Source organism: Primulina eburnea, chromosome 16 (genome assembly GCF_022965805.1).
Source record: "Primulina eburnea isolate SZY01 chromosome 16, ASM2296580v1, whole genome shotgun sequence".
Lineage (NCBI taxonomy): Eukaryota > Viridiplantae > Streptophyta > Magnoliopsida > Lamiales > Gesneriaceae > Primulina > Primulina eburnea.
The window spans coordinates 8560442-8632530 of record NC_133116.1 but is presented as its reverse complement, the minus strand read 5'-3'; the positions used below and the strand labels follow the sequence as shown (position 1 = coordinate 8632530).

General features: G+C 37.2%; 2 protein-coding genes and 1 pseudogene across 2 annotated transcripts; all 3 read right to left on the bottom strand.

Annotated features, from left to right (window-relative positions):
• Positions 1 to 32159: 32159 nt before the first annotated feature.
• Positions 32160 to 34234, bottom strand: LOC140816904 (zinc finger protein CONSTANS-LIKE 16-like). The gene is made up of 2 exons (XM_073176400.1): positions 33027 to 34234; positions 32160 to 32661 (listed from the first exon to the last, which is right to left on the bottom strand). The coding sequence occupies exons 1-2, from the start codon at positions 34080 to 34082 to the stop codon at positions 32401 to 32403; spliced, it is 1317 nt and encodes a 438-aa protein (XP_073032501.1). The 5' UTR covers positions 34083 to 34234; the 3' UTR covers positions 32160 to 32400.
• A 10068-nt stretch (positions 34235 to 44302) lies between these two features.
• On the bottom strand, positions 44303 to 52234 carry LOC140817155 (homocysteine S-methyltransferase 1-like; annotated as a pseudogene).
• An 11979-nt stretch (positions 52235 to 64213) lies between these two features.
• On the bottom strand, positions 64214 to 67265 carry LOC140815987 (uncharacterized). Its single transcript, XM_073175053.1, has 5 exons — positions 66491 to 67265; positions 66305 to 66418; positions 65621 to 66235; positions 64716 to 65002; positions 64214 to 64225 (listed from the first exon to the last, which is right to left on the bottom strand). The coding sequence occupies exons 1-5, from the start codon at positions 67263 to 67265 to the stop codon at positions 64214 to 64216; spliced, it is 1803 nt and encodes a 600-aa protein (XP_073031154.1).
• Between the last annotated feature and the right edge of the window lie 4824 nt (positions 67266 to 72089).

The window sequence follows — 72089 nt, the reverse complement described above, 5'->3', positions numbered from 1 at the left end:
CTTTGTGTGAAGACTCACTCAACTAAACTTTGAAGTTAAACTCTTTTGTATATGTGTGAGTGATTGTATATAAAGAATATATCTTTTACAATGTACATCTCAAATGTATCCTCACACAAGGGCTTGTGCTTTCAAATAACAGATTTCTTCATGCTAGCTACCTATGCTTTGAATCCCCTTCAAAAGTTTTTGTTGGATCTTCAAGATGTTGTATTTATAGGCCACAACAATGATATACACGTTAGATACAAGAATATGACCGTTTGCAAAGTTTCTGTACTGTTTCTGAAATTACAAAGGTCAAATTCACCTTGTTGGACATTTTCCCGAGCTTAAACTGGTCGTTCAGTTCTTGAAACTGATCAGCGGTTGAAAACTGGTCGGCGGTTGAAGCTGGTTGAAAACTGGTCGGCGGTTGAAGCTGGTTGAAAACTGCAGCTCAATCTGTTGTGATGAAATCAGCCTTGCTGATTTCAGTTTGTGCAGAACCAGTAACTTTATCGTCATTTATCAGCATCTTAAGCTTCGATTCAGATTTTGATTTCTGAAGATCATTTGTAGATCATATTATCTTTCCAACGCATATTAAAACGCTTCATTTCAATAATCGAGCTAACCAGTATGGCCAAAATTCCGCAACTGCTCATACTCAACTGATTGTTTTTTTGTCCGATTTTTCCGAACTGACGTTAATTGCGAATTGTTTCAAATTAAGTTTTCTGATCGGTTAAGTTTTCGGATTGTCATTTGAATAATTCATACGAGAGATATCATCAACACACTCAAGCTCGTCAAAAATTCAGTTTGGCTAAACTTAGTTTCAGCTTCCTTCTTGTGTTAATAACATCATACTTGAGTAAATATGTTAGAAATACAATAACAAGTTATGTTAATATCAAAATCAGGATTGCAAATATGAAATATTCCAACTTTTATATATATATAACGTTTGTCCCAAATTAAGAAACAAAAATTTTTGTCCATTTCATCCTCACACAGAGAAGAACGTGAGCTGGGATCACCATTCGAAACCCTTGCACTCTAGCGTGTCGCCACTCTCCGCCGCTAGCTTCTCCACCGGAAACACTCGTGCCGCGACTGCCCACATTACGTCACCGCCAGCTCATCCGCCAAAGGGGAACATGAGGAGGAAAAATCGAATTTCAAGCAAAAATCCATCACATGCCTCCGCCATGCCTTTTTCCAGACGATATATACTGACCTACAACCTTGTTCTTATTGGCATTGAAACACATTCAAAGTTTTTTTTAGTCTTTGGAAAATTAAGGCTTACTTTGAAATTTTTTTGATTTATTAAATTAAAAACATCGGATGATTTTATCTGGACAATAGAGAAGTTTTTGCAATGGTAACAATTAGAGCTTAAAGATTTGATCTTTGCTCGGTGATGGTGAGGATAAATTATTTGTCTCTGTTTTAATCTTTTACCATGTTATAGTTTCTAAGCTATCATTCACAAAATTAGTCATTACTGTTAAGTATAACGGAAAAATTATTTTGTCTAAGGGTTGAAACAATTTTTCAAGGTTTGATATGAATAATAGCTGTATTTTGTAAGAGTTGGTATGGTCATGTGAGTTGTTACATTCTACACTAAGTATGTGATTTACATTTTATATGAACGATATCTATATTTTTCATAAGTATTCACTCAGTTTAAATTTACAATGATACTGGAAAAACAATCATGTATTGATACATTACTTTAATTGAGGTGGGCGTTAAAACAATCAGTTGTTAATACAAGATTAAAAAGTTGTTTGTGTTTATTTTAAAATGTAGGGAAAAACATATGATGTCTTTGTTGGACCTGAACATTGTGGTTATGACATGTGGGGAGAAACAAGTAAGGGTGATTTCCGCATGTCTTTAAAAAATAGAGAGGAGACAGAAAAAGCTTATCATGCATATATGGTGAAACAATCGGTGTCAAATTCTTTCCAAAATACTGGAAACTTCAAGTTCACATGCAACTTCAAGTTCAAGGAGAGAAGTATCGCAAGCTGAAAAATTAACTAAGTTGAAAGAGATAGAACAGAACTTGGACGAGATCTTGAAGAATTTGTATGTGTTACAAGAGAATTTGAAAGAACTACAAATTAGTAAAGATGATTAGACAGATTTTACCTCTATTTTATGTCATCGTATGAGTAAATCGTTCCCATATTTTGATATCTTGACATTGTTATCATATTTTATTCGACATTCACCTGTGCATTTGCTGCTGACATCAGACCATAGTTATCATTCCATGTTCTACTATGTATAAATTAATCAATTCATACGCAATGTGAAGATGACACATGAGCAAAGTTTAACAAAACCAACAAGTTTATTTTTTTCTAAACCAACAATGGGAAGATGACCCATGAGCAAAGTTTAATTATCTATATTTATAATATCTGAGACTTTACAACTATATCAAAATATATGTCTACAATATAAATTTACATGGTTCTTATCTATGACCTGAATTAAATTCAATAAAATTCCATCATTGCATAAAGATATGTCCGTTCAATATATGACTGTCTTCAATTCTCTCAATATATGGTTGTCTTCAATATATGACCTTACGACAGAGTATGACAAAAGATGAACAAGCCACTACAAAAAATTAATGTTGTAACAATATATATGACAGTCTTCAATTAACTCAATATCACGCACTCAAAAATAGAGAATTTCCAAGGACAAGAAACACCTTTAGGTACGAAGTGTTAGTTCCAAGTATACACCATTCATTGCAAAAAATAACTCCAAAATCGAGCTACTAGATTTACCATGTCTCAACAAATTTGAACCCCAAAATTACATTACATATATGATGAATTTCAATCATCAAATCTCATTCAAGTAGATGTTGAAAAAGACAATTATTAATGATATAATATCAATGAGACACTTGTTTAAATAAAATATTAAACCATTTAAAGTACCATCTATCAATCTAAAAGCTTCTTCATCCTAGCTGTCATCTTTTTTATCATTATTTATAGATGACATGATAAACGACACATTGTCATGCATACTTATATTAATGGTATCATATAGTTTAAAAAAACTCAAAATAAACAAAATTAATCAACACATACCCGTCTAGAAAATTTGGAAAGTTGCGCTTGTCATGTAACACACCTCGACGTCCACTTCCACGACACTAACTGACCTTTGAGGTTGACTTCTCCTTCAATGATTTTAGTCTCTTCCCATGTCCCTTGTTCTTATTTCACAAGGATTAATGATACCAATAGCCCAATTCATGTTTTTCCTACTTTGAATTGCACCGCTTAATGTTCTACTAATATTCATCTCCTTCGGTTTGCCAGCAATAAAATCAAATGTTTAGTCAAGAAGCTTGTTCCTTCTTCAGTCAAAGGCGCAACATCAATTAAAATGGAAGATTTATAGGTCTAGATTGTCAATCATATTTTGCTCAGACATATGATGATAGACCTAAATTAATTGTGGCGATGAAAATAAAAAACCAGCAGCATTCGTTAAGAACAGTAGACAATATGAAAAGAGCATTGTGTCAAAAACAGAAGCAGTAGAACAGATAGAATATCAGAAACAGAAGAGGATGTTTTCTAACGGAACTAATCTTAAATGTTACCGTTAAGGGTCACCTAGTACTAGTATTAATTGTACCATTACTTACTGTACAAATTCATTTAATTCGCTTTACCGATTTTAGTATAAAACAAGACTGATTGTTTTATATCTTTTCTGCAGGAACCTATTTCAGTGATAAAGCTGATTCTATCAAAAGTCAGAAGAAATTTTCTGATTATAGACGTTGAACTCAGTCACCTATATATATGGAACAAACCCATGTAGAAGATAGCGCTGAATCTCTCTCAAGAATCAATTGTATTTTACAAAACAAGAAAACCACGAATCTTTGATATCTTCGAGTTCAACATAAAGAAAAGTAACACACGCTTTATAGCAGATATCTGATCTATTGAGATCATTTTGTGCTACTATTTCTTACACTCTTCATAATTATTCACAGTACTCATATTTTATCAAGAAGAGTTTGTAATCTGAAAAGAGTCTTTTCAGAACTTTGTTGTATCGTATTTTCGCTGTGTTGAGTAACTAAGAGTTTCAGTAGGCAAAGGGTAAGCCCTGCTGAAGTGGGTGTGTACAAGAGTTGTACTGTAAAATCCAAAGTCTTTTAGTAATACCTTCTGGAAACTATCGAAGGGGAGACGTATAAGACTTTATCTTCGAACTTCCATAAACAATTGTTGTCTACTGATATTACTATTTTCATTCACTCCATCGGATTGTTTTCCGCAATTAATATTGTAATATGTTGGAAGTATTCACGACAAGATCAGCTACTATCTCTAACAGGATTCTAGCACATTTTTCATCCGAGAAAGAAAAAAAGAAATTGGAGAAGAGTTCATTCACCCCCCCTCTAAACTCTTCCTCGATCCCTAACATATGATATAATTCTCCAAATTTTGCATCTTATGTCCGACGTTTGAGAATATTTTTATCAGTCAAGTAGAATACTGGATTGACATGGAAAAAAAACTAATATATGCCTGAACGGAATACCCTTAAACTGAAATTTCATATAGCTACACAATATATCATGTCTTCTGATGTCATGTGTAATCACCCTTGGTTTCGACGAAGAAGAATCTTGACAATTCATCACATTATAAACCCCAAACTCAATTCCCATAGATGCTTGTTCACATAATAACCATGACTCTGATCAATTTCCTTATAAAACTCCAACAATTTAGTTTTTGTGTAAACCTTCATCAGTTGAGATTCCATTGGCCAGTTTGACATTATCTCGGGGTGCTCATGCATGTCAATATGATTTACGACTAACTCATTGCGTATTTGGTACCGGAGTGCCTTACTGAAATAGATGATGATATACATCAATGAATTCTTTCTAGAGATGTACCTCTTGAAAAAGGCATGTGAAATTTCAGATCTTTGACTACTTAACATTCCTACATAAAAAACATGTCTGAAATAAGTTGTTGCCCACCTATGTCGCAACTCATGCATCAACTTCAACAAATTATTTTGGACCAAGTTAGCACAATTTATAACCACTTCCCATGACTTCTCAAATTCAAAGACTCGTTGTCGAATATACAATGGTAGTTGTCACAGAAAATAAAAGGTTTTATGTATTTGAAAATTTGTTTAATATGTGTCATAGACAATATCAATGCACTCTTTGGGAAAAAAAAACTTGTTCTATGGCTTTTTCATGGTAGGACCTGATCAGTAATGATCAAGTTTGGTGCATTCTTAGGTATGGCTTCTAGGAACTTATTATGCAACCAAACAAAAGAATCAAAAAACAATGGTCAGATGATGATGATTAACTTCTACAAAAGGTGCGAAAATCATCCCATATTTGTTGGTGTTGTACGTTGTATCAAACATCACTACATCACCAAAGGCAATGTATGACCTCCTTCACAAAAGATCCGCCCAAAAACACCTGTTAAATCTGTTGTCTGCGTCAGCCTCATAATCAAAAAAGAAAGTCAAACTTTTGTATTCCTCATATTGAAAGAAATCAATCTATGTTTCGGCATTGATACCCTTATGCTCATTCCTTAGAGTTCTCTCATAGTTTTCAAATCTCTTTCTGTGCAACCTACTTTTTCTGACCTTTTATATTCTATCTCAAATAATCGCATTTGTTGACAAGTTGGCACAATGACTTCTGCAAACTGTTGACTCCATGCTTTCTGTGACGCAAAAGAACTACGATGTCAACGTAACAAATGCACATTTGAAGGAGTAGAAAATAGATGATTATGGCTTTCAATGAAAGTACTGACAATCCAACCAAGACTAGTTTACTCCTTCACAATTAAAAGCTTAGACGTACATCCATTTCTAATGTCTACATGAGTTATTTCCTTTCTTGGTAGATCATTGTTTCTCTTTACTCCATTGGATTTTATCTGTATGTCTTTCTTTAAAACATACAAATTTCTTCCAAATAATTTTATTCTTCTTCTTACTTTTCTTATTATTGCTCATTCTCACGTTAAAACCAGATTCTCATACATATTAGTTATAGAATAAAAATGCATCATCTAATGATTCGAATTTCATCTCAATTTTTGGATTTCAATCGTCTCCAACTTGAGGGATGTGTGACTGATCATGATCGTTTTTCTTCTATTTGTATAAAATATGACAATCACATATATTTATATAATAATTTCTGTATAAAAAACGAAAAATAAACCACTCAGAATAATAATTGACAGATACCTGACATACTTGAATGCAAGTGATTACAATTCTTGGAATCCAAAAATTGACAAATGAGCAACATTTTTTTAAAAAATCTGGTGGAGAAAGGGACTCCCAATATTTATGTGATAATAATAATAATAATAATAATAATAATAATAATAATAATAATAATAATAATAATAATAGTAGTGGTAGTAAAACTTACTATCAATTTCTCTCTACATTAGAATACACTGATCATCACCGAAGACCATTAAAGTTTTCGAAAGATATATTGGTCATCATCACCAATGTCCATTATTCATCACCGAATGAACACTTGTGAACAAAACCGAATAATGATCAAATTTTAGTTCTAATTGTTACCATTGCAAAAACTTTTCTATTTTCCTAAAAAATCATCCGACTTTTTTACTGTAATAAATCAAGAATTTTCAAGTAAGCCCTGATTCTCCAAAGACTAAAAAAAGTTTGAATGTGTTTCAGTACCATGAAGAACAAGGTCATAAGTCAATCTATCGTCTAGAAAAAGAGACGACAGAGACTTGCGGCGGCGGGTGATTGAGGGATTATTTCACCCTGCCCGTGCAGGCAATGAAGAGAACGGCCCGGATCACTCCACATGAGTGATCCGGGCCCACCACCATATATTAAAAAAAAAAAAAAAAATTAGCTCGGATTTTTCCGAGCCGTTAGATCTACCCTGCGGGCAGTGCCCGCACGGGTAGGGTCTACTTTACCGTGATTGAGATTAAATAAAATAGTAAAACATATTGTGCATTAGTTAAAAGTTTACTATGTATCATAGAGTAATGATTGAGAATTTCATCATCATAAAAAAATATTGATTGAGAATTTCATCATCATAAAAAAATATACAATATATATATATATATATATATATATATATATATATATATATATATATATATATATATATATATATATAGGTTTGTTCCCGGCACACTAAGCTGGCGCCCATGTGGTTTTTTTAAAAAAATATATATTTTAAAAACGTTTGGCCCAAATTAAAAAAACAAAAATGGTTCCCATTTAATCCTGACTGAGAAAAACGTGAACTGGGATCTCGATCGGAAACCCTTGCACACTAGTATGTCGTCTTACTCCACCGCTAGTTTCTCCACCGGAAACCCTTGTGTCGGGTCTGTTTTCGTCGAAATTATCTCACCTGATTGACAATCACGCTGCTAGTTAGTAAACAAATTTATTCGAATTTTTTATGAGAAAATTGCCACTTTAATCATATACATTTGCAATTTTGTCCTCTATTTGTCAGAATAAGGTATTATTAGTTCTATATTTGTCATTTATTTTAACATTTTTAGTCCTATTTAATAAGAGAAAAAATAAAAAAAATAACATATTAAAACTGAAAATTGATAATCTAAATAACAAAAACCGCAAAAAAAATGAAAAATCAAAATTACAATTTTCCCCAATCATCAAAGACGGGTCTATTAAACAGATTTTCGGTATGTCGATATTATCGTACCGAAAAAATGTCGAATTTACCGAATTTTCGGTACGGTACGATAACAATATCGAATTTTTCAGTAGGGTAATAGTATGTAATTTGAGAATTTCGGTATATACCGGAATACCGAGAAAATATAAAAAAATTTTAAAAATATAATATTTTAAAACAATAAATTTATAAAAAAATTAAAATTTAAGGTTTTTTTCCGGTATAAAACGGTATATATCGATACCATACCGAAATTTCTATATACCGTACAATTTCAATATAATCAATATGCTAATTATATGTACCGAAAATTTCAAGGCAGAGCATGGCAAGTCAGCGCATCATTTTGGCCTGCCACCACTATGTGAAAAATGACATTTTACTTCGCCAGGCGTTACTTCGGCAAAAATAAATTACGAAGTAATATATTACCAATAACTTCATTAATAACACAAGCGAAGTAAAATAATATATTTTACTTCGGATGTTTAAAAACACGGGCTTCACTGTATTTTTTTTATATATTTTACTTCGGCATATCAATTTTGATGAAGTAAAAAATAATGAAAATACGGTTTAGTGAAGTAAAAAGATTAAAACATGCGACGGATTTTTTAAACCGTCGCCAAATTTTAAATCGGCGACGGTTTAATATAAACCGTCGCTAATTTTAGCGACGGTCAAATAAAAACCGTCGCATATTTAAAACTAGCGACTGTTTTTTAAAAACTGTCGCTATATTTAGCGACGGTTGTTATTTGACCGTCGCTAAAAGTAGCGACAGGTTAAAGTCAACCGTCGCCGATTATAAATTTGGCGACGGTTAAAAGAACACCGTCGTCATTTTCAAAAAAATTCCACCCCGGATATATTTCCCTCCTTTTTAACCGTCGCCGATTTAAAATGTTGCGACGGTTTTTACTAAAACCGTCGCCATTTTCAAAAAAATTCAATCCCGCCTATTTTTCCCTCTATTTTCTTCCACCACTCTCTATAAATACATACAAATTCTCTCCAATTTATTCCACTTCATTTCACAACAATTAAAATTTTTTCTCACTTACACAATTTTACAACTTCACAACACTTAAAATTTTTATCACTTACACGATTTTACAATTTCACAACACTTAAAATTTTTATTTCTTACATAATTTTACCATTTTAACATACTTAAAATTTTTATCACGATTGCACCAATTCATAACACAGATTTATTAAATTTTTTATATTTTACCGCACCAATTCATAACACAGATTTATTAAATTTTTTTTTAATTTACCTAACATATTAGCGACGGAACTCATATGAACCCCGTCGCTAAGTAGCGACGGTTTTTTTATAAATTCTGTCGCACACGAGCGACGGTATTTAACTTTACTTCTGTCGCAAAATAGCTACGGTTTGAACATGAATTCCGTCGCAAAATAGCGACGGTTTTGAACATGAATTCCGTCGCTAAATAATAATTAAGAGGAAGTTATATGATATACTACTTCATTATTCACTATAATCGATGAAGTAAAACACATTTATTACTTCGACACGGGTCCAATTCTGGACCGGTTTTTCTCCCAAAACCGACCAAAAGACTTCGGTATTTTCAATACTACAACTTCGGGTATTATGCGAAGTAAAAGGTACATCTATTACTTCACGTCCATATACTTCGGCACTTAAGTACCCTATTACTTCAGATATTATCTGAAGTAAAAAGTGATTTTTGGCATAGTGCACTAAAATGCAAACCTAACCCAACCCGCCTTGAGCTGCGGAATAAGCGGGCCGCTCTGTTTATTTTTTAAAAAATTTGAGAAAATACTAAAAAACTTTTTTTTAAATGAAAAAATGCTAATTTTTTTGAAATTTTAAGAAAGTAAAAATTATTCTTAATCAAATAATTCCTCGATTACACTGTTTTTTTTTTTTGGCAATCGAAATTTTGTTACCGGTGCTCAGCCGAGTCGTTTTCGACTGTAAAAATGGTCGCTGATATGTTGTAGAAACGAGAATGTAGGGTCGGGTTCGATGGTGACATGTGTTTCAATCAAGAAATGGGGTTAGAAATTTAACAGAAGGGACCATTACATATTCTGCGTCAACTCGTCAACCATGCTCACTGATAGCAAAATGCCAAGTTTCGAATTTAATTGCAGCCCTACTCTCAGTTTAGTCTCTTCCACCTACTTGTAACTGTACAAATTATTAGAAATTTCAAGCCATTTTCCTCTCATTGGATTTTCTTTGTTAAATTATCTAAACAAATATCAATCCACGTATCAATTATAAATTAGTACATAAATAAAATATTTAAACATAGATCTTGTAAGAATATATTGTTCGATAATTATGGGTAAATATATAAACAACAATAAAAATAGTGAATTTGTGTTTTATCAGAATAAATTGTTGTGCCAGATGTTACAACATCTCGGACAACATACAGCGGAATATTATATTTTGTAACACAAATTGACTTTAATTAAATAGATGGACATGATTAGATTAAATTTGCACAAGTTTAAATACTTGTGCGGTGCCTCAGGACAAAAATTAATCACTAGAAAACCAAATCGTTTACAAAAAAACCTATCACTAGTGATTAAGACTAAAATCAATTTCCTCAAGAAGTTGAGAAAATAAACGCTTTCTAAAAACAAATAACCAGAATAAAAACTAAAACAAGAAAGCAAAACGTGATGCCAAAAGGGAATCCACGAAAACAGTCTTCAGCCAACTTCTTCACAGATTTTGTCTGCTGATGTTCCCAACATTCATGGCAACACGCGATCACCACTCTTCAAACACAACACGTCTTTTGAATAGGATTTTCTCTAAAATTCTGAACGTGCACACGTGAGTAAATATTGACCGAGGAAGAGAGAGCTTCAATAATGTCATTGGTCTTTTATTTATAGATGTTGAGTTCTACCTCCACAAGGAAACCTAATATACAAGGAAAGTAAGAGTTTTATTATGAGTAAACTCTTTTTAAACATTGATATCATATTAAATCATTCTAGTAAATATCATATCTAGCATATTCCATAATTATCTCATTGTCATGGAAAGGGAAATCACATTAAATATTATACTCAATTAAATCAACAAGGAAAAATAATATTAAGGAAATAATTTAAATCAATAAATATATCAATTAATATCGGAAGTATTATTTCCCTTCAATCTCCCTTTTTTTGCCTTTCTTGGACAAAATGAGATCAAACCCATTTATCCTTTATTAGCTCAAATCAACTCCCCTTGAGTTAGAGAACCTTTCTCCTCCTGAATAAAATAAGATTAGTACGGGTGTTGTTAGAATTGTTGGCAACACTTGAGACAACACTTGCACCATTTCATTATCAGTTCATTTAGTAAAGATATCAGGTGCAGGAGAAACACAAGGAATATGATTACACACCAAGAAGCATGTATAAGAAACTAACACAAAAACAAGATAACTAAAACCAAAGAAAACAAGAATCAATAATCCTCATCTTCTTCTTCATCATCACTGTCATCCTCATCAATGTCATCATCCTTGGTCCCAGATGGACCAGCAGCATCCGTTTGATTATCCTCTCCCTTTTTTGTCCGGGAAAGACACCCTTCTTCAAGAAGAGATTGAGGTCAGCATCCAAATCCTTATAATATGCCAAGTCCGCCTTAGCTTGGGAGATCTTTTTGAGAACATGGTCAAGATGAGCCTGAACACCAGCAACGTGAATCTTCAGATAACCATCCGTTGGTCGCTGAGAGATGGAACTTGTAGAAGGCCCAGAGGTAGGAGGTGCTGTGGTAGAGTCGATCCAAGGAAGGTCAATCTTTTGTTTTCCCTTAAAGAGAGCAGGGACAATCTTCACTAATTCATTGGCATTTGTGGAGTGTTCTGTGATTTCTTTAATGAACCCTTGTGACTCCAAGATCCCATAAATGAGAGAGGGAAATGGAGTGTAGAAGACCAGACGCCCAAAGGTCAAAGAGGAGTTGCCAATGACAAAAAGAGTCAGTGCTTGAGACTTAGTGACCACCGTGGTGTTGGTGGTTGGGGTCCAGTTGCGAATGACAATCTTGTGAAGGACTGAATATAGAGATGTAAGATTTGCAGCCGAGATTCGACAATAGGGCAGTGCAGAAGAGACGGTAGATAACAATCCTCAGGATTTGAGAAACTCGATTAGATTGTTGCGGGAGAAGGCTGCCATATCAGCATTTCGTTGCTCAATAAGAGCCCGGTTGGCATAAATGGACCAGTTTGAAAATGCCACCTCTGTATAAAACATGTTGTTGAAACTGCTGGACGGGTCGTAATCATTGAGGTCGATGTTGTCCGAGGAGGTCTCGTCATCTGAAGCAACATCCATAGGATCAGGTGCATCAACAGGTACGGTATTAGCAGAGGCACTGGAGTCTTAAGAAACAATGAGGCCAGATGGTCGAGCAACTTGTTGGCTTTTGAGGTTGGCCATAAATTGGGCCAACGTGATTTCTTCATCACGAGGTGGTGAGGACATTGGTGGAGGAGGAGGCGGTGCGTCCGTAGCAAAATTAGTGGAGTCACCAGAGGAATCACTGCTGTCTGAGGGCGAAGGAACTGTCTTCGTGCTGGCCACAAATTCATAATCTCCATCAGCAGATTCATCACCCGAGGTGTGCTCAGGGTCAGCAAGTGAAAATCGGCTCGTCCCCTCACCCTTTCGACGAAATTGCTTTGAGGTGGTCAAATCAGGGTTATACCCTGCCTGTATTTTGGAGTAACGAACTTTCTGGCGTGGAGGATCGAACACCTGAATTATTGGTGGATTATCAACATCAAAAGCATTCTCAGGCTCACCGGGAGCAATAACTTCCAGAGGCTCTGGCATTAGAGCAACTGGAATTATCTGCAAGTTCTAGACAGGAGGTGTTGCAGCAGATGTTGCGGGAGGTGAGGAAACATCCTCTGTATGGCCCATTTCGCTTCGGATATCGTGTGGATCAAATCCCTTTCATGTCATTTACTCGAGATGAGTTGCTAGTAAAGAGGATAATCGAAAATTTTTGGAAAGAGTTTTACAGAAAAAGGTTTCGGTAAGATGATACGGAAGTTCGAGAAACAATTAGACAGATAATGATGAATTAGGCGGTGTAAATAAATTAGATAAGCATGAATGAACAGTGCAACGGTAAAAAAATTAAACAGTCAAGAAGCCCAAACGGTAAAAGGAAAAATTCACTCCAAAGAATTTTTCTCAACGGTAACAAAGTAACGGCATTGTTTAAGAGCTAAACACCTTTTCAGATATTACAGAGGCAAATGAAGACTAACAAATTTTCAAAAGTTCCATATATAACTCCACATCGAATTTTAGCCCCACTAGACATCAATGGTCACATAAATTAGAGATTTTCGCAAAGTCTGGATCTTCACCGAACTTTACTTTGTTGAAGTATTTATGTCCTTCTGGCACAGCAGTATTCACTATGATATGTTTATGCATGACTTATTTATGCCTAATAACAGAATGTAACGGAAATAAAAACATGAAACAAGTATGAGATATGTTTACATATGAGGTGTTGTCACAAATGTTGGTTACATCTTCGGCAACATGTCCAATTCAAAAAAAATGTTTTTGAATTTTCCTCACACTTTAGGGACTTAACCATTTTCAGATCATAGAAGAGGTAGCTCCCACATTAGAAGAACGGTCTTCTTTTGGACTCCTCTAGGCAGCTTTTTCCGATTTTTTCTATTTTACCTTCTGTATGAAATTCAGAAAAGGTAGCTCTCACACTAAAAGCACAGTCTTCATTGGACTCTTTTAGGTAATTTTTCCCATATTTTCTTCTGATAAAGAGCATGTTTAGAAATATTGTCATTCTACTCAAATCCCCTTTCACATGGGACAAACTCATGATGTACATGATTATGCTTGATTACAATATTTTGCATGTCCAAGTGTGTTAAAAAAACTAGAATAAGGAATTGTAAGTGTAACAGAAGAATGAGCAGCATTATTCCAACACATCATATCACAAAATGCATGAAAATGTAGAATGTCTAAGTCGTAAAAATGCACATGCATATTAGATGTTGTCCGAGATGTTGTAATATCTGAGACAACATCTATGAATGACCAGACAGAACACATGATGATAGATTTCCTAAGGTTGGAAAACCCCTCAAAGTCTAATGTTTTGGTGAATATGTCGACAATTTGGTTATTGGAATCAACAAATTCCATTCGAATCAATCATTTTTCTACTAGATCTTTAATAAAGTGGTGACGGATGTCAATGTGTTTAGTACGAGAGTGTTGTATCAGATTTTTTGAAATGTTTATTGCACTAGAATTGTCATAGTACACCACAAAGGGTTCACTCTTAAGACCATAGTCTTCTATCATCTGATTCATACACAAGAGTTGTGTGCAACCACTTCTTGCTGCCACATATTCGGATTCAGCAGTTAAAAGTGAAACACAGTTCTGTTTTCTACTATGCCATGATATCAAGTTATTTCCAAGGTAAAAGCAACCTCCAGAGGTACTTTTTCTGTCATCCAAATCCCCTGCCCAATCAGCATCAGAAAATCCTACTAGATTATAGTTGGTTTCGTGTGTGTACCACAATCCTAAGTCAATGGTTCCAGCTACGTATCGTAGGATATGTTTTACGGCTTTTAAGTGAGAAATCTTAGGGTTAGATTGGTATTTAGTACATAAACAAAAACTAAACATTAAGTCAGGACGACTAGCAGTCAAGTACAAGCGATTCCTATGATGCTGCGATATAGGGTGTTGTCAACATTTTCGGCAGCATCGTCTTTGGATAATTTTTCATTTGAGCCCATAGGTGTCTTCATGTGCTTGGTATTCTCATTAGCAAATTTCTTTATAAGATTTTTGGCATACTTACTTTGGCATAAAAATATGTCATCATGCATTTGTTTGATTTGTAAGCCAAGAAGAAAATGTAAGTCACCAACCATGCTCATTTCAAACGTAGTAGACATGCATTCGACAAAATCATTAGCATGCTTTTGGGATGAAGAACCGAAAATGATATCATCAACATAGATTTGACAAATAAGGATCTCTCCTTTGGACTTTTGAATAAAAAGAGTTTTGTCTACCTCACCTCGTTTGAAGCCAATTTCAAGTAGATATTCTGTTAATCTCCTATACCATGCACATGATGCTTGCTTCAAACCATAAAGTTCCTTCCTCAATTTGTAAACATGATCCAAATGGTGTGGATCCTCAAAACCCTTAGGTTGTCTAACATACACTTCCTCAATCAAAATTCCATTTAAAAATGCACTTTTGACATCCATTTGAAAAAGTTTGATTTTTATGTAGCATGCAATGGCTAGCAATAGTCTGACAGACTCAATACGAGCTACAGGAGCAAAGGTCTCATCAAAATCAACCACATCAACATGTGTATACCCTTGAGAAACCAATCTTGTTTTGTTTCTAATGATGTTTCCTGACTCATCGGTTTTATTTTTGAAAATCCATTTTGTACCAATTATGTTACCATGGTCAGGAGGTGGAACCAAGTTCCATACATCATTTTGAAACAAATTGCTCAAGCTCATCATGCATTGTATTTGTCACACCCTTACTCTATACTTAGCATAATTACCATAGTCAAAATAGGATTTGAATGATATAACTATATTATGAATCAAATCAACAAGGGGCATCACTTTGACGGTTTGTAAAAATTTTGGCATGATGTCCCTATATTTTGTATACACCAAAACTCAAGCAATACTATTCATACACATTTATAAACATATTCTCATATACCAACATACTTTGTATCATCATACATAACATAGAACTTGTTTCAAACCCTCATATAAAATTTACTACAATACATATGCGGAAGCTATACAATAAGAAGTCCCGGTTCTTGTCGAGGTAGGGCACGTCACTAGCATCCATTGGCGAACCGGCATCCTAGGCATCTTCACTACCTGATCCTGTAACACATGAGCTACGTGAGTTTATAAAACTCAATAAGTTGGCACTTGTACGTATCAATATGCTTCGAAGGAACATACATATCAAGTCGTGATCAATAATGAATCTTAAAAACATGTCATACCGTAGCATATATTCAATGTTCATTTTGTACTTGAGCCTCATTAGTTGACCTGTACTACTGTGCTTGCTTTATTATATAGTTACTACTGTGTTGGACGTCAGGGAGCAACCTTTGGCAACCCCACGCCCCATGAACATATATTGGCCAATAGCTTTGGTGGACTTAAAACCACCCATGATGTCAACAAGCTCTATATCATGTAAAATCAGTCCTTTTTCTTTCAATGTTCATGTTCATGTTCATAACATAGCACCCGTCATCAATATTCATGAGTTCCTTACATATTTAATACATAACAATGGAATATGGTGCTATGTTTTCATCAATAAACATACTAACAATGTACATATATCAATAGACAATGGGAAGCATTTGAAATTCATAATATTACTCATGTATTACTTCAAGAACATGCCAACTTACAGTCCAAGCTTAAGAACACTGGTTTGAGACGGTGTTTCACGCTCCTATACTGTCAAATATACCAATAATTCAGTCACTATTGTATAAACTAGCTGAAAATCATTCCTATACATGTAGGATAACTAAAAAGGAAGAAAACTTACACCTATATGATGTTCTTGAGGTGGAGTACTAAGATCTATCTTCAAAATGATGAAGGAAATGAAGAAAGAAGCTCTTTGGAGAAGATTCTAAGTTTTTCTTTCGTGCCTTGCTGTGAAGGAAAGGGGAAAGAACTGATACAATGGCTCAGAAATTCGAAACTTATCTTCATATATATTAGGCGGCGCTCGGGCGGTAGTTTTCTACCGCTCGAGCGCGGAATGTTCTGTCCAAGAGGTAAAATTTTCGTGCACTGGCGCTCGGGCGGTCATATTCTACCGCTCGGACGCCATATGTTCTGTAAAATTGGTGAGCTTGTAAAGTACCGGCGCTCGGGCGGTAAAATCTTACCGCTCGGGCGCCACCTGTTCTGCCTCTGCGCACTACTTCGTCAAAGATCGCTCCAGAAACGTCTCTTCCGTTCATAATCTGGAAACGTGGTAAACTAGGAAGTTGTAGATCTATGTCTTGGCTTGAATCTCCCACTAATTTCAGGTCATTTGGAGGTCTGAGTAAAAAGTTATGCCCATTCTCCTAACATGTGTCATTGTAGGAGTGACGATACACACAACTCACTTCGGGGCGCTTTTGGCTTGTCTTCCACAATGATTTGGACAAAACCCAAAACGTGAAAGTTGTAGCATTATATCTTAGCTTTCTAATGGTTAAGGCCTCACACAATTTGGATCAATATTCAAATCATTATGCTAAAATCCGTAAAAACTACCATATCTACATCTCATTTCCTACCAACTTCATAACACTATTTCTATGTACACATCTTACCATCACTATTTTGACATTTATTCATTCTCAATGCACCATAAACAATATAAAAGTCATGTTCAATCTCAATATTGATACTTCAATCATCACGTGAAATCTAATAAGGTAATTAACTACAAAATAAGCGACATAAACGTGTTATAATCATTTGTACGAGTAACCGGGCATTACAATTCTCCCCTCCTTCAAAGAATTTCGCCCTCGAAATTTGACGTACCATATAGTTCAGGATATCTCTGTTGGATCTCGTCTTCTCGCTCCCAAGTTGCTTCTTCAATTGCATGATTACGCCATAACAATTTCACCAAGGGTATTTCCTTGCCTCGTAACACTTTTGATTCCCTGTCAAGGATTTGGACCGGTCGTTCTTCATATGAGAGATTCTGTGGGGACCCGGACGCTAATCATCTTCTTAATCATCTTTTTGGGGTTTAATTATCAATTAAGATAAAACAGGGTCTAAAAATTTTTCTTTTTAAATTATAACTGCGGAAGGTAATGGAATCTAAACAATATACATCTCTGTATAAAAACTACAGTTCAGTAGAAAAGTATAATACTGTACAACCTAAGTCTACGGTTCAATTACTAAATTCAAGTAATAAACCAAGTCTGTTACAAGTCCGGAATCACCACGCTAACTCGTCTTCTCTCATCGTCATCTCGACCCTGATCCAGCCCCACCTGTTGTCATGCACACATACAAAACAAGACAACAGCCGGATAACTCCGGTGAGAATAAATCCCAGTATAAAACATGGTAAGCATGTATATAAACAAACTAACTCATAAAACATGCGATCATGTATAAACACAATATATTTCATACTCTATGAAATAAATCAAATAAGAATGCAACTCAAATCAGATAAACATGCATATAAACAATCTAAATTATACAACATTCTAGCACAACTGAAAGCAATAACGATGGGTCCCATGATCTAGGAGCCACATCCATATAAGCATGAAGTTCTAATCAAATCATGTCTAGACTTGACTCGATCTATAACTCTAGGGATCCCGGGGTGAATAAGACGTCACTGTCTGTCACCTACCCTACCAATCGAGGTGTTGTACGTCTTATTCCTAGACTTCGGCCTGATCTGTATCCGCATCTACAATAAGGGAGGTGATCTTCCCCTAAGCTGTGATATCGCCGAACGTCTAGAAGTCTGGATGATCTCGCAGACTTTCCTATCTTAATGCATGAATACACAATCTGTAAACAATCATAATCCTCTTAATGCAATGCAACATGATCTGTAAACAAAGCATAGCAAGATTTGCATACAAGTTACTATAAACAATTCTATAAACAAGAATATAGTATGTGATTTATTGGGCAACTCAAATGGTGATCTCAATTGAGTTGTTTCTTCCCGAATATCACATGAATTATACCTTTGTCGTCCCCGTCTGAGGAAGACGAAGTCTCGAAGTTCAGTCTGTCCATATCCGATCTGAAATGACAAAATCAAATACACTGTATCAATGTGTAGCTCAATTCACAATCTGTTCTGATCAATACCCAACTCAGTATACAATCTGATCAATATCTGAACAAGATATAATCTGATTCATATCATCGATATCACAATACAATCTGAATCATATCGAAATCTGATTAATCTAAATCAACTGATGTTTCGACGACATAACAATACAATCTGAATAACCCCGTCCATCTGAAAATCACAAATATAATACTGAACTCATAATCTGTGCCCACATAATTCATACTCTGAATATTAACACAATTCTGATATAGAATCTCAGTCAATAACTTTCAAAAATCATAACAATTACAGAAACAGTCTGTTCTTTAATCTGACTTCAATTCTATAATGTCTACGGTAGCAGAAACACCATATCTGATTCATATTCAATTCTGACAATATCATAAATTCAAAACATGTCTAAACGTAATAAAACTTACGTCCAATTGTAGCTGTCGTCACTAGGAACACGGTACTGAAGCCGGATTTAAAATCGTATACTCAAATCTTGCTAAATCCCAATTTGAAGCTTCGATAGAATTTGGAAAATAACTTTCGTTTCTTTCTTCTGAAGTTGCTGAGTAAGAATCAATTGTACACTTATATATATATATATATTGCATGCATAATGGATACGTGTCTTTCTCAAGATGTGCCACAAAACCTCTCGCGCATATGCGCGATATAACCCGCGCATATGCGCGAGACCTACTGGTCTCGGCGAACAGTACCCGCGCATATGCGCCACTCTTCTCGCGCATATGCGCCAAGGCTTCTGGAGGTGTCGCGCATATGCGCGCATGTCTTCGCGCATGTGCGCCAACCTTACTGTGATTCTCGCGCATGTGCGCCACTCTTGATTGCGCATGTGCGTCAACACATAAATTTGCACACATAATTTACACCTTTCTTATGTGTTCTGGTTCGATACGTTCCGTCTATAATTATCTCAATTACTTCAATAATCATTCCAGATTAATTATCAATTACGGTAATCATACTCAATTCATTTCAGATTACGGTAATTAAATTCTCGGGCATTACAGATTCGATGCAAGCTCTAATGGTTCGTAATGAAGAACATGAGAAGGATTAGCCAAATACTTTCGTAACAAGGAAACGTGAAAAACATTATGAACATTTGACAAGTTCGGAGGTAAAGCAACTCGGTAGGCTCTGTCTCATATTCTTTCCAAGATTTCAAATGGACCGATATATCTTGGACTCAATTTTCCCTTCTTACCAAAACGCAAAATGCCCTTCAATGGTGATATCTTTACAAATACATGGTCACCACCCTGAAATTCCAATCGACGACGTCGCACATCAGCATAGCTTTTCTGTCGACTCTGGGCAGTGTGCATTCTTTCTCTGATCTTGGTTACCAATTCAGCTGTCTGTTATACCAATTCAGGGCCTAACAATTTCCTTTCTCCTATTTCATCTCAATGTACTGGAGATCGAAATTTTCTACCATATAATGCAGTATATGGTGCCATTCCAATGCTTGACTGATAGCTATTGTTATATGTAAACTCAGCCAACGGTAGTTTACTGTCCCAACTACCTGGGAAGTCAATAGTACATGCCCTCAACATATCTTCTAAGATCTGATTCACTCGTTCTGATTGTCCATCAGTTTGAGGGTGGAATGCTGTGCTGAATGACAATCGAGTTCCCATAGCATGATGCAAGCTTTTCCAAAATGCAGATGTAAATTTTGGATCTCTATCTGATACAATGGACACTGGGATACCATGAAGCCTCACTATCTCCTTGATGTATTCTTCAGCATATTGATTCATCGTGTATGTGGTCTTCACCGGAAGAAAGTGAGCTGATTTTGTAAGTCGATCCACAATAACCCATATAGCATTGAATCCTCTTTGTGTTCTTGGCAAACCAAGGATGAAATCCATTGTAATATGCTCCCATTTCCATTCAGGAATGGGTAGTGGTTTCAGAAGTCCTGCTGGTCTTTGATGTTCAATCTTGACCTGTTGACAAGTTAGACATTGTGCAACAAATTGAGCAATGTCCTTTTTCATACCTGACCACCAAAATAATGGTTTCAAATCCTTGTACATTTTTGTGCCTCCTGGATGGATCGAATAGGGAGTAGCATGAGCATCAATAAGAATTTCGGTTCTGGTCGTTCCATGTTTTGGTACACACAGTCTCCCTCGATATGTCCATATTCCTTCCCCATTCAATTCAAAATTCAAATTTCCTTTTTCTTCATCTCGCTGCCTCAATTGTTGTAATTCATTATCTGTGTTTTGTTCGACCTTAATCCTGTCTGCAAGCGTTGGTCGAACCATAAGAGATGATAGATGAATTGCAGCTCCCTTTGGAATAACATCAAGTTTCAAGTTCTGCAAATCCCATAGGATTTGTTCTTGTACTTGCATTGCAGCAATAGAACTGGACTTTCAACTTAACGCATCTGCAACAACATTAGCTTTACCTGGATGATAGTTAATAACACAATCGTAATCCTTCACCAATTCCAACCAACGTCGTTGTCTCATATTCAGTTCCTTTTGCGTGAATAAATATTTCAGACTCTTGTGGTCCGTGTAAATTTCACACCGTTCGCCATACAGATAATGGCGCCAAATTTTTAACGCAAATACCACTGCTGCCAGTTCTAAATCATGTGGGGGATAGTTCTTTTCATATTCTTTCAATTGCCTAGAGGCATAAGCAATCACCTTCCCGTGTTGCATCAAGACTGCTCCTAAACCTTGTTTTGAAGCATCACTGTACACTACAAAATCTCCTGATCCTTCTGGAATAGTAAGGACCGGTGCTGAAGTCAATTTTGCCTTTAACTCTTGAAAACTGCGATCACATGCTTCGTCCCATACAAATCTCACATTCTTTCGAGTTAAAGCAGTCAAAGGCAATGCTATCTTAGAAAATCCCGCTATAAACCGACGGTAATAACCAGCTAGCCCAAGGAAACTGCGTACCTCGGTAACAGTGGTAGGTCGTAGCCAGTTATTAACAGCTTCAATCTTGCTTGGATCCACTGATATGCCTTCTTTTGAGATAATATGGCCTAAGAATGATACTTGTTCAAGCCAAAATTCACATTTCTTCCATTTGGCATACAAATGTTTATCTTTCAAAGTTTGCAAAACTAATTGCAAATGTTCTCGATGCTCCTCTACAGTTCGTGAGTAGATGAGAATATCATCTATAAACACAATCACGAACTTGTCTAGAAATGGCTTGAAAATTCTGTTCATTAAATCCATGAAAGCAGCTGGTGCATTTGTTAGTCCAAATGGCATTACAAGAAATTCATAATGCCCGTACCTGGTTCGGAAGGCAGTCTTAGAAATATCATCTGACTTCACTTTTAATTGATGATAGCCTGATCGTAAATCAATCTTCGAAAAGATGGCAACTCCTTTTAATTGATCAAACAAATCATCAATTCTGGGGAGTGGATACTTATTCTTGATTGTCACTTTGTTCAACTCCTTATAATCGATACACAGACGGAGGGTACCGTCTTTCTTTTTAACAAACAAAACAGGTGCACCCCACGGTGAAAAGCTCGGTCTAATAAACCCTTTATCAAGCAACTCCTGTAACTGTTCTTTTAATTCTTTCATTTCTGTAGGAGCTAATCGATAAGGAGCTTTTGAGATCGGATGAGTTCCTGCCACAACATCGATTACAAATTCGATCTCTCTATCTGGGGGTAAGCCTGTTACATCATCAGGAAACACTTCTGGAAACTCACAAACAACATCTGTATCTTTTAATTCACGAACTGGTGGATCAATAACTAAAACAGATGCTAAATATCCTTCACACCCCTTCTGTAATAATTTACAAACCTTCATACAAGAGATTATCCGAAGAGGTAAGGATATACCTGCACTTGCTACTGTGAATGGTTCAGCTCTTACTGGTGCAAACTTGATCATCTTCAGGCCACAGTCAATATTAACTCTGTACTTCGAGAGCCAATCCATTCCCAATATCACATCAAAATCGTTCATTTTCAAAACAATCAATTCAGCATAAATCTGATGGCCTTGGACATATATTGGACATCCTCGCACAATCTGATCTGTCTGTAATTCTTGCCCGGAAGGTAAGGCTATGGCGAGTTGTGTCTCTAGTGTACTTGCTGTAATGCCCAGTCTCTTTACAAATGATTCCGAAATAAAGGAATGTGTGGCTCCTGAATCTAGTAAAACAATAGCAGTAATACCAGAAATCAAGAACATACCGGTGATCATCGATGTATCCGCATCCACTTCTTCTTTGGTCATGGAGAAAAGGCGTCCCTGTACTTTCTCAGAACTTCCTGGACAATTCTTAGCGAGATGTCCTGGCTTCTTGCAACGATAACAGACATTAGAACCCTGCATACACTCCCCGCCATGGAGTTTGCCACATTTAGGACAAGGTGGCCTGTCCTGTTCTTTACGTGGAGGGGGACCCTTGCCACGGGGTTCCTCTGGTCTAGTACCCCTGCTATCAGTCTTTTTGCCTTGTCCCGGTCCTTGGCTCTTCTGAAAGTACTGCTGCCTTCGTTGTTGCCTGTCCCTGTCAATGTCATGTTCATCTTGTTCTGCCATAAGTGCTCTTTCTACTATCTCCCCATACGTAGCAACTTTCGACATTCGTACATCTCTTTTAATTTCCGAGCGAAGTCCTCGCATGAAATGTTCGCCCTTACTGGTGTCATCTTGTGCAATATATGGTACATATTGGACTCCGGCCTCAAATTGTTGTATGTATTCTGTCATTGCCATAGTTCCTTGCTTCAGGTTAAGGAAGTCGCTGGCTTTCTTAGCTCGTACGTCTTTACTGAAATACTTGTTGTAAAACACGGTTTTGAAAGTTCCCCATGTCAGTGGTCCAACCGGTAATGCCACTTTTGCACTTTCCCACCATATTCTTGCATGTTTTGTTAAGAGAAAGATGGCACAAGTCACTTGGTCAGCATCATCCATATGAAGGTAGGGGAAGATGGACTCCAATGACTTAATCCACTCTTCTGCTACTGCAGGATCGGTGCTTCCCATGAATTCCGGAGGATTCAAATGTCGAAACCGATCATATACGTCTGTCTGAACAGGCACATGTCTGTGTACTATGGCTTGAGCTTGTGCCTGTTCATGAGTAGTCCGTTGCATCTCCAGTAGCTGCTGGATTTGTTCACCATGGACCTTTGCTTGTTGTTGGAGTAATTGGGCGAAGTCATCTACAGGTCGTGGCGCACTACCTTCACCTTCGACTGCTGGGGCCTTGCCCTTAGATGACTCTCCCTCATGTACTTTACGTTTCGGTGGCATCGTTGCTTATCTTAACCTACATGTAGGGCACGTAGAAACACATAACTTAGCATAAACTATGGAATACAATGATACTTACTTGCCGAGTTCTCCATGTGGATGAAGTGCAGTGTCTTCCCTGTCAAAGAACCGTGGGCTCTGATACCATAAAAATGTCACACCCTTACTCTATACTTAGCATAATTACCATAATCAAAATAGGATTTGAATGATATAACTATATTATGAATCAAATCAACAAGGGGCATCACTTTGACGGTTTGTAAAAATTTTGGCATGATGTCCCTATATTTTGTATACACCAAAACTCAAGCAATACTATTCATACACATTTATAAACATATTCTCATATACCAACATACTTTGTATCATCATACATAACATAGAACTTGTTTCAAACCCTCATATAAAATTTACTACAATACATATGCGGAAGCTATACAATAAGAAGTCCCGGTTCTTGTCGAGGTAGGGCACGTCACTAGCATCCATTGGCGAACCGGCATCCTAGGCATCTTCACTACCTGATCCTGTAACAGAGCTACGTGAGTTTATAAAACTCAATAAGTTGGCACTTGTACGTATCAATATACTTCGAAGGAACATACATATCAAGTCGTGATCAATAATGAATCTTAAAAACATGTCATACCGTAGCATATATTCAATGTTCATTTTGTACTTGAGCCTCATTAGTTGACCTGTACTACTGTGCTTGCTTTATTATATAGCTACTACTGTGTTGGACGTCAGGGAGCAACCTTTGGCAACCCCACGCCCCATGAACATATATTGGCCAATAGCTTTGGTGGACTTAAAACCACCCATGATGTCAACAAGCTCTATATCATGTAAAATCAGTCATTTTTCTTTCAATGTTCATGTTCATGTTCATAACATAGCACCCGTCATCAATATTCATGAGTTCCTTACATATTTAATACATAACAATGGAATATGGTGCTATGTTTTCATCAATAAACATACTAACAATGTACATATATCAATAGACAATGGGAAGCATTTGAAATTCATAATATTACTCATGTATTACTTCAAGAACATGCCAACTTACAGTCCAAGCTTAAGAACACTGGTTTGAGACGGTATTTCACGCTCCTATACTGTCAAATATACCAATAATTCAGTCACTATTGTATAAACTAGCTGAAAATCACTCCTATACATGTAGGATAACTAAAAAGGAAGAAAACTTACACCTATATGATGTTCTTGAGGTGGAGTACTAAGATCTATCTTCAAAATGATGAAGGAAATGAAGAAAGAAGCTCTTTGGAGAAGATTCTAAGTTTTTCTTTGTTGCCTTGCTGTGAAGGAAAGGGGAAAGAACTGATACAATGGCTCAGAAATTCGAGTTTTCTGTGAAAAAGGGGAAGAGGAGCTGATGGAATGGTTTAGAAACCCGTAACTTATCTTCTTATATGTTAGGCGGCACTCGGGCGGTAGTTTTCTACCGCTCGAGCGCGGAATGTTCTGTCCAAGAGGTAAAATTTTCGTGCACTGGCGCTCGGGCGGTCATATTCTACCGCTCGGGCGCCATATGTTCTGTAAAATTGGTGAGCTTGTAAAGTACCGGCGCTCGGGCGGTAAAATCTTACCGCTCGGGCGCCACCTGTTCTGCCTCTGCGCACTACTTCGTCAAAGATCGCTCCAGAAACGTTTCTTCCGTTCATAATCTGGAAAAGTGGTAAACTAGGAAGTTGTAGCTCTATGTCTTGGCTTGAATCTCCCACTGGTTTCAGGTCATTTGGAGGTCTGAGTAAAAGGTTATGCCCATTCTCCTAACATGTGTCATTGTAGGAGTGACGATACACACAACTCACTTCGGGGCGCTTTTGGCTTGTCTTCCACAATGATTTGGACAAAACCCAAAACGTGAAAGTTGTAGCATTATATCTTAGCTTTCTAATGGTTAATGCCTCACACAATTTGGATCAATATTCAAATCATTATGCTAAAACCCGTTAAAACTACCATATCTACATCTCATTTCCTACCAACTTCATAACACTATTTCTATGTACACATCTTACCATCACTATTTTGACATTTATTCATTCTCAATGCACCATAAACAATATAAAAGTCATGTTCAATCTCAATATTGATACTTCAATCATCACGTGAAATCTAATAAGGTAATTAACTACAAAATAAACGACATAAACGTGTTATAATCATTTGTACGAGTAACCGAGCATTACAGTATTAATCCAAAATTCATCTTTTAAAGCTTCATCAACATTCTTAGGCTCAATATTGGATATAAAACATGAAAATCTAACATGTGAGTATGTAGAGCTCATGCTTATAAGTCCAGCCATTTTTCGGTAATTCACTTTCTCTTTCTTTCGAGTTTGTACATCTTCACGCGCATTTCCAATTATTTGAGATGATGGATGGTTCTTCTGGATTTTGCTTGGAATACACGGTCCATTATCTACTGCATCATCACTATGCATTTCTTCAAATTCAGTGACTTCAGTGTCACATGTTGTGTCAGATGTTGCAACACCTGGGACAACATCTGCATTTTCCTGTGAAATTGGATTATCCAGAAGGTCTTCAACGTCATCTTCAACAGTTTTATTCTTGAGATCTGCACAATCATAAAAAACAACATTAATGGATTCAATAATAGTCCTATTTCTTAAATTAAACATGCGATAAGCTCGATTATTAGTGGCGTATCCCAAAAACAAACACTTATCACTCTTTGAATCAAACTTTGCAAGTTGATCCCTGTCATTCAAAGTGTAACAAACACAACCAAAAACATGAAAGTATTTAAGATTAGGTTTCTTTCCCATGATGATTTCAAAAGAAGTCATGGTTGAACCACTTCTTAAATAGACCCTATTCAAAATATGACATGTTGTATTAAGGGCTTCTGCCCAAAAACGCTTGGAAATATTCTTTGAAGCTAGCATCACCCTTTCCATTTCTTGCAAAGTCCTGTTCTTACGTTCGGCAATGTCATTTTGTCGTGGGGTTTTTGGTGCTGAAAATTCATGTGAGATCCCTTCTTGTCACAAAAGGATGAGAATAAAGAGTTTTCAAATTCCTTACCATGATCAGTTCTGATCCTCCTCACCTTTAAATTATGGAAGTTTGTGATTCTTGTGACCAATTGTTTAATCACATCAAAAGTGTCCAATTTCTTCCTAATGAAACTTATCCATGAATATCGTGAGAAATCATCAACGCACATAAAAGAATACTTCTTACCTCCAAAGCTTTCTCCTTTTTGACAATCTCCGCACACATATGGTATACCAGATAAAAAATTAGGCATACCTCTTACTGCATTGTACTTACTCAAGTTCTTCAAGGTTTTGAAATTTGAATGTCCGAGTTTTTGATGCCAAAGGTCAAGTTCGGTGATTTGCACATACTTGCATGAAATTTCTTCACCTATTTGATAGCAATTATCCGAAAACCTTGTACCTGTCATAATGCACATGTTAGTTTCATCAAATACTTCACAAGTATGTTTATCGAACTTAACAAGAAAATTATCATCACACAATTGGCTTATGCTTATAAAATTTGAATTTAATCCTTCAACATGATGCACATTGCAGAGTTTTGGTGGTCCTTCAACGTTCAATGTACCCTTTCCAACAATTTGTTCTTTAGCCCCCCTCCATAGGTTACTCTACATCAATTTTGTTCAACATAATCGATGAGATGTTCTCTTGAACCTGTCATGTGGCGTGAGCTTCCACTATCAAAGTACCAATGACTTGAAGTGTAAGTTCTCAATAAAGTATAAACAACATTACAATGAGTTTTTACCTTTGATACCCAAATTTGTCTTACTGTAGGTCGATGATAAGAGGTGTCGCGGGAAATGTTGTATAACATTCGGGGCAACATCCGACTTGTCTTTTGATTCATGCGGTCATCTCTGAGTTTAAAGCAGTAAGGCCTGATATGTCCAGGTTTAAACAATAATGGCATACATACCTGCGTTTTCATCTTAGAGATTGGTGCAGCAGGTTGTCTTTTTGGAGTAAAGCTGTTCGTTGAAGGCGTAGGTTGTGATGGTGTGAGTGTTTCAGTCTTTCCCTTCACAAAAACAGTGGATTTTGAAGATTCACCAGTTTCATATACACTGTCTTTGAACCTTAAACCCTTCTTGTCATCTCTTCCCATTGAAAGAATGATTTCAAGCTTGGAGGTGCTTGAATTAAACTTGGATACGGTTTCAGTAGCCTTTTTGTGAGGCTCGGGGCCGAAGAGGGCGGGAGGTGATCGCCGGTGCCATGAGGTGGCACGGACAATGAGCGGCTCCTGGAAGACTTCTAGGTAGAGAGAACATGAATGAACCGTTCTTACACCGGAAGGAGAGGGATTCCGAGACTGTTCAATGTAATGGACTGTACAGTTGAAGAGAGCTTAAAAGATTTGATTGGTACTACTCATATCACGAAGGTGCATCTTCTTTTCGGTAGCTCATCACATAAGAACTCCAAAGTTAAGCGTGCTTGACTTGGGCAATTTTGGGATGTGTGACCTCCTGGGAAGTTTCCTAGGGTGCGTGTGAGTGAGGACATAAGCACGCTGGAAAGACTCGTTTTGATACAGTGAGGACAGTCATCGAATCTGGGGTGTTACAAGTGGTATAAGAGCCGACCTCTCCGAGTACGGTGTGGTTCGGGACGAACCAAGCGGAAGCTGGTGGGCATGTAAGGCTCGGGGCCGAAGAGGGCGGGGGGTGATCGCCGGTGCCATGAGGTGGCACGGACAATGAGCGGCTCCTGGCAGGCTTCTAGGTGGAGGAAACATGAATGAACCGTCCTTACACCGGAAGGAGAGGGATTCCGAGACTGTTCAATGTAATGGACTGTACAGTTGAAGATAGCTTGAAAGATTTGATTGGTACTACTCATACCACGAAGGTGCATCTTCTTTTCGGTAGTTCATCACATAAGAACTCCAAAGTTAAGCATGATTGACTTGGGGCAATTTTGGGATGGGTGACCTCCTGAGAAGTTTCCTAGGATGCGTGTGAGTGAGGACATAAGCACGTTGGAAAGACTCGTCTTCATACAGTGAGGACAGTCATCGAATTTGGGGCGTTACACTTTTGAAGTTCATCCTTCGTCTTGCCTAGTTCCATATTCTTTTTGCAAAGAATGACTTCAAGTTTCGTAACCACGGCTTTTAGATCAGTGTTTTCCTTTACAAGAGTTGAGTTAAGCTTGTTTCTTTTGGTTCAATCCTCAAACAACTCTTCATAAAGCTTTTGAACACTTTCAAGAGTCATCTCTTCATCATCAACTTCCAATTCCTCATCTGCAGTCGAATTTCCAGAAGTTGTGGATTTTAAGCACACTGAATTTTTGCAGATCTTGCGGCCAGGTGTGGCAACACCTAGGCAAACACCTAAAGGATTCACATGCAGTCTGATATTTTCTGTCAGTAATGCAGTCAGGGAGGTTTGATTATCTTCATCAGTAGATTTCTCTTCAAGATCAGATTCTGCATCACTTAAAGACACATTATAGCCTTTATTCTTTCGCAATCTTATAGAACATTCATTGGCATAATGACCGAAGCCTTGTCACTCTCTACACTGTACCGAATCATACTTCCTTGTATTAGATTGTCCTTTGCCTTCATTCCTTGGTTGAAATTGTTGCTTGGTAGAAATCTCTGTGGCCTTTCAAGAGGTGGAAGACATGGAAATTTCGATGGTTGTGCATCCTTCTTCTTATCTCTGATTATTTTCAAGTAAACACCGAATTTCTTTGTGATAAAGGAGATAGAATTCTCGCAGAGATCAGAATCATTGACTTCTTGGGATATTTGAAGGAGTTCATTGTAGGAGTCATTTGAAGCTTGGAATGCAACCCTTCTTCTGCATTTCCACGTTCATCTCAAAAGTGCGCAGTGAACTGATAAGGTCTTCCAAAGCCATCTGAGAAGTGTCCTTAGCCTCATCTATTGTGCAAATATTTATGTTGAATATTTCGGGCAGAGAACAGAGGACCTTGCTAACTAAACGATCATTGGAGATAGGGTCTCCAATACTGAATGCCTCATTAGCAATTTCCCGTAGGCGACGATCGAAATCGAGTATGTTCTCAGATTCTTCCATCCTCATCATCTCGAATTTGAAAGTGAGCATCCTCAATCTGGTTCGTCGCACAATTTCAGAACCTTCATAGTGTCTTTGGAGAGTATCCCATGAACTTTTAGCAGAAGTATAGTTTGTTATTAAACTGAACATGTTCATGTCAACCGATGTAAATTTATCATTCAAGGCCTTTGAGTTGTAGTTCGAATTTTGCACTTCATCAGCAGTCCAGTCAGTTTCAGGTTTTGGCAAGCTGTCATCCTCTTGATCTATCATGACTGGTGAAGTCCATCCATTGATGACACGATTCCATGCCCGTTCATCTATGAATTTTATGTAGTATCTGATTTTGACCTTCCATAAGCTGTAATTGGTACCATCTAGGACTGACGGTCGAAGTGCTGCGCTTGCAAGTGATGTGTCCATTTGATTAATTCTGTCAAACAAAACAAAAAACCAGAATCAACACTTAGTATATCAAGAGTAGGCTCTGATACCACTTGTAAGAATATATTGTTCGACAGTTATGGGTAAATATATAAACAACAATAAAAATAGTGAATTTGTGTTTTATCAGAATTAAGTGTTGTGCCAGATGTTACAACATCTCGGACAACATACAGCGGAATATTATATTTTGTAACACAAATTGACTTTAATTAAATAGATGGACATGATTAGATTAAATTTGCACAAGTTTAAATACTTGTGCGGTGCCTCAGGACAAAAATTAATCACTAGAAAACCAAATCGTTTACAAAAAAACCTATCACTAGTGATTAAGACTAAAATCAATTTCCTCAAGAAGTTGAGAAAATAAACGCTTTCTAAAAACAAATAACCAGAATAAAAACTAAAACAAGAAAGCAAAACGTGATGCCAAAAGGGAATCCACGAAAACAGTCTTCAGCCAACTTCTTCACAGATTTTGTCTGCTGATGTTCCCAACATTCATGGCAACACGCGATCACCACTCTTCAAACACAACACGTCTTTTGAATAGGATTTTCTCTAAAATTCTGAACGTGCACACGTGAGTAAATATTGACCGAGGAAGAGAGAGCTTCAATAATGTCATTGGTCTTTTATTTATAGATGTTGAGTTCTACCTCCACAAGGAAACCTAATATACAAGGAAAGTAAGAGTTTTATTATGAGTAAACTCTTTTTAAACATTGATATCATATTAAATCATTCTAGTAAATATCATATCTAGCATATTTCCATAATTATCTCATTGTCATGGAAAGACAAAATCACATTAAATATTATACTCAATTAAATCAACAAGGAAAAATAATATTAAAGAAATAATTTAAATCAATAAAATATATCAATTAATATTGGAACTATTATTTCTCTTCAGATATTATTATCTATAAATATTAAACGTAGTGATTATCTAGTCAAAATTTCAAGATAAGTGATTTACGGATTACTATAGTAATACTAAGCAACCAAGAAATCAAACTTAAATTTAATTATACTAATTATTAAATAAATAAACAAAAATATTTTCATAGAACTTGATATATTTATTTATAGATCTTAAATTTCAAAGTTTATATTATACATTTGTGAAATGTCAATAAATCAAATTTAAAACTGAAAATATAATTATTTTTAGATGTATAATTTATGATGTGTTTTCTTTGTTAAGGTTTGGTGGTGTTGTCTTGATCATTGTTCATGCTTTTCTATTGGAAAAATTGCAAAAGCAGTTCCATAAGTTGGTCTTTTTTGAATTTTCGTCCTGTAATTAAATAATGTTTGGTCTTCGTGCGCTAAATTAGATTTTTTTGTTTTCATCTTTTTCGGCCGGTGCTACTTAGTTGGCACTGGAGCATTCTTATATGGTATTAAACGAACAACCATTTACATCAGCATTCCTAAAATTACAAAAAAAAAAAAAAAAAAACTAAAGAATGCATGGGTTGTACCAAATTAACGATTATATTAGAAATATTAAACATACAACTTAAAAGGTAAAACCACGATTAACCTCATGAAATGCAAATTCGTACGCTTATTGGGGTTTCCTCACATTGAAACTAATGAAACATACGCAAAATTGTTAGATACACAGTACTTTACAGATTCTTGGAGAAGTGAAGCGGACAAACATCTGTCCAAACAGCATTACAAGCCATTGTAGGTACCAAGATAGATTAACAGGTAATGAAATAAATAATAAATTATATATACATGCATTTTGATCATATAATTTGATCATAATTCCAGCTATTTGATTACTTAGAGAAGGGAATTAAAGGTGGTACTGGTGCAGGATTCACGAAATTCGCTCTCTTTACGAACCTGCCTTTCATCCGGGGTCTCTTCTCAGCGTTCAGCTTCCGTACCTCGTACCTTATCTTCTTGGAAAACAACCTCGTACGCCGCTTCTCTCTGTACCTGGACACCCTGGCTTCTCTCCCTCCATCCAAAATCGCTGCTCCGTGCCCACTCGTCATTCCCATTTCTCCATATGCATGCCTTTCTCCGCATGTTATCTGCATTAATATGTACCAAAAATGTCAATTAGTGAGTTAAAAGCTATGAAAATACCGTGTTGTGTATGAGCCTTTTGTATTATATATGCTTGTTTCGAAATCCGCCTCCAATTAAAGTTAACAATATGGTCCACAAAATAGATTTGATATCCAACGATTGAATGAAGTAGCTAGGTGTGAAGCAATTTTGAAACAAAATGGTCATCGAGAGAGCTTGTTGTAAATATCTCCATATAGGTTTAAAATTTTTTGTTCCAAAACTAGGAGATGAAGTTATAATAAGAGATATGTGAATCATACATATATATATATTAAATGACATGATCAAGGGAAATTAGTAATAAAATTAGCATGCAATGCCATACCATGCAATTAGGCCAACAGTCACCGAAATCTATTTCCGGCCTTTCTCCGGTCGTCCACGGTGACTTTTCACTGTCCCACGTCGTCATCACACCTTCATAATCAAGCCTTAAGAAATTCACCTTCTTGAAATCATCACCAACTTTACTCCCCTCAAAACTGTTCATGAAGTTCTGCTCTCCACTTTGTGTTGCTTTATTTTCCTCTTCTTCACATGTGATTGGAGAATCATAATCGAAATTCAACTCAAAAGTTTCTCTACTTAAATCAATTTCTACACCAACTTGATCATGATTATAATCCTCACCTGTAATATATTCTTCCTCAACTTTAACTCTTTCAATCTCCAATGAATCACGATTTATTTTCTCCTTTTGATCATCACAATCCATTAGCCCTAGTCCCTCCATATCAAACAGTTCATCTTCCAGACCTTTACCCAATAAACTCTCAACATCCGCGGCAAACTCAGCAAGATCCGTTTCAGATGGAAGAAACCCGTGTAATCTTTTCGTTTCTGGGCTCAGACCATTGGATAAAGCTTTGGACTGATCATTCCCAAAGACATGTGTGATACTTTCTGTACGGATAATATTCACAGCATCACCGGAATTGCATAATTCTGCAACGAAGGGATCGAAAATCGGAACCCTATACAGAAGCTGCTCTTCGTTTTCTTCATTCGAGTTATCTTCACCGTAGATTTCAGGTACCAGATGAAGCGGGTTCTGGATTCTGGCGATGCATTCATCAGAAAAATTGAGCTTCGACTGTTTTTTGTGCCTCGGTGTTCGAGCTTTACGTGTGAAGCCTTGATGCCATGATGGCACAGAAGTTCGAAGCTTTGCATCGAAAGATTTTAGTGATGCGATTTTGAGGCAAACCCTCTCGTGCCTTCGGGCTAAGGTGTTCGCCGAATGAACAGAAGAATCGCAAGATTGGCACAAGAATGCATCATCAGCTGCGCAATACCATCGAGCCCTCTTCTTGATACAATTATCACAAGCTCTCACTGATTTTGCGCCAACGGCGCTGGATAAATTTTTACCTGAACTCATAGAGTTCAAATCTAGAATGTGTTCGGATTTTTCTCTATTGAAATCTGCAAATCAAATCAAGAAAATGCGCAAGAAAATTAGGTGGACTTTCTTGATTTATTTATGTATCAAAAAAATTGTGCCATTATTTTCAGTGGGGTTCAGGGAAAGGGTCCCACAGCATGCACTTTTGCAACATATTTATAAGCCTGAGCCTCTTCTTGGGTGCACTTTTGAAGGTTTGGACAGAAAATGGGGTTTGCACTTTCGGGTCTGACAAGAGGGCCTTATCTCTTCTGTTATTGGTGGAAACAGAAAATTTTATCCTAACGTCTGGTTTTTGATTGGTCAATATTCTGATTATGGGATTTCTGGTGGGACCCTTTGGCAATAAGTCTTCGATCCAATCTCAAATACAATGTCATTTTCTTGATTTATATAATATAAGGTGGCCCTTTTTTGTTGGATTGTATCTTTGGAGCACACTTCCCCTCTCGCGGAAAAGAAATATCAGCAGTAACTTATGCTGCCCAAGATTAAATTTTTTGTGGGAGTGGGAAGGAAAATCTCTGTATGTGAATCAAGAGAATTAGATAAATTTGGAATCTTTTATGGTCACTAATCAAATAGTATTGATAGATTAAACTAATGTAATTTTACAAGTTTCTTTGAGATTGTGCTGGGTGAAGCAACTAATTAAAAAACCGAGTAATTAAATAAATTGTAGTAAAAATTGTGATTTCCATCTTGTATATTTCTCTTCTTTTTTGTGTGTCTATGTGACGTTGATCCAATTATGTGAAAATTTTGTAAGTCTTGTATTTCTAAATTTTACCGATTTTATTATAATTTTTTTGGGATATTGATGATACGTCAGTGCATAAGTGAAAATCGTGTCGACATCAGATCAATAGGAAAATTCAGTATATATGTAAGGTAAAATAGTTTTTTTTGTTCATTAATTTGTTTAGTTTTGAGTTTTTCTTCACTAAATTTTCGAAGTCATATTTTAGTACAATTTTTTTAGTTTTCACGATACAGTATTTTAGCTATTTTAATCCAAATACGAAAGCGTAAATAATCCAAGTTTTCACGATGTCATTCCATACATGGAGTATAGTCGACATGTAACAGCCTTAACGTAACTAAAAGTTCCCTTAATTTATGTTGGCAAAACTTATGTGAGACGGTCCCACAGATCGTATTTGTGAGACATATATCTTATTTAGGTCATTCATAAAAAATATTACTTTTTATGCTAAAAGTATTATTTTTTATTGTGAACATCGGTAGGGTTGGTCCGTCTCATAAATTAAGATCTGTGAGACGGACTTACATGAGACCCAGTCATTTATATTTCATTAGAATTGAGTTTTTCGATGTATATTGAAAAGAGGGATTATTTCATTCCACTTTTACATATCTTTTACTCTGCGCAAGTTTTATGCACAAAATTCCTCGAGCATTAATTAATTTAAAAAACCTGATAAATATTAATGACTTTATTAAGTACACACGTATTAGAATATATTAATGAAATATAGTTTTAAATTTTTATTTAGTTTATTTCTCTACCAATCTTACCTCCCAACTTGGCACACATACTGAGTGCAGAGATTCACTTTATAACTAAATGACAACATCTTTCCACTATTAAAAAAGTGCAAATAATTTTTTTCTCTATTAACTAGTTCAATTTTAGATTAAATAAATATTTTGTCAGACGAATTCACATATCGTTATTCGTGAGATAAGTCAACTATTTCTATATTTTTAATAAAAATAATATTTCGAAGTGAAAAATAATATTTTTTTTATGAAGAACCAAATAGAATATTCTTCTCACAAAATTGAATCAAGACACCTTTTCACATAAGTTTTTGAGTTCTAAATTTTGATCCATTAAGTTTTCAAATTTTATTTTTAGTACATCAACTTTTAAATTATGTTATTTTAGTTCAGTTGTTGATGTGATTTTGAACAAATCAACAACGTTTGGAGTCACATCTTTATTTTTCATTGTCACGTCAGAACTTCGATTAAATAAGATGAAAAACCAAAAAAACTAAAATCATGGTACAGAAACCAAACTTAGAAAATTTAGTAAAGCAAACTTAAATAGAACTGATAAATAAACAAAAATAGTTATTTTTACTTTAAAAAAATTAATAATTTCATACAGTAAAAAAAAAGTCAGAAGTTGAATTTTTTTTTTTTTATATATATATATATATATATATATATATATATATATATATATATATATATATATATAACGATTTTTTGTCGGTAATATAAAAGATGACAACACAATAAATAAAGTAATCGCATGGTCCCGTTTTGTCCAGATGAACAGACCAAAGTGTCCATTTCTGTCATAAAATTATCTTCTAGGAAGTTCACTCAGCAGCATCCACAACCATCACATGCTCATACTGAGAGAGAGAGACATTCAAAATCATTCGATTTTCTTTCTTCTTCTTTTTTTGAAAAATTTATCTATAAATTTATTTTAATAATTAGTTAGTTTGCTACAATGTTTATCACTAATAAAATGCGGAAAGGATTAATTATGGAAAATAATTGGTCGCGAGATATGATAAGATAGTGACCAAATTATGATTTTGATTGCTTTGACTTAACTAGTGTAAAATTGAATGTTTGGCTGAGGTTATTTCTGAATTAATGCTGCTGTGTTTTTCAAGAGACAATTATCATACTTGATAAATATGATGTGGAGACCTCATCCATTTTAAATCCTACGCACACTTTTTTTTTAAATAAAAAAATCCAAATTCTGCCTCTTTGGATAATACGATATTATGTAATAAACAATAAGACCCCTTTTTCATACGGGCAATGCCCGCATAGGTAGGATGAAATAAACCAAAAAATAGATCTACGAAGATGTCACTTAAGATACATACTCATACAAAATATACAATAATATACTTATTATGCTTACGTATCTTTATAAATTTACTTACAAATAGGAAAAAAACTATTATTTGCATTTTTTTATTAAATAATATAATAATACATAATACCGACCATCAAGATTTCAAATTTAACAAACCGCCTGACTAAAAACATAATCATATATTTAAATTTGAGTAGATCTATTGTGAGACGATCTCACAAATTTTTATCTGTGAGATAGGTCAACCCTACCGATATTCACAGTAAAAAATAATACTTTTTCATGGATGACCCAAATAAGATATTGTCTCACAAAATACGATCCGTGAGTCCGTGTTACATAAATTTTTTGCCTTTAAATTTTTAAATAAAAATCAAGAGGGCGTGAGGATTCAGGAATAACCTGCTCTTAAGTTGACCGCTCGCAGAGAATTTCTAATAATTATTTATTATTTCTTTATACTAGCTACTCTGCACACGCGGTGCGTGTGTGTACAATTTTTTTTTATAATTATTTATGGACTAAAATGAAATTTGACAAATTATCGAGGTACTAAAGTGCTATTTGAATAATTGTAATAAAAAAAATAAAAACAAAAATGTTTTTTGAAATTAAAAAAAAAACAAAAATGTAATTTTGATATCAAATAGGGGCAAAATAGGGAAACCAAAAAACAGACCAAAGACACCAAAAACAGTTATTCTAATATGCTTAAACTTAATAAATAGTAAAAGATATATATATATATGTGTGTGTGTGTGTGTGTGTGTGTGTTAGAAAGAAACCAATATTGAAGGTGTCTGAAGCTTTGTGTATATTTACGAGATGAGTTGATCCAATCTATATTTACAATGAAAAATAATATTTATCACAGACACGATGAGGACTGTGTGAGGTTAGAGATTTATCTCATAAAATGATTTGTGAGACGATGTTATAAAAGTTTTTTGATGATCGAAGGTGTGAAAGTCATATATGTAGGGGAAAGTGACTCTTGTTGTAAACGGAGCTCTTGAATGCCATAAATGTCCTAGGACCGCACATAAATGCAGCCCAAATAACGTATGGGATGGGTTTAATTAACAAGTCTCCTCTACATATTTTGCTATATTTAATCAAGATTTTTTGTTATCCAAATTATATACGACAAAACATGTGCGAGCACAAAATTTTATAAATAATCAAAAGAGCGATCCGGGAAGGAATTCTTCTCCCCTATGATAAAGGTTTTACTGATGTATAAGTAGCATCAGATTCTCTATTAGCAGTGCAAGCAGTCACTACGGAACAAGATGATCTTGGCTATATTGGACTTAGTCAAGTGATATCATGCACTTGAGTGTAGAGGATCTCAGCCGTAGTGTTTCTGGAAGATACAAGAAGCATCTTCTGTTTTGCTGTTGTAACAGATTAGGATATTATCTCTTTATTATTCTTTTTGGTTTATTCTTAACAATTGTATATAAACACATTTGTATTGCTTCATTACGTAATCAATGAGATACAAGATTTTCACAGCATATCTCTCTTAATTCTCTCCTCTTTATTTTCCTAACTTGGTATCAGAGCCTATGGCGGAAGCCACTTCGAATCTTGGATCAAGCTCCACCGTGTTCACCAATTCCTCCATAAATCCAATTACAATAAACCCAGCAAATCAGATTAATTCTGTCAAGCTCAGTGATGAGAATTTCTTGCTGTGGAATCTTCAAATCTTGGCTGGTATTCGTGGTCTGGGTCTCGACTCCTTCATTGATGAATCGTCCTTCATTCCACCCAAAATCGTCCTCAATGACGATCATATGGAAGGACTGAATCCAGCATATGTATCATGGCATAGACAGGATCAACTCCTCTTTTCCTTCTTATTAGCCTCCATGACTGAAGGAGTTCAAGGCCAAATGGTTGGCTGCCACACATCAGCTCAAATCTGGAAAAGGATCTCTACTCTTTTTGCTACTCGATCCAAAGCTCGTATAATGCAATACAAGCTTCAATTGCAGACTTTAAAGAAAGGTAATCTCAGTATGAAGGATTATCTTAGCAAGATGAAGGGTATCGTAGATACATTGGCATCATGTGGGCATTTAATCTCTGAAGACGATCAAATACTCCATATTCTTGGTGGAGTGGGAATGGAATATGACTCTGTTGTAGTGCACGTGACATCTCGTATTGAAACATTGTCATTTTCTGAAGTAGGAGCTCTACTCCTCTCCCATGAAGGTCGCATTGAATCATACACGATCAATGCTGAAGGGACTCCTCCCACTGTTAATTATACCAATGCGTCACAATCAAAGAATTACAACTACTCGCAGGGACAGTCCAATCGAAGAGGTCGTGGTTATGGTCGATCTCATCGCGGAGGCAGAAAAGGTTGGTACGGAAACAACAATAATCGACCTACATGCCAAATATGTGGCTACACTGGTCATGTAGCTGAGAAATGTTACCACAGGTTTGACAAAGAATTTGTCCCTGCTCACAAAGAACATCGGACTGCCCCTACCAATACCCAACATGCTCGTCCTGATTTTGCTCACAATCCCACAGCTGCTACTGCCATGACACAATCTGAGACAGTTCCTGATGAATGGTGGTTTCCAGATTCTGGTGCCTCACATCATGTCACCAATGATCTCTCCAATTTGTCCCTTGGATCTGAGTACAATGGTGGAGGTAAAATTCATATGGGAGATGGGACAGGTTTGCATATCACTCACATTGGAAACTCTCAATTTTATTCTCCTTTATCATCTCGTGCCCTTTATTTAAAGCAACTCCTTCGAGTCCCACTCATTACCAAAAATTTACTTAGTGTTAGTAAATTTGCCACAGATAATGGTGTTTTCTTTGAATTTCACCCAACTTTTTGTGCTGTGAAGGATCGCACATCAGGGAAACTCCTCCTCAAAGGCACGTTACATGAGGGACTCTATCGATTCTCCCTTGGACAATCGGTTTCTCTCCCATCCTCTGCACCAGCTTGCCTCGCAGCTCAATCTTTTTCAGCTCATTCCTCTTCCAATCAAGTGCTCCAAGACCTTCCCACAGTGGCTCCATCCACACTTAACCACTGGCACAATAGATTAGGACACCCAACCTTAGCTACTGTCAAGTCTATTTTACAGCACTGTAATGTTCCCCTTTCAAGGAATGACAATTTCAATTTTTGCTCCTCATGTGAACTTGGCAAAAGTCATCGTTTATCATTTCATTCCTCTAATACAAGCTATAACAAACCATTACAATTAATTTATTCAGACGTATGGGGACCGTCTCACACTATATCCACCAATGGTTTTCGCTACTATCTTAGCTTTGTCGATGCTTATAGTAGATTTACGTGGATATTTTTCCTCAAAACCAAATCTGAGGTATTTCGAATTTTTCTTCAATTCAAAACTCAAGTAGAAGTCCAATTTGACACCAAAATCAAGGCCATACAAACTGATTGGGGAGGTGAATTTAGACCTCTTGTTTCCTTCTTCCAACATTTTGGAATTGATCATCGTCGCACTTGTCCTTACACTTCCGAACAAAACGGAGTCGTTGAAAGAAAACACCGACATATTGTTGACATGGGTCTATCTCTTCTTGCTCATGCTCACATGCCCCTTAGATTCTGGGATGATGCTTTCACTACTGCAGTCTATCTCATAAATCGTCTCCCCACCACAGCCACACATGGAGCAGTCCCACTTACAAGTCTCACCAATGCTGTTCCAGATTACTCACTTCTTAGAGTTTTCGGGTGTCGTTGCTTTCCCTATCTTCGTCCCTACAACTCTCACAAACTTGAGTTTAGATCTCAATCTTGCACGTTTTTGGGATATAGCCCTCATCATAAGGGATACAAGTGCTTAAGTGATAATGGTCGCATCTACATCTCCCGACATGTCAAATTTGATGAACTATCATTCCCTTTTTCACACTCCTCTGCTGCCCCCACTATTCCTACTAATTCTCCCAATCCTTCTCTACTTCTCCCCTCCATTACACAACCTACACTGCCATACATTCCTCCATCTTCTACAGAATCTTCCCCACAACATTTTGTTCCCCCAGCATCCACTGATATTACCTCCCCTGCACCTCTTGTCTCTTCTTGCTCTCCTTCGGTTGTTCCTCAGCCATCTGAACCATCTCCTGTGAATGTCCATCCAATGATTACTCGATCTAAACATGGTGTCTATAAACCTAAGGTGTATGCCACACAGCTCCTTAAGGTTAATGAACCACTGTCTCTCAATGAGGCCTTCTCTCATTCTAAATGGCGCCAAGCTATGCAATCAGAATATGATGCTTTGATTCAAAATCAGACATGGACATTAGTTCCTGCCCCTGCAAATGCTTCCATTATTGGCTGCAAGTGGGTCTTTAAAGTCAAAACTCTTGCTGATGGCTCTGTGGCTCGATACAAAGCCCGGCTTGTAGCTAAAGGCTACTCTCAAACAGCTGGTCTTGATTACACTGAAACTTTTAGCCCAGTCATTAAACCAACAACAATTCGGGTTGTGCTTACTATTGCTCTGTCCAAGAGATGGTCCTTACAACAGTTGGATGTCAACAATGCTTTTCTTAATGGGCACCTTCAAGAAACAATTTTTATGCAGCAACCTCCTGGTTTTGAACGCTCTCAATCTGGAATACCTATTGTGTGCCGTCTCAATAAAGCCATATATGGACTCAAACAAGCCCCACGTGCTTGGTTTGACAAACTTAAAACAGTTCTTCAGTCCATCAGTTTTGTTCAATCTAAGGCGGATGCATCTTTATTTATTCGATATACTTCATCTTACATAATTTATGTGCTTGTCTACGTTGATGACATTATTATCACAGGAAGTGATCCTTCACGAATTCAAGACCTTATTTTTCAGCTGGATGCTAAATTCTCTCTAAAGCACTTGGGTGATCTTTCTTATTTTTTGGGCATTGAGGTTTCTCGCCCAACAAAGGACATTCTGTTTATGTCTCAAACTAAATACATTTGTGACCTACTTGCTCGAACCAAGATGGATAATGCTAAGCCTCTTCCTACTCCAATGGTGTCTGGTCTCAAACTCTCCTGTCAAGAAGGGGATTACTTTGATAATCCCACTCTCTATCGGAGTACAGTGGGTGCTCTTCAATATCTGACTATTACCCGTCCAGATATTGCTTATAGTGTGAATAAGGTGTGTCAATTCATGCAAGCCCCTCTTCATCTGCATTGGAAGGCAGTCAAGAGAATTCTCCGCTACTTAAATGGCACAATGAATTACGGTCTCCAACTTATTGCCTCTCCAAACCTGTCTCTTTCTGGTTATTGTGATGCAGATTGGGCCAATGATCCTGATGATCGTCGCTCTACCTCGGGCTTCTGTTGGTTTTTAGGCCACTCTCCTGTCACTTGGTGCTCTAAGAAACAGCCAGTTGTGTCTCGCTCCAGTACAGAGGCTGAATACCGCAGCTTAGCAAATGCTACTTCAGAACTAATGTGGCTCAAGTCTCTGCTTACTGAGCTGCACATCCCTCTGTCCCAATCTCCCATCTTATGGTGTGATAATCTTAGCACCATATCACTAAGTGCTAATCCGGTGCTTCACTCCAAATCTAAGCACATCGAACTTGATCTTTATTTTGTACGAGAAAAGGTTCTCTCCAAAACTTTAAATGTTCAACATGTTCCCTCAATTGATCAAACAGCTGACATCCTAACAAAACCTTTATCCGCGAATGATTTTCATCGGTTACGACTCAAGCTCTGCATCGATTTAAATCCCCTGCTGAGCTTGCGGGGGGAAGTCAAGTGATATCATGCACTTGAGTGTAGAGGATCTCAGCCGTAGTGTTTCTGGAAGATACAAGAAGCATCTTCTGTTTTGCTGTTGTAACAGATTAGGATATTATCTCTTTATTATTCTTTTTGGTTTATTCTTAACAATTGTATATAAACACATTTGTATTGCTTCATTACGTAATCAATGAGATACAAGATTTTCACAGCATATCTCTCTTAATTCTCTCCTCTTTATTTTCCTAACTGACTTTGTGCACCGGACATCAGGGAGCACTTGAAGAGACTTGCGATCTCTGAATGCATTCATGTTTGTCAATCGTCGAATAATGTTGCTCATAATATTGTTCGTTTTGCTTGTTCTTCGCCTTAATCTTTTGTTGGATGAATGGTGAATTTCTTTTTTGGTTGGATGACTTTAATTAATAAAGTTACGAGTTTACCTTAAAAAAAAAGAGAATCTATAGATTGGGAAAAATTCTGAGATTTGTTCTATTTATTATATGATCAGTTATTTACTGGGAATTATTTTGATGGACCACGATCCCGTTGTTTTTACATACGAATGTTTTCCACGTTAAAAATCGTCATCATCCTTTATTTTGCCTCATTGTGATGACTGGTCTTTTAGTTGATCTATTTGATAATGTTCACTACTTGTTTCCACAAATGAAAGAGAATATTTTTCACTGTGTTATTGATTTATCTGTATCTATCCCAACAATTTCGATGAAAATTATTCTTATCACATGGTATAGTACTTTAGTTTGCGTTCTAAATTGAAATTGGAGGGGAAATGGCTGTTTTTTTTCGCAAACAACGTTGAGTAACCGGTGGGTGGCTCCTAAGCCTGACTCCATAAAATTTCAAGAGTCTTTTGTTAATTTGCTTTTATAAGATTTTGTTCATCCGGGTGGTCAAAATTTTAATATCAGTTTTATGGATTGATTTTTTTCCCCATATATAATCATATTTTGCAAAAACTTGTGTGAGACGGTCTCACATGTCGTATTTTGTGAGACATATATTTTATTTGGGTCATTAATGAAAAAGTATTACTTTTTATGTTATGTTAAGAGTATTACTTTTTATTGTGAATATCGGTAGGGTTGATTCGTATCACAGATAATGATTAGTGAGACCGTCTCAAAAGAGACCTACTCATCATATTTTCATTGTGCATTATATCGCTGACGTGATTACTAAGCCGCTTAAATAAGATTTGATATACAATTTAGTCAAAATTTGATATTTAATACGATAATAAGTTGTTTTATCTTTTCAAGCATCTGACTACTTCATACATGTTCCACTTAACTCGGGGATATAGCTCAGTTGGTAGAGCTATGAATTGTAACTAAATTGTGGTACATAAGGTTCCGGATATAGGAGATCGTGTGGCCATACTCGACGGTGATCCTCGAAGCCATGGATGAGTACCGAACCATCGTGTTCTCTTTAGCGTAATAACTTGTGCTCTTATGGCTATGAATTTAAAATTTGAAAAAAATATAAATGATTTAAGCCCCTACCCTTTTCCTATAGAAGATAAATGGGAGATTTTTTAAAACAAATTAATCAATAAATAATACAAGCCATAACCTAACATTGAAACAACAACACAAGCTTAAATAGTTCTAAAATCCTTTTTTCTCATCTCTTCTTCAAAACTTTAGAAACGGCTCGAATAGTACAAGGCGTAGTCCTACAGCAGCCTCCTATGAGTTCCGCTCGAGCATCCCGCCATTGTGTTGCAAAGATCTCGAATTTTTCATGGTCAAAACACTTGGATGGCTGGAAATTCCAGGGGTATTTCAAGATCAAATAATACAAGTAGTGATGGATCATGAGCTAAAGTTTGGAACTCACCCGCCATTTTTTAGTCACGCCATCCCATGTCTCACCACAGTTTGGGTACACAACTATGGCCTTCACAGTGCACTGCACATTGTACACTTTCATTCAAAGAATTGATCATAAATCAGCTTTGTTACCATTAAATTTTTAATTACCTCTTTGAACTTCTATACAAGTGTAAGAACAAAATGAGGTGGTGCACAATTTATTCCAACTGGACCAACTCTGCTACTTTTGTTGATTATGTCAAAGCACTCCTCAAAGCTTTCTCCTGAGGGATCATTTTCGCCATCGACTGAGCTGAAAAAAATCCGAAGGGATCTCGACTTTTTCTTCATCAAGCAACTCGACACAAGCCTGCCATTTGTTTCTCAGATCATGAAACTTTGATCACAGGAAAGAACTAAATGCCTAAAGCTATTAAAATATTAGAAATTGAGCTCCAAGTCCAATTGTTGGCAATTTCCGCAACCAGGATGGAACTGGTGGAGAGCGAGTCAGCTTAAAATGACAGTAGTTTTCATTATTATTTTGTTCGAAAATATGAAAAGAGTACCTGCGCCTCTAGTTTGTTCGGAATGGTCTCAAAAGCAAGTAAATCGGGCCTCGCTTCCACGAGAACTTGCAGCCTACATCGATGGAAATTCTTTAACTTCTCCAGAGTTACATCGGGCACATAATTCCCACTGCAACGCAAAAACACTCCATTTAAATTATTGGACATTCAAATTATTGAAACCATTCGTAGCAAAGACTCAAGTTCACAAGAGGCAACAAAAAAAGATAGTTATATACATTAACATGGTCCGGCAAGTGTAAACCGGGGACTAATAACTGATATCCAAGGAGAGCACATGCAATTTGAACAAATATTAAGCAAACAACGAAATACATTGGGATGCATATTCCAGGGATCTTGATTCTTTACCTCAAAATTGGAAATAATATAAACTACCACAATTAACAGTCTTATATTCGAAAAAAATCGACTTTATATTTGAAAACTGATGCCAAAAGGTAAGTTATTTGAGCAAACTTTCTTCTCACCTGTACTCTGAACCATCGGCAAGATAAGCGCCATAGCTTCCTATGGATGCTGCAACCAAAGCCCTGTTGTAATCGTGTCTATGGTGACCGATAACTTATCACGGGCTTCAACAGCGATGCTCACGCTTTTGGTGAGCAGCGATTCTGCTTCCTCCATGGACAATCCCCTGGATAGAAATCCTGGCAGAGTTGCCTGTTCATTCACAAGATAAATCAAAATTTTTCAACTTATTTCCATTTAAACTTGCAGAATTAGGCCATTTCAGTGGGTGTAAAATCAAATAAGAAGACAGCAATGGTGTGGACCTGATATGATGAAGTTACCAATATATCTGCACCAGCCTCCAAGTACTCCAAATGTACCTGAACCAACATGAACATGAATATATATTCCACCTCCAACATCAAATTTCAACTTGAAAAATAATCTTTAAATGGTTGCATAGCATCAGCTCCAAAACTTGCTCTCACCAGGATGGCTCAATCCATTTTGGAAAGGTAAATGGGAAAAGTAGAAGATGATGAAATCAAAATATATTCATTTCATATGTGTTAAACCCTAAAATACAACTATTTATGCTGATCTGAGCAGAGAGAAAAACCAGAGTTTGTTGAAAACAAACTTAACGACATTTCTATCTAGATTGTTCTATACAAATGGATTGGGCTTTCTTCTTGTCATGGGCCGAGAGTTCTTTTACAGTAGTGGGCTGATCAGAAGGACTGTTAACTTTATTGTTATGGGCCTCTTCTTCTCTAACATCCGCCCTCAAGTGAAGCGAGGGATGAAAAACCATGCTGAACTTGGATCGTAGTCGGAGAAAAGCAGGAGCAGACAATGGTTTGGTAAGTATATCTGCAATTTGATCAAATGTAGGAACATATCGAACTGAAAGAGAGTTTGATAGGATCTTTTCACGAACGAAATGTAAGTCAAGTTCTATATGCTTTGTTCGAGCATGAAGAACCGGATTGGCACTCAATGCAATTGTGCTGTTATTATCGCACCACAACACTGGAATAGGAGAAGGAGGACAATGTAATTCAGCCAGGAGAGATTGAATCCATAATAATTCGGCAGTAGCATTTGCAAGACTTCGATATTCGGATTCTGTGCTGGAGCGAGAGACAACAGATTGTTTCTTAGAGCTCCAGGAGATAAGTGAGCTGCCAAGAAACCAACAGAAACCAGAGGTCGATCGACGATCATCAGGATCGCTACCCCAATCCGCGTCACAGTACCCATGGAGATGAAGCTGTGGTGATACACAAATGTTGATGCCAAGGTCCAGCGTACCGTTTAAATAACGTAAAATACGCTTGACAGCCTTCCAATGAGTATGAAGAGGAGCCTGCATGAATTGACACACTTTGTTGACGCTATAGGCAATATCCGGTCTAGTGATAGTCAAATATTGAAGAGCTCCAACGGTGCTACGGTAACGAGTAACTTCTTCAAAAGGGTCCCCATCTTTAACAGAAAGCTTGATACTCGAAACCATAGGAGTTGGGAAAGGCTTTGCCTGATGCATATTAGTTCGTAGAAGCAAATCTTTAGCATACTTTCTTTGAGAAAGAAAGAGAGAACCATCACTTGTTTTGAAAACCTCAATGCCCAGAAAGTATGAGATATCGCCCAAGTCTTTGAGAGAGAATTGAGTATTCAGTTGTTGAATAATGGAATAAATCTGCTGTGTGTGACTTCCTGTAATTAAGATGTCGTCAACATAGACCAGAATATAGATAATGGAACGAGAATCAGACTTAATAAATAGTGAGGAATCTGCGCAAGAGGCAGTGAACCCCATGGTCTGCAGCGTAAGACGAAGTTTGTCGAACCAAGCCCTTGGGGCTTGCTTGAGGCCATAGATAGCCTTGTGAAGTTTGCAAACCAGAGAAGTGCTTGCATTTTTGACTTCAAACCCTGGAGGTTGCTGCATATAGACTTCCTCTTGAAGAGAACCGTGAAGAAATGCATTATTCACATCGATTTGTCTAATACACCAATGTCTGGATACAGCAATGTTAAGAACAACACAGATGGTGGTTGGTTTCATTACTGGGCTGAAGGTTTCAGTGAAGTCAAGACCAGGAGTCTGTGAGTAACCCTTAGCGACGAGTCTTGCCTTCTGCCGAGCAATAGAGCCATCCGGATTGGTTTTGGTTTTGAAGACCCATTTACAACCAACAATGGGTGTATCCGGAGGAGCAGTGACTAGAGACCAAGTCTGATTTAGAATGAGAGCATCATATTCTGATTTCATTGCTTGAGTCCAAGCAGGGTCTGTTGTGGCCTCGTGAAAAGTGGATGGTTCACGAGGGAGGAGGGAAGCAGAATACATCACCTTGGGTTTAAAAATACCGTCCTTAGCTCGAGTAGTCATGGGGTGTATGTTCACCTGAGGTGGATGAGGTGTAGTCTGAGATTCAAAGGGAGGGGAGACAGAGGTGGAGGATGAAGAAGAAACATTGGGAGATGAAGTAACAGATAAAGGGGAAGAGGGGGAGGCTAAAGAGGGAGGGGCAGCAGGGGACCGTACCCACATATCTGTTGAAGAATGTGTGGGGACATGTGGGAGGTAAAGGGGAGTAGGAACTGGAGGTGGAGTGTTTGTGGAGGGGCAGTAAGGTATAATGGGCTGCTGTAGATAAGGAAAATGAGTCTCATCGAATTTCACATGACGAGAGATGTATAATCGACCATTGGAGCTGAGACACTTATAGCCTTTGTGGATATCACTATAGCCAAGAAAAGTACAAGGAGTGGATCGATATTCAAGTTTGTGATTATTGTAGGGGCGGAGGCATGGAAAACAACGACAACCAAAGATTTTTAAGGATAGAAAATTAGGTGGTTTGTTGAATAGTGTAGTGAGGGGAATGGCATGTTGATGGTTGGAGGAAGGGAGACGGTTGATAAGGAACACAGCTGTAGAGAAAGCAACTTCCCAAAATTGGAGAGGCATAGATGCATGAGCTAACAAGGAAAGACCTGTTTCAACTATATGCCTGTGTTTGCGTTCAACGACGCCATTCTGTTGGGAGGTGTATGGGCATGAAAAGCGATGAAGTATCCCATGAGTATGAAGAAAACTTGTTAATTTACGGAATTCTCCACCAGAATCGGATTGAATGATTTTAATGGATTTATTTAGTTGAAGTTCTACTTGGCGTTTGAAATGTAGGAATATCGTCTGAACTTCAGATTTGAGTTTAAGAAAATAAATCCATGTGTAGCGACTAAAGGCGTCGACAAAACTAACATAGTACTTATATCCATTTCGAGATGGTGTATGAGCAGGGCCCCATACATCAACATATATAAGTTCAAGTGGTTCTGAGCAAACTGTTTGGGATAAGGAAAATGGGAGTCTGTGGCTTTTACCAAGTTCACAAGCAGAACAAAAATCTATATTTTCATTGCAAGGAAAACGGACATTACATCGCAATAAAACATTTTTGACTATTGCGAGAGAGGGATGTCCTAATCTAGAGTGCCATTGAGTTAACACTGGAGAAGAGGTTGTATGTGACTTGACTGTAGAAGGTGATCTAGCACAAGTGCTTTCTGGAAAATTAGATGAACTGAGACAAGTAGCTGAAAGAGTTGAAGCAGAGACAGGTATGCCAAGATTGAATCGATATAGCCCATCATGTAAGGTTCCTTGGAGAAGAGTAACTTGAGTGGCACGATCCTTCACAAGACAAAGATTGGGATGAAACTCAAAGAAAACATTATTATCCTTTGCAAATGTACTCACGCTAAGAAGATTTTTGGTGATTTGGGGAACTCGTAATAAGTTCTTCAGAACAAAAGTTTGTGATGAAGAACTAGAACGAAATTTAGAATGGCCAATGTGAGAGATAGACAGACCTGCACCATCACCCAGGTGAACCTTACCACTTCCAGAATATTCGGAGCCGAGACTAAGGTTGCTGAGATCGCTTGTCACATGATGAGAGGCCCCAGAATCAGGGAACCACCAATCATCTCCAGTAGATGACGTACTAGTGGTTGTATGTAGTGTAGCTGGAGGATAGGGAGCTGATATTTGATTTGGGCCTGGGAAATGTTGTTGATTCTTCTGGATATATGCTTTATCAAAACGATAGAAGCAGATATTCGCAACATGACCATGTATACCACAAATTTGACACACTGGTCGATTGTTACGTTGTTGCCAGGTCTTTCGACCACCTCCTCGAGAATATCTGCCACGACCACGGTCACGTCCATTGGAGGGAAATCTAGACGTTTGATGAGAGTTCTGATGTAGATTCTTATGCTGCGGTGCTGCAGTGGTTGTGTTAACCATGGGCGTTGCTGCCTCATTAGGAGTATTGAAGGCTTCCAGCCGGCCTTCATGTGAGAGGAGAAGAGCACCAACCTCAGAAAAACTTAAAGTGTCTACACGGGAAGTAACGTGAACAACCACTGAGTCATATTCGAGACCTACACCACCAAGGAGATAGAGGATTTGATCTTCCTCTGCAATCGGGTGGCCACAGGCTGCAAGCAAGTCCATGTAGTTTTTCATTTTGGACAGATAATCCTTCATGTTTAGAGCACCCTTTTTCTGGGTTTGAAGCTGCAGCTTATATTGCATAACACGTGCTTTCGATCGGGAAGCAAAGAGATGAGATGTGCGGGTCCAAAGTTGAGTAGCCGACTCACACCCGATAATTTGGCTCTGGATGCTTTCCGACATGGATGCAAGAAGAAAAGAAAACAGCAGCTGATCTTGCCGAACCCAGGTGACATAATTGGGATTAATTATTTCTGGTGCACCATTCTCGGAAGCAAATCGAGGAGGTACTGGAGGATTTTCAAGGATGAAGAAATCAAGACCCAAACCCCGATCCCAGCGAGCACTTGTAAATGCCAAAGAAGATAATTGTCATCGTTAAGTTTTACAGATGTAATCTGATTTGCAGGATTAACAAGAAGGAAGCTGGGATTGATGGTTGGGGCAATAATAGAGGCTGAGGCCCCAGAAGTGGATCCGGTGTCGGCCATTTATGGCTCTGATACCAAGTGGGAAAAGTAGAAGATGATGAAATCAAAATATATTCATTTCATATGTGTTAAACCCTAAAATACAACTATTTATGCTGATCTGAGCAGAGAGAAAAACAAGAGTTTGTTGAAAACAAACTTAACGACATTTCTATCTAGATTGTTCTATACAAATGGATTGGGCTTTCTTCTTGTCATGGGCCGAGAGTTCTTTTACAGTAGTGGGCTGATCAGAAGGACTGTTAACTTTATTGTTATGGGCCTCTTCTTCTCTAACAGTAAAACTTGAAGATCTTAGGAAATTATATGCATAAAAAATTGAAATTATTTTTTATTTGTCTTGCTGAGAAAGTAATGTATAAAGTTATTTTTATGCTTTGCGTCCAAAAACAGCTATTCGTACGTTAGGACCTCGGTCTTTAGTGTCGACAGCCTTTGGTTCACTTCCATAGCCCGAACGAGATCCGTGAACGATTTTATTGGCTCGTATCACCGCAGGGTTACGTGGTGGAGCCAAGACCAAGATCAGGTGAATAAATTGGATCGGATAATTCGATCTTAGCCTTGGAAAATTTACCCTGAGGGACCATTCAAGTAATCATATGTATTTCACATGTGCGCAAATGGTCCTGGATGCTTGTAGAACAATGCCCCAAGGTAGCATCGAACAAATTGGATCAGGATACAAAATTTTAATTCATGTTTTCAGAAGGTCAAAGATTAATTGTTATCTATATTTTCTTAAGAAAATAAGTTCATGGGCAAAAATATATTAAAATTTAGTAATTCAATTATTATATGCGAGAGCAAAATCTCAGAAATTCCAAAAAAATATGGCTTTATGGTTACATTACATAACTATTTTTAGCCTACAACTATGTTGTGACAGCTGTCGATAGCGGAACAGGAGAGAGCTTGGAAAGGAACGCAGATTCTCACGTATAAGCTATTCAAAATTATTAATTAGACTTTCATATATTATGCATGGAATTGATTTTCAAAAGAAAAACAAAACATAACATTTCCATGAATCTGACCCGAAGGATACAAAACCTTATGCACAGAATAACCAATTTTTGTTAATTTAAGAACATAAAATCTTGCAAATCTAATATATCAACAAAGTCATTTTTGGAGTTTACCCGTTTGATGAGATAATTGGGGTCTTTGACGAGGCAGAGGGCGCTCCAAAGAGGGTCGTTAATGGAGGCGCCGTGTCTCTCGAGCTCGCCACCATCCACTACGGCGCAACCGACGGCCTTCCCTATCAGATCCTCCAGCACATTATTATCTCTCCCCATATTTTTCCAGAACAAGGGGTTTCCAAAGAAGGAAGAACAAAGAAACACGTCGAATCTGTTTGGGCGTTTCGGGGTATTTAAGGTATCCGTCGGCTTGGAATCTGCTGACTGGCATTAGCTTGTGAACGTGAACGGGTTCTTATTCAAGATTGTTACTTGGCTCGACTTTGGGGTTTATTTAGAAACTTCGGTCTAGCCTACGCTATAGTTCGGTAATTTTGCTTGTCAAGCTAAATCTTACCTACCTTTTCTTTCTACATTTCCTCTCTCGTTTTTCGTTTTGCTGAAATAATGCTGTTCATTATTTTTATTTATTGTTTCTCAATTTATATATCATCAAACACGAAATTCTTGAAAAAATTATTTTCGTCAAAAGACTGGTGTTCCCACAGATTATCTGAGATATTTAGTAAATTAAGAGATAAACAGCTGTATATCTTCATAGTATTCTTATTTTTATTGAGAAAACAACTGTTAATTAATAGCATAAATATTTTTGGTATATAAAAATATACAGTATATTTAAGAAATAACATATTTTGGAGTTTAATTTCGCACACCCTTGTTGGTTTGGTGGATTCTTGCATCGGTCATTCGTTTGACAAATATGTATACTCTAAATATGAGATGTCATAGAGGTAATAAAGATTCCGGTGGTATATCAATTAGATTATTGTTATATTTGTCACGCCCCAGACGGGGTTGATTGACACCGGCGTTGCTTTCAAATTTACATTCGAAAACAACAAGCCTCAAAGTACAGAATTCAGAAACCAGTCTTTTTATTCATAAATACTGAATATTTCAATGTCTGATACAAAATCGAATCACTAATATTTTACAGCGGAAATGTAAAACCAACATAACATCTTAACAAATACAGTGGAATAAACATAAACTAGAACTGATAAACAACGGTCTTCTTCACCAGCCCCAGAATTGAATTTGTTCTTCTTCTTCTAACTTTTCTTCCTCGTTCTTATCTGATATGGGTTTGGTGGGTGAGTGATATGATTGTCACTCAGTAAGCAGGGGCGAGAATAACTCCCAGTTTTCGAAATCATTTTCAACAGAAATAGTAATACAATAATATACAGAAACTCTTACTTTCAGAACAGAAATCAGAATTCAGAAATCACAGGTTTCATAACAGAAATCAGAATTAGTAAGCACTAAGCACGTTAGTGAATTTCATGGTTAAACTGATATCAGTCCCCTATATGTTCTCTCTTCTAAGAGGTGAGGCCAGAATCAGAATTCAGAAATGTCATAATATATATTCCTACCATTAGTTCATTAGGGAGTTTCAGTGCTTCAAAATCATATATCAGAAATTAAACATTCAGAACTGTGCTTTAAAACATAAATTAACAAACTGATTTAAAGATACTTATACATAAGCCCACTTACAGTAATTTGCTAAAGTTTCGGTTGAAGTCTACTGGAAATCTGGTTGCTCTCGCTACTGGATTTTACATCTCGAACAAGGCACTCTCTTAGCTCGAAAATTTAAGTAATAATCTCAATATTTGTGTAAACACCAATTCAGAGACTTGAGGGTGTTATTTATAGGCCAAAATTAGACTGTTAGACTCCCTATTAATGGTCATAATCTGCATTTAACAGTCTTCATTCCATTTTAAATTCTTCAGTTACAAGTAATGAGATGGATTAGTAACTGTCTGCTGGAATCTCATTCTTCTGCTGCTGGATTCTGTCTGCTGGAAAATACATGTCTGCTGGAAAAATACTAGCTTCTGAAATATGAGTTGCTGTTGAAATTTTGATAGCTGCTGAAACAAATCTAGCTGCTGCAATATGCTAGCTACTGCTGGAAATTCAGGTTCTCACAATATTTGTTTGAAGTCGTATCAAAAGTTCAAATTCATAAATGACAGCATTAATTAGTAGTTTTATTTGTATTTATTTTTTATGTCGATTCAACTCGCAACTGCTAGTACACTTTGGTATACACTGGATAATTTTTCAAGTTAATAAGTATCCTGCAAACTATGTTAAGTAGGTAAACTATACTGAACAACCTATGTGAGACGGATTCGTTAGAGAAAATATTAAAAAGGCAATTGAACTCATAACTATTAATCAAACAATCACAAGTTTTACCAACTCAAATGAGAAACAGCCGAAAACTAATATGAAGGCATAGATGTACGAATAGGTTAAATATTAGGTAACGAATGCTTCTAAATATATTGATCTGATGAAATATGTAAAATATTTCTCTCTTTTTTGTTTTGTTTTGCATTTAATATATTATTGAAATAATTTGTTTTAAGCCGGAGACTTTTAATCCATGTAGTTCCTAAAAATGCATATAAAAATGGATATTTGTCAATATATCTTGAATTCATATTTTTTTATTGAATCCCACAGATGAAGATAAATGTCTATATTTAGATTCAACTTTAGGGTATTAACCTAACTTTAGGACGAAATTTCCTGAATTTTTGTAGTTGACACCAAGATCTCAAATTTATGACAACATCTTAGGTTCAACTCAATTTTAACAAACTCAATTTTAACAAACACCACTAACATTCAAATTTTGGGAAGATTACACGCTTGGTAGTATTATATTTTGATAACAAACACCACTAACATTCAAATTTTGGGAAGATTACACGCTTGATAGTATTATATTTTGATTATATATATATATTATTTGAATTTGAATGTTCGTGTAAATCCAATTCATTAATTGAAAAATTTAAAATACATTATTAAGATGAATAGAAGTCAATGAACACCGAACTCAAAATAAATGTGCAAAAGCAAGGCAACGTGGTAAGTGTCTCCTAGATGAAAGGTCTAAGTTCGTTTATAAAGGATGTTGAGTACTTGTCAGGAGTACGATTTTTGTTTATTAATATTTTCTTGAAAGAGTTTGTCATACAAGACATATCCAATGTGATTTATTTAATTAACATGGGCTATTGTATTTAAATGAATATTTACCCAATATACACAAGAAGACATTGTGGATTATTACATCATTAAAAAAATCTAAAAAGGAAACAAACCTCACCCCCATATAATAATAGATTTTCTCAATATAATAATAATAATAATAATAATAATAATAATAATAGATGTACCAAATGGTTGACGCGTTTTCTAACTTTAATTGAATTAAAGATACTGTTTCGAGGGGGAAAAAAAGAACTAAACTAAAAGGTTAACAAAAGAAATGCGTACTAAATCCATTTAATTGTAATTCCGATATTGTAAAAACCCAATTTCACCACATGCTCCAAGTGGTTAATTGATAGGTGCGCAAAATGAGAATTTCTCATTTTTTCTTCTACCTTAGGAAATATAAGGAACTAATTAACACTCTAAAATTTTCATCAATATATACGAACATATCTCTTTAAGATTTTACAAAAGGCCAAAAATAAACCCCAATCACTATAATTATCAAACAATGGAAGCCTAGTGAGATATGATTTCATGGCTCTCTATGTGTGCTAAAAAAACCGAGATTAAGTGGCGATAAAACGATATTAAGCATGCAGTGGGAGTAAAACATAGAAATGTGATTAGTCGGTGATCAAAGGAGATTAAGCGCGAAACATGAGAGAAACGCGAGAATTTGGTCAAAAATGTGAAAAACTCGATTTTGGGTTGAGTCATGCCGAAATATTCAACATGTGTATTTGGGAGAATATGAGGCATGAAAGTGTGGGGATGTTGGATGACTTCTCTTTAGTTTTTGTCAATACTAGTTGGTCCTATTCATGTTTAGTTTGTAAAATTTAATGGTAACTTCACTTTTTTTTTTATACGTATCTCGAACTCGAGACTATGTCTCTGAGCAAGAGACATGTGACGGTAACTTCATTTTTCTTACAGATAACAGTATTTATTAACTTAATTAGAGTGTTTTATTCTACGTGTAGTTGTTATGTCCATGTAACCATTTTATGACCAGGGAATGTTTCAAGTCCGTGTCCAATGCTTTGAAAACCTAAAATTCTCTGTATAATATTTTCATATTATTAAACAAAAAAGAAAAAGTAAATGGTTCTTCGCTTGCTGTCACTGGGCCCGGCATCAATTTTGGTTGGTGAATAAAAATAAGAAAGGTTGAATAACTGGGAAATGCTGGGAAAATGGACATGCCAGTTGTGAAAAATTATTAGCCGACGAAATCAATTCAGTGGTAGCTAGGGTTCGTACAAATATTGGGTATTTAACGCTTGTAAATTATAAACGTAGAAGCTCGGCCTTTGGCCAAGTATTCCAATTATAAGACGAGGTCTCGAGTTCGAAACGTGAAGTTGCAAACACCTCACCCCGATCAGTATAAATAAAAGTTCATATTGTAGAGGAAGGAGGACTGACTTTGGAGATCTATGCTATCGTCGAGTATAATTTATATATAGCTTTATATCATAAAAATTACTGCAATTTTTATAAATCAGATAGGCACCTATTACAAGCCTTTATGTAGATTACATTTATGAAAGAAGCTATCTCAAATGGAGGTGTAATGGGATAGGTTAGGTGGGTTTTGATGGTTTTATTTATAAAGCAGTCCAAACTCCAAATATAGGCCAACAAATGCTGAAACTGCATACATATTGCGGTTTATCCCGTTGAGGAGATTATGCTCATATCTTTCAAAAAATGTATCAATAAATACGCGATCGAAAATAAAAATGTCACACGTTAATACATAAGGGATTGAAATCGATGTTTTGTTCGATTTTTGAGAAAGATAGTTAAGTTGCCATGTCTTAACATAAAATTTATTTGCAAGGTGTTCGTCTAATTCCTTAATATTGATAATATACATACAGGGGTGGAGTTACTCTTGGGCTGGGATGGACTCCAACCACACCTATTAGTTAAAAATTAAAAATAGAACAACCCCCACAAATCACAACATATTCACGTCTATTGGTTGATTTATTGTTTTTATTATGAAATTACTCGACTTTGAGGTAAATTCGAAAACTCTAAAATTATGTCGAATATTTAGTTGTGATTATTTGAACTGCGATAATATCGATTTATTATGTATATGAATTTCCGAATTTGGATAAAAATCTATTGTTATGTGATTGGGATTTTGGAGCAAGCGTGAATATAATACCAAGTTCTCTTTACGAGAAACTTGAACTGAGCAGGTGAAGCCCACAGAACTAATCTTGCAGCTGACAGATAAATCGGTCAAGGTACCGTTGGGTTATGTGGAAGATGTTGAAATTCAGATCGATAAAATGAGGCTTCCATCAGATTTCGTTGTACTCGACATGGAGAATAGTCAGAATGTTCATGTCATTCTAGGATGACCATTCTTGGCTACTGCTGGAGCCATAATTGACGTGAAACGAGGAAATTTTACCATGGAGGTCGAAGGTCAGAGGATGGAGATTAAGGCATCCAAGAGATCACACGACCCATCTTGAACAGAACTGGTGATGGTCGGGCTGACAACGTTAAATTAAGCACTTATATATTGGGAGGCAACCCAATCAGTATTTTTTTTATGCTTTCGTTTTTTCTTTATTTTCAGTAGTATAATTGTTTTTGCATTTTTATATTATTAAATTATGCATGTGAAAATTAGACATTGATATGTGTTTTATTATGTAGGTATAGGGTTGAAAAAGATGTGGAAAAGAGCTTAAGTAAACAGAATTTCGGAAGAACTGGCGCCTAGGCACCCATGAATCAGCGCTGCAGCGCCAGTATTTTCGAAGAACGGGCACTGCAAATCCATACACCGAGCGCCGTAGCGCTAGACTTTCAAAAAAAAAATAGAAGCGCCAGCGCACCACGCATTAGGGGCCAACATTAAGCGTCGCAACGCTACTTATTTTGCGCCGCGGCGCTGGGTCGTGTATAAGAAAAAAATGGGGCTTTTGAAAACATTCTACCTAACACCAACAAGCGTCGCGGCTTCCCTCCATCGGCCACCACAATAGAAATCTTTCCTCCCACATATTCTACTCTCAAAACTCTACAATACACCATACTTCTCCACACAAATCACCCTCAAGCCTATTCCATCTTCATTTCTCACATGCAAGGCACCTCGGGCTTAAGAATTTCAATGAGAGTTTCAAAACAAGTCGACCTGAAATCGATTGCAAGAAAATTTTGGTCCCCCATCACAAGGTAATTAATTGTGTGTAATGTACCATACTTTTGCTACTTAAAATTTGCGGAAAAATTTAAGATTTTCTTAAATAAACGAGAACATTCAAAATTCGATAAAAGAAGTAAACTGTACGTCTCACAAGTTGTTGCAACCAATGATTTGAAATTTAAAGTTTGACCAAAGTATTGTAGGTTTTCATAAAACTTAAAACATGGCGGTCCTCAGGTTTAGCCTCCTGCTCAGTCCAAGCCTGCTCCTCGGTCCCCACCTTCAGTCTCCTCAAAAACATCCTCACCTGCATCGATCATGTCTAGTGAGTCTAAAAACTCAACACGTATAAACTTGAGGTAACAAGTACTAACTACATAATAAAATCACATACAACTTTAAAATATGACATACATACTTAAAACTTGAACTTGCATGACAAAACCTGAACATACGTACATACATGCTTAGACGTGCCATCAACATAAACTTTTCTTAAACATGCTTGTATACTTGAGCATACTTGAACATACATAACTTCATCATTTTGCGTAGAGATATGTTTCAATGCAAGTGACACATAACATAATCACTTGATCAGACTAAACCATAATATTGGGATGACGGGGACGTATCCACTGCCACATACATGAGATCCCCGTTCATAATTTAACTCTTTCCAATCCTGATCTAAACCCGTTCAAATTTAACGGGCGGATTGGTCCCCGTTCATAATTTAACGATTTCCAATCCTAAACATAATTTGGTCACAAGACATTTAGCATACCTCAAAAACTTAAAAACTATTTTCTTGCACGTCAAACATACTTACTTGGCGTTGAGGGATTCGTTGAACTTCGATTGGGGCCGTTGCTGCACATACTAACATGAATTCAAATGATTAACTTGCATAACTTAGACGTAGGTATTCGTCCTCACCATCGAATTAAATAAATAACTTAAGACATTCTAAAACACTCGGGACTTGACCTCATATAATCATTGCGTTGAACCATGATATGAAAACCCAAGAGCACAATAAAGTTTTCCCAAAACAGGTGCTACACGAACCCCGTGCCCAGGTCTGGCTACGGGTCGGTGTAGGTTCGCTAAAAGACTTACCGAAAAGAGGGAAGGACACGTACCCCGTGCTAGGGTCCGTGTAGGGGTCCGGGTAGCCTCGCAAATTTGACACCGAAAAGTAACAAACGCACGGACCCCATGCCCTGGTCCGTGTGGGGGTCCGTGTCAGCTCGCAAAAAGGATAGTCAAGAAGAAACAAAGACACGGACCCCGCCAGGGTCCGTGTCCGGGTCCGTGTACCCTCATTGGACGAGAAATCACGAAAATTCTGTACATGCCATGTTTATTATCCTAGACTCGATTATACAGACCATGAACTGACACCCCGATGCCCATCCTAGCATTCCATAAGATCGAACCAAACTCGTACAAACGCCCCAAAGCATCGATGTTCGTGACACAAAAATACGGCAAATGACATCAAATCGTTTCCTATTACTTCTAATTAATCCCAATGCCTATCGACATGAAATAAAACCTCAATAATACTCCCAACATCATTACCAATATACCTATACGCAGCAACGATCAGCCGTCGATCCCCAACGAAGCCTGCAACATTAAAACTTCAAGATCGCATCAATATCATAATTTTCAAAACGCAGTTTGAGCAGTCCCACGAAAAACACCATAACTCACTCAATTTTCATCCAAAAATTTCGAATCTTATATCAAATCGAAGGTACAGAAAAGTTCTACGTTTTTTGTGTTGAAAGTTTTCTCAAAATCACGACCGAAAAATCGCAGTTTTACAAATGACAGCAAAAACGTAAATTTGTGATCCAAAAACGGTTACAAAAGTGATCTAAATATAATTGCTCAAACTTCTATACATCACACGTGTATTTTTACGCATAAATAACAATGTAACGCATAATATGACGAGATCGATACAGAAACAGAAGAATATACGTGCCTTTGATATTTAAAAATACCGTAACGACGATACCGAAGCGGAGATGGCGTGAGAATTGATCCGGGACAAACATGCCGCTAAAATCTTTGAAGAAAACATACGAAAATTGCTGGGAATTTAATGGGGAAGTGGGGCGGCTGCTTCTTGGAGTAAGAACCCTAGTTTCTTTCAAATAAAAATTTGAAGATGAGTGGTGTAGTGTGTGTTGTGTGTGTGTTTCATGTTTTCTAGTGTGTGTGCGTGTGTTTGATAATAATTAAAGGAAAAAAATTTTGCTTAATGATAATTAGCCACTAAATAAAATGTCAACTTTCAATTAACTTTAGCAAAATTCCTAATTAAAAAGCATCCACACTAATTTTATAAAATTTTCTAATTAGCACAATAAAATACCAAAAATGCTAACTGTAAAACTTTTAAACTCTTAAATTACTAAATACATAAATAAGGCTTTAAAATACTAAAATTAATAAATTAGTTAAAATGTCTCAATCTCAACTTAAAATAAAATACCACATTTTAAAAATTGCCAAACTCATCACTGATCTCTATTCCTCGATCCCACCTAGAATAATCGCCTGAAATATGACACTTGAAAAATATTTTAATGTGGCATAAACATAAATAATTTTAAAATAATGCATTTAAATAAGTCATGCATGACTAATGCTCATTTAAACTTAAATAAATGACTCAATAATTAAATAAATGCATGGGTTATACGTGTACAGAATTCGAGCACTACATTGTGTGTGGTGTTGTGATTCTTGACTTTAATGCTTTGAATTTGAAGGAATTGAGCTCTTGGGTTTATGCATATAAGTTGATCGATAAATTGCCTAACTAAGATTTTTCTTAAGAATTTTTGGATTGGAGCATTGTATGTTATAAGAGAATTACTGAGCGATTGATTGTTTTGATATTATGGTGAATATATATTGTTGGAATATTGTTGCTGCGAGGCGTTGTTGTAAGGACAAGTGCTATCAAGTAAAGAGTTATTTGAGTTGAAGCATGCCGCCGAAAAATAAGAGTAAGCGTGGTCAGCCAGGGGATGGTGAGTCGTCTGTTGCTAGTTTTAATAGACGACGGTTTTGGGATGCAGTTTCCGTTGAGAATAATACTAAATTGCTAGAAAAAAAATATGCAGCGGGAGAGGGGTATGAATCAGAGCTACCTAAATTGTGATACCTTGGTTCGTGCTCGGGGGATACATTGGCATGAATTTGTGAAGCCCCCTACAGATGATATGATGTCCCTTCTTCGGGAATTCTATGCCAATTTAAAGGTTAAGCATGAGGACTATCACGTGAAGATAAGGAGACGGGTGGTTTCTTTCGACAATAAAACGATCAACTCGTTGTACTCGAGACCGAATTATAACACCGACGAGTACATGATGTTTATGAGAGAGGCATTGTAGCGCCCTTACCCGAGCCACTACTAAACAGACTAATAAACATGCACCATTAAACTTAATACCAACAATTAAACAGCGGAAACCAAATACGTAATCATCTTACAACCCAAATGAAAACAAAGCAATAACGACAGTCTTAAACATTAATACAACCATAACAAATACAAAACATAACCCTGAACGAGAAAACGATAAACCACAGAAAACCTCCATTGGATCACCACCGAAAACCCAACTGCTCTAGCCACTGCCCTGGTCGTCCGAACCGTCCAACCTAAGACCTGCCCCGTGGAATGGGGTGCCCAAGATGAAAACAAGGACGTGAGCGACAATCGCCCAATACGAGAATGTACGAGTATACAAACTGATATGATGCATGCAAAATGCAATATGCTCGGATATCAAGGATCAAGTCAAGAATCTCATGCTCAGTCTAGAGGCGCCTGAGTGTGTAGTCTCTGATCTGCCCTAGGCATGTTTTGGCTCCCACACTCATCATCAAGACGTGGACCTGCAATGTCCAGGTCATCAGAGCCCGCGGGTCCCGTCGGACACTGTAGCTCTCGATGCCCCATCGTCTACAATACAGAATAGGGCTGAGCGGCCCCAACAAACGAGGTATATCTCAAAAGATATCAGGCTCAACATGATATGTCATGCATAATATGCCAAAGCAGTAAAACATGTATCATGCAACAGATAAATATGCAGCATATAAGTGTGTATACTACGCTTGGATATCTCAGTCAGTACATCACGTACCTCACTAAAACAATCTGACAGAAAGCTCTGAACCTAGACAATACCAACATAATGAAATCACTAACAAACCAGATCAAACATGCTACAAAGATCTCCCTATGATCCTTAAATCACTATCTAAGGATTTAGGATTATACCTGCGTCCGTCGTCAGCTCGCTGATGATGTCTCGATCTCAGTTCACCGACCCTCCTCGAGTCGACACTAGCTCCGAAACTTCCCGACACCAAAGTGCCCTAGAAATTGACTAGAAACTATGGTAAAACTAGCACTTTCTCTGAAGAATGCGGTGAAGGAAACAAAAGAATCGGCTTCCATTTATAGGCTGCATCCGGACTATTTCAGAAAATCCGAACCAATCTTATCTGCCACGTGTCGGAATCTCATTGGTCTAGTTGGATTTCTCGAGATAATGTAATCCGAAGTAGGTCGGGTTATCCATTTAAAATTCGGTGGATACCAACAACTTGATCCCGAATTATTAATCCTTAATAATACTTAAATTAACAACTCATTAATTATCTCTTAATTAATATTTCATTCAAAATAAGAATTCGGGTCATTAAATCCTCCCATCCTTACAAAGATTTCGTCCTCGAAATCAAAACTGAAGTACAATACAACTGAATAAAATACAACTCAAAACAAATGAGGATACTCTGAGCGCATACGACTCTCTAACTCCCAAGTCGCTTCTGCAGTACCTCGGCGTTGCCATTGCACTAGAACAAGTGGAATGGTCTTGTTTCTGAGCTTCTTCTCTTTCCTACCTAGGATTAAAAGCGGCTGCTCGACATAAGTCAAGTCTTCTTCAAGTTGAACGTCTGTCGGACTAAGAACGTGCGACTCATCTGCTACATACCGTCGTAGCAACGATACATGAAAGACATTATGAATGCTGGACAAATACGGCGGTAAAGCCAATCGATACGCCAAATTTCCAACACATTCCAAGATCTCAAAAGGTCCGATGAATCTTGGGGCTAGTTCTCCCTTGAGTCCAAATCTCATCACCCTGCGGAACGGTGAAACTTTAAGGAAAACTTTTTCCCCTGACTGAAACTGTAGAGGTCTACGCTTGGTATTCGCATAACTCGATTGATGATCTTGTGCAGTTTTAATTCTTTTCTTGATCAATTCCACTACGTCAATCGCTTGTTGCACTAATTCAGGTCCTTGCACTTGTCGTTCTCCTACTTCGTCCCAAAACAAAGGAGTACGACAACGTCTACCATACAATGCTTCGAACGGAGTCATACCAATGCTACTGTGGTAGCTATTGTTATATGCAAACTCCACAAGCGGCAGATGATCATGCCATGCTGGTCCAAAATCCAAAGCACAAGCACGCAACATGTCCTCGAGTGTCTGAATAGTCCTCTCAGACTGACCATCGGTCTCTGGATGATAGGCAGTACTCAGACTCAATGTCGTTCCCAACGCTTTTTGAAAATTTCCCCAGAACCTTGAGGTAAAGCGTGGATCTCTATCACTGACTATACTTGTTGGCACACCATGATATTTAAGAATCTCTTGGATGTATAGTCTTGCCATGCGATCGAAACTATATTCCCGACTATACGGAATGAAATGTGCTGACTTAGTCAGTCGGTCCACAACAACCCAAATTGCATCACAATTCTTAGAAGACAACGGCAAGTGGGTGACAAAATCCATCGTTACATGCTCCCACTTCCAGCAGGAATAGGAAGATTCTGAAGTAATCCTCCTGGTCGTCGATGCTCAGCTTTCACTTGCTGACAAACCAAACACTTGGCTAAAAACTGGTAAACACTTCTCTTCTTACCTTTCCACCAAAACTTGGTCTTCAAATCCTTATACGTTTTCATGCTTCCAGGGTGGATACTCAACTTACTCCTATGAGCTTGAGATAAAATCTCGTCCCTCAATTTAGAATCTTCTGGAACTACGATTCTACCTGACAAACACAAGGTTCCATCTGCTTGGAACGCAAAGCCAGATGTGTTGTCTCCGTTAGCTAACCTTGCTAACTTTTCCACCTTCGGATCAGAAAACTGAGCTTCTCTGATTTTGGCATACAACATCGGTTCAGATAAAATGCTCGTTACTCGAATGTGTTCCATTCCTTTCTTATGACGGAAGTGAAATCCCAGAGAGCAACAATCTTGTATTACACTTGATATAAAACTTGTCTGAAGTGCAGATAATCTCACCTTGCGACTAAGAGCATCAGCTGTAAGATTCGCTGATCCTGGATGATACTTGATTTCGCAATCATAATCCTTTAACAAATCCATCCATCTTCTTTGACGCATGTTCAACTCTGCTTGAGTAAAGATATACTTCAAACTCTTGTGATCTGTAAAAATCTCAAATCTCTCTCCATAGAGATAATGTCGCCAAATCTTCAAAGCAAACACAATAGCTGCCAATTCCAGATCATGAACCGGATAATTCTCTTCATCCTTCTTCAACTGTCTGGATGCATATGCAATCACATGACCATTCTGGGTTAAAACGCACCCAAGTCCTTGAAGTGATGCGTCAGTGTACACAATGTACCCTCCTGATCCAGATGGCAGAGCTAAAACTGGTGCCGTTGTCAAACGTTGACGCAGTTCATTGAAACTATTTTTACAATCATGAGTCCATTCGAACTGCACATTCTTACACGTCAGTTGAGTCAATGGTTTGGCAATCTGAGAAAATCCTGAAATGAATCTCCGGTAATAACCTGCCAAACCTAGAAAACTTCTTATCTCTTGAGCTGATTCCGGTCGTGCCCAACTCAACACTGCTTCGATCTTGCTAGGATCCACTGATATCCCATCTTTGGATATAACATGTCCCAAGAAGACAACTCTGTCGAGCCAAAACTCGCACTTGTTCAACTTAGCATACAGTTGGTGATTCCTTAAGGTTAGCAACACAATCCTTAAATGTTGTGCATGCTCTTCAAGGCTATGAGAGTATACCAGTATGTCATCAATAAAGACAATGACAAACTTGTCAAGATACTCCTGGAATACTCGGTTCATCAAATCCATAAATACTGCTGGAGCATTCGTCAAACCAAACGGCATCACTAGAAACTCGTAATGCCCATACCTTGTTCGAAATGCAGTCTTAGGGATATCACGTTGATGAACTCGAAGTTGATGATATCCAGACCGTAAATCGATCTTCGAGTACACTGAAGTCCCTTGCAGTTGATCAAACAAATCATCAATCTGTGGTAATGGATATTTATTCTTGACTGTTACTCGGTTCAACTGCCGATAATCTATGCAAAGCCGCATAGACCCATCCTTCTTTTTAACGAACAACACTGGTGCTCCCCAGGGAGACACACTGGGTCTAATGTACCCTTTGTCCAGAAGATCTTGTAACTGTTGTTTCAACTCTTTCATCTCTGTTGGTGCCAATCTATAAGGCGCTCTGGAGATAGGTGCGGTTCCTGGTACCAACTCTATCTCCGCTTCCACTTCCCTCTCTGGAGGAAATCCAGGAATTTCATCGGGGAAAACATCAGGAAATTCATTGACAACTGGAATATTCTTCACGTCGATTACATCCTTTGATACGTCAACAGCATAAATGAGGTATCCTTCTCCTCCTTTTGCTAAAGCTCTTTGTGCCTTTACAGCAGACACTACTGGCATTGGAGGTCGAGCTCCCTCACCAAAGAAGAACCAATTCTCGTCTCCTTCTGGACGAAACTGAACGAGACGTTGATAACAATCTACCGTCTCTCTATACTTAGTCAATAGGTCGATTCCCATAATACAATCGAAATCTTCCATAGCCAATATCATCAAATTGGCAGACAAGTAATTTCCCTCAAACTCTAACAAACAGTCTACTACAAGTCGCTTAGCTAAAACTTCTTGTCCCATCGGTGTAGACACCGACAACAGAACATCTAATGACACGTAGGGTAGTTTATGCTTCTTAACAAACATTGATGCTATGAATGAATGTGATGCCCCAGTGTCAATCAATACATATGCAGGAATACCACATAAAAGAAAATTACCTGCAATGACTCTCTCGTTATGGTCCTCAGCTTGCTCTTGGTTTAAGGCAAACACTTGCCCCTGAACTCGTGGGCGTTGCTGAGATCCTTGCGATATTCCTCCACGACGAGAACCTTGAGCAGGAAAACCTTTCTGTTGAACAGTGGCCTCAGGCTGTTTTCCACTATAAGACTATGTCATAGAACCTCCGCCTCCACTCTGATTCTCCAAATTAGGGCAATCCCTCTTCATGTGACCAAAACCACCACAATTGAAACATGCCCCCGTTGCTCTTCGACAATTCTCCGTCGGGTGATTACCTCCGCAGTGGCCACATTGCATCTTTTTCCTGCCAAAGCTGTGCACCCCTCCAGAACCGGAAGAAGAAGAAGATGCAGACTTCTTGAAAGACTGACCCCTTGGTCCCAACGAACTAGAACTTTTGCTAGCTTGCATAGCCTTTCTCCTAGCAATACTGATCTCGGCTTGACGACAACGATTCACTAATCCTTCGTACGAAGTAGGATCATCACAGACAGAAACCCGATCAAAAATTTCCTGGTTCAAACCATTCAAAAAATGAGAATATTTTGCTGCAGAATTCTCACTGATGTGAGGAGCGTACGGCAACAGATCCGTAAAACACTTCTGATAATCCTCAATGTTCGAATCTCCTTCCTTAATGGTCAACAGTTCCATCTCCTTCGCCTGGCGAAGAGCTGGCGGAAAGTGATGATTGATGAAGGCCTGACGGAAATGTTCCCAACGAATCCGCCCATGCTGCTGAACTAGAATGGCAGAAACAGGTTTCCACCATTTCCGAGCTTTTCCTTGGATCATGAAATCAGCTACCTCCATCTTTTCATCCTCGTCATAGTGCAATACTCGAAAACACTGCTCCATGATATCAACCCAAGCTTCAGCAACATCAGCATTCTCATCTCCGGTCAACGGTGGAGGTCCAATCTTCATGAAATCCATAATGTTGACACGATTCCTACGTCTCCTTTCATCATGATCTCGATGACGCCTTCCGTCACGATCTCTACGACGATGTTCTCGACCAGCCTCATCGTCGCCATAACGGCCATGTCCCACACTACCGTGACTGCTTCCATCTCCTGACATCTGAAAGGAAACTAAAATCAACTTCTAAATCCTCAAAACAGAATAACTAATGTCCCAAAAATCTTTGCATGCTCTGATACCACCAAATGTAGCGCCCTTACCCGAGCCACTACTAAACAGACTAATAAACATGCAACATTAAACTTAATACCAACAATTAAACAGCGGAAACCAAATACGTAATCATCTTACAACCCAAATGAAAACAAAGCAATAACGACAGTCTTAAACATTAATACAACCATAACAAATACAAAACATAACCCTGAACGAGAAAACGATAAACCACAGAAAACCTCCACTGGATCACCACCGAAAACCCAACTGCTCTAGCCACTGCCCTGGTCGTCCGAACCGTCCAACCTAAGACCTGTCCCGTGGAATGGGGTGCCCAAGATGAAAACAAGGACGTGAGCGACAATCGCCCAATACGAGAATGTACGAGTATACAAACTGATATGATGCATGCAAAATGCAATATGCTCGGATATCAAGGATCAAGTCAAGAATCTCATGCTCAGTCTAGAGGCGCCTGAGTGTGTAGTCTCTGATCTGCCCTAGGCATGTTTTGGCTCCCACACTCATCATCAAGACGTGGACCTGCAATGTCCAGGTCATCAGAGCCCGCGGGTCCCGTCGGACACTGTAGCTCTCGATGCCCCATCGTCCACAATACAGAATAGGGCTGAGCGGCCCCAACAAACGAGGTATATCTCAAAAGATATCAGGCTCAACATGATATGTCATGCATAATATGCCAAAGCAGTAAAACATGTATCATGCAACAGATAAATATGCAGCATATAAGTGTGTATACTACGCTTGGATATCTCAGTCAGTACATCACGTACCTCACTAAAACAATCTGACAGAAAGCTCTGAACCTAGACAATACCAACATAATGAAATCACTAACAAACCAGATCAAACATGCTACAAAGATCTCCCTATGATCCTTAAATCACTATATAAGGATTTAGGATTATACCTGCGTCCGTCGTCAGCTCGCTGATGATGTCTGGATCTCAGTTCACCGACCCTCCTCGAGTCGACACTAGCTCCGAAACTTCCCGACACCAAAGTGCCCTAGAAACTGACTAGAAACTATGGTAAAACTAGCACTTTCTCTGAAGAATGCGGTGAAGGAAACAAAAGAATCGGCTTCCATTTATAGGCTGCATCCGGACTATTTCAGAAAATCCGAACCAATCTTATCTGCCACGTGTCGGAATCTCATTGGTCTAGTTGGATTTCTCGAGATAATGTAATCAGAAGTAGGTCGGGTTATCCATTTAAAATTCGGTGGATACCAACAACTTGATCCCGAATTATTAATCCTTAATAATACTTAAATTAACAACTCATTAATTATCTCTTAATTAATATTTCATTCAAAATAAGAATTCGGGTCATTACAGGCATACCCCTATGAGGTGATCATCACCACACTTTGTGGGCCGAACATGGTTTGGAAGCTAAATAATCAACGAGCCCCGGTCACATTTCCAGCGACATCATGAAGATAGAGACATATAATTGATATCATTTTATAGCCTCGCGGTTGATTTCATCTGGTCATGTGTCAGATGTGACGAAGACGAATGCAGCTTTGGTTTACTGTATCATCACCGGCAAGTCTGTGGATGCCAATCGGGTGATCATGGCTTCGATCTTGCAGGCTTCTTGGGGCACCTCTACAGTTAGCATGCCTCATTCTTCGACCATCACAGATCTTTTTCACATAGCAGGAGTTACATAGGATGATAGCGAGGGATATTTGCGGATGAAAGATTATATTTCACTGGTTGAGGACCTCCCGAGGAATAAGAGACAGAGACAGATTGAGAGTGGTCCAGACGAGGCTTCAGGGAGTGGAACACATCCACAGCCCTCCCCACAGACACCACACGAATGACAGGCATGTGCAGGGAGAGGACATACCGCACACGAGCGTTTCGATGATTTAGAGCACATGATGATGAAATAGTGGCGAATCACATGCGAGCACATGGATTACATGCACGATTTTACTCATGTGCTTGCATAGTGCTTCCCTGCGACCAGTGTCTCTGACGAGCCATTCCCGCCACCACCAAAGTTTTCACATCGACCCATCGAGGATGATGCCAAGTACGATGAGGATGAGGAGGTTGAGCTGTCAGGCAAGGACAATAGCCCTGATGCTCGCTGTATGAGGTACATGATCACATGTTTTTCTTGATTTATTATTGTATATTGAGGACAATGCAGACGCTTAACTTTTGGGGGTTTGTTAATTTTGTGTTGTTTGTTTGGCTTGTTTGAGTTAGAGTTTATTAAGTCATTTTAAGGACTGCATTATTAGTTATTTCCTGCACAGTCGAGTCGCCTTGAGTTTTAGACTTCAAAAAAAATGTCATTTTGATTACTACATTATAGAGTCGTTAGAAAATAGTCATGAATAAGTCCTTGTGTGGATGATGATGAGAATGAAGTTGTGGTTCTGAATACATATGTTCATGATAATTTGGAAGTCACAACTGTCATGTTTGTTGATACTATCGATGCTTCGAGACAATTTACATACTTGTGATGCTAAATAAAAAAATGGAAATCTAATTTTTAGTAATTCTCATATGACATTGACTGACACTTTGCAAACACAGAGATGATCTTGGTAATTTTTCTCAATATTTTTGGGTCTGTTTTTATGGTTAATTTATTATAGATTGTTAGCTCATTGAGCCTCGAGTTGATTGAGATGCTTGAATTTTTTTTTGTGCCTACCTCAGATATCATTTTGATTGAACAGTGCATGTAATCAGCTTGTATGAGATAACTAATGGATTGAGGGTAATTTAGAACATTTTTTGAGGTGAAATAGGGATAATATGTGACATACGAATGATTTAGGTAATCTTTTGAGTCGTTTAAGCCTTTAAGCCACCAAATGAACATGAAATATCTCTAGTGTCCCGTTTTGAGTCTACAGAAAAATCAAGTAGTGTGTGTCAATAACATACAATCAGCCCCCACTTGTATATATTCTATATCCCACAACAACTGCCAAATGAAACTTATACACTTACTATCCAACTGATATTTGAGAGAAATAAGTTAACTGGTGTTGAAATGATTCAACCACTCCTTGAAAGGAAAAAGAAAAATAAATGTGTATAAATGAGTTGAAAAAGAAACAAAAAGAAGAAAAACTATGAAAAGAATGATCAAAAGTGGTGAAGATAAAAAATAAGGAAAATAGAGGATATTGATGATGAGAAAACAATAAGTGGACGGTGAATGAAAAAAAATGAAAATGATGAAAATTCAAATATTTCTCTAAAATTTTGATTTACATACCTTTTATTGTAGCCTTGAGCCTGGGCCTAACGTTATAAACCTGCAAGACCTGTTAATCTTGTCACTTTTATCCAATATACTAGTGGAAAAAAATTGTTCAAGTCAAGCTTATGGATACTTGAAAAACATGGTTAACAAGTATGAACTTTAATTATTTGTATGCAAGCATCTCATTGTGTGACATCACTTTTTGTTATACTTGTGTTGAATATCTTATGAGCCAAATAATCACCAATAAAGTCATTTGTGATCAATGTAAGTGAATTTGTATTTTAATGAAGTGCGAGTTGAACTGAGCTGATGATCTCTTGAGTTCATAAGGCGAATGGGTGTTTAAAATCTATTTAAGCATTCAATTGGGTAAATGAACATTGACATGTGACACACGCACGTGGCTTTTGATTGATTGTGAATTACATGAAATTAGGCCAGTGTCACTTTTTTCGTATTCATGACTTATAGTCGTTTGCATTACATTTTGATTGAGTTCTTATTTTTTATTTTTGTTTTGCTCGGGATTAGAAATATTTCAGGTTTGGGAGATTTGATAAGTGCAAGAATTGCAATTAATTATATGAGAATCCATTTGAATTATGTTATTTTCGGACAGAATTACGTTTGGTATTCATTGTTTTTGTCTCGTACAGGAGATAAACGACTATTAGTTGAGTGAGGGAGAATAGAGGCATTTTTGGATGTTGAACTATTGAGGGAATGGCATCGCAACACTAAGGAATAGTGCCACAGCGCCAGGAGGACAGAAGATCAAGCGCCCAGGTGTTGTAAAATACCGTCGCGGCGCTACCAGGCCGAGAAACAAGCGCCTAAGCGCTGCCCAAGCAGCGCCGCAGCACCACACCCTCGAGTAACGGGCCCAGTGATGTGGCGCTAATGACGGGGAGAACAAGCAAATGGGCTTCAATCTACAGGCACATACAAAAATATAAAAGAACGAACGTGTTTCACAAAGGATACGATCATTTTGGAAAAGAAACGCAAGGAGAGAACAAGAGCACACACTTGGAGATGATCTGCAGTGCAAAGATCGATCAGGAAGACGGAGAACGACGAATCTGGGGACAGAGACGCCACTTCTGATTTGTTATCTGATTCTTTCACCTTTATTTTCTTGTATTGTGATATCTAAACCTTCAAACATGTCTTGTTTTTGTTTAGATTTCGCTATGAATTAATTTTCCATTATAGAGGATGATGTAGCTTTGTTGATATGTTAATTTGATTCGGTTGTTTATATGAATGAATTTCTCTTAGTTTAATTGTGTTTCTTTTTTTTTATTCGACTTTAGTTTATTGCTATAAATTGTTATTGTCTGATTA

What these genes read in the sequence shown, in the direction of transcription:
- LOC140815987 (XM_073175053.1), bottom strand. Translation starts at nt 67,265, where the DNA reads ATGGATTTCATGAAGATTGGACCTCCACCGTTGACCGGAGATGAGAAT. An exon ending in GAATCAGAGTGGAGGCGGAG is followed by an intron (nt 66,419 to 66,490) that starts GTTCTATGACAT and finishes TTCCTGCTCAAG; the next exon opens with GTTCTCGTCGTGGAGGAATA. An exon ending in CAAAGGGTACATTAGACCCA is followed by an intron (nt 65,003 to 65,620) that starts GTGTGTCTCCCT and finishes TAGGTTTGGCAG; the next exon opens with GTTATTACCGGAGATTCATT.
- LOC140816904 (XM_073176400.1), bottom strand. Translation starts at nt 34,082, where the DNA reads ATGAGTTCAGGTAAAAATTTATCCAGCGCCGTTGGCGCAAAATCAGTG. An exon ending in ACTGTTGGCCTAATTGCATG is followed by an intron (nt 32,662 to 33,026) that starts GTATGGCATTGC and finishes ATATTAATGCAG; the next exon opens with ATAACATGCGGAGAAAGGCA.